This window comes from Ipomoea nil, unplaced genomic scaffold (assembly GCF_001879475.1).
Source record: "Ipomoea nil cultivar Tokyo-kokei standard unplaced genomic scaffold, Asagao_1.1 scaffold2761, whole genome shotgun sequence".
Classification (NCBI taxonomy): domain Eukaryota; kingdom Viridiplantae; phylum Streptophyta; class Magnoliopsida; order Solanales; family Convolvulaceae; genus Ipomoea; species Ipomoea nil.
The window spans coordinates 258,809-330,897 of record NW_017619189.1 but is presented as its reverse complement, the minus strand read 5'-3'; the positions used below and the strand labels follow the sequence as shown (position 1 = coordinate 330,897).

Genomic DNA, 72,089 nt, shown 5'->3' with positions numbered 1-72,089 from the left:
ACCTATTTTTAATATTATTCTGTATTTATGTAATACTAATTTTACATCTTACAATGCATTCGGTTTTCAAAAAATATTTATACTTCAATTATAATAAGACTTAAGAATTATTAATAATTTCTTAATATAAATACAATATTTCCAATTTTTAGTCCGTGCATTGCACGGGTGAAATACTAGTTAATTAAATAAAGACATATTTCTATAAGATTATTAGTAAAGCTCAAATTTAGATAACCTCTGTGCTGGCACAACAATCAAGGGAACATTTTTCTTAGTGACTATCCCAAATTTATCAGATAGGTCAAGATTTTCGCCTTTAGGAAGATGCCAGTCAAAGGAGTGCAACAGTGAACTCAAAATATAAATAAGCATTTTCTCCGCCAAGGGAATGCTGGCACAAATTCTCCTTCCAGATCCAAATGGCAAAAACCTATGATCATTGCCTGTATAATCTAAACCAGAAGTTTGGTTAAGGAACCTTTCAGGCCTAAACTCCAAAGGATTGTCCCAAAGTTGAGGGTCTCTATGTATTGCATACATATTCAGAAGGACTCTAGTGCCCTTAGGAATTGTGTATCCGCCAACTTGTGTAGTATGAGTTGGGCACCTAGGGACTAGAAGTGGTAATGCATGGTATAAACGGAATGTCTCCTTCACAACTGCATCCAAATAGCTGAGCTTTGGTAGATGGACCTCTTCAACAATATTGTTTATTCCTATAATCTCATCTCATTCCTTTTAGACCTTTTTCATTATCTCTGGATTATCAAGTAATGTTGTCATAACCCACTCCACCATTGTGGATGTGGTGTCCGTCCCCCTATCACAATATCCTATATAAAAATAGTAAACTATAAGTTGAAAAAAGAAGTAACAAAGTAATTAGCAGCTAGCATTGGCTCAAAAAAAAAAAAAAAGCAGCTAGCATTAATAATGACTTTTAATTATAAAGTAAAATGACTTTTAATTCTAGACTACGTAAAATGGTATTATATGAATTAAATTTTATATTACTTGAAGTAATTTGTTTGATTTACTTGTAGCACTTTTAGTAGATTCAAACATTGCAACCAATTGAAGCATAAACAATACTACATATACCAAAAAAATTGACTTAATATTCAATTTAGTCATCGATTATAGTGATTTTTCTCGATTTAGTCTTAAATGTCTTTTTGTGCTTAATTGGGTACTCGACTTCGATGATTTTACCTAATTGAGTTCCCAGTAACTATAACTTGATAATTTCCCCTCGATTAATGCACAATTTAGTTTTTGACTGTAGTTATTTTGCAGAAATTAGTCCTTGACTATAGTAGTTAATACCTAGTTTAGTCATCAACTATATATGGCGATTTTTCTCGATTTAGTACTTTATTCTAACAGCTGATGACTCAATTAGGTAAAATCATCAAAGTCAATGACTGATTAAGAAGAAAATGACGTTTATGACTAAATTGAGAAAAACCACTATAGTCGATAACTAAATTTGTATTAACTCAAAAAAATTTATATAAATTAAAATTTTGTATCATTTATATGAGTTTATTTGATTAATAAATTTTGACAATTCCTCATGTAGTGAATATGGAAGTTAAAGACACTATTTGATACAAAAGTTTGATGGTACAAACAATAATTCCCTTTTATAGATGATGTGTTTGTGACAATAAATTATTAGTGTGTCGAAAATGAATTTTTCAACTATTAGAAAGTCATTGGAAATGTCAAACATCTTGTGCTTAGATGACATGTAGTGACCTCTCTCATATGGGAGGTCACGAGATTGAGCCTCAGTGGAGGCGGAATAGATACTATAGTGTAATGGAGTTAGTAGAAAAGTGATTGGATATTGGGTCAAGTGAGATTGTCTCATGAATCCTATGCTCAAATGTTATACTAATCATGAATAAATTTTTTGTTCCTTATAATTGAAAATGTAATACTTTTTCATTTTTTAGTAAAAGTATTATATTTTCCATCAAAACTATTACATTTTCCATAATAAGTAATGTTGGCAAGTGATCCTTACTTATAAGAGAAAATATAATACTTTTGAGGATAAATGTAATACTTTTAAATCGAAATGTAAAAGTATTACATTTTCCCTTAAAAGTATTACATTTATCCTTATAAGTAACAAAAATTTTATTCCTAATTAGTATTACATTTGAGTATATATATGTATGACATTTGTGTATCAAAATCATTCATGTTTATCAAATATATACGTGAATTGGTGAAATTCTCTCTCCCTGGTATCTAGGGTTTTTCATCTCTCTCCCTGATTTCTAGGGTTTTCATTTTTTTCACCGCTTCCGGCAGCTTTTTTCACGTTTTTTCCCCGTTTTTGATCGTTTGCGTAAGGTGTGCTGCTTCGTTGTCACTCTCTGGTCTGTTTCCGGCTGTGAGTTATGGACGTTCAAGGCATAGCGCAGGGTTGTGCGGAGATCACGCTGGACGATGAGGAAACCGGCGTCCGGTTTGAAGAGGAGGCGGGTGCGGTGGAAGCCGAGGGTTTTGCGCAGCAGTATTGGCAGTTGGTAGGCCGCTTTCTGACCGATCGTAATGTTAAGTTTGATGTGATGAGGCAGGTTATGGCCTCAGTGTGGAGGCCATTGATGGGAATACAAGTAACCGAGGTGCAACCGAATCTATATCTCTTCACTTTTTATCATGATACGGACAGGGCTTATGTGTTGGAGAGAATGACCCTTGGGCGTTTGAGATGCCACTCTGGTATGTCAGTCTTTGCGTCTTGGCGAGCATCCCACTCAGGTAACATTGAACACGATAGATTATTGGATACAGATACACGACTTGCCAGTCGGATACCGAACAGATAAGGTTTTGGAGAAGGTGAGCGATTACTTATGGCTTTTTGTCCATTTGGATGAAAGGAATTTTGTAAGGCCGTGGACTAAATTTTACAGGGTCAAAGTCACGGTTGAAGTAACGGCACCGTTAAAAAGGCGTATGAAGATGATTTTGCGGGATAATACGTGGACATGGGTGAATTTTCGCTATGAACGTTTGCATATGTTCTGTAATTTTAGTGGAAAATTAGGCCATATGGATAAATTCTGTCTTGATGCATGATTACTGTAATTTGGGGCAAACAAATAATACCCGGAGTATTCGGGTTGTCGAACCACAGAGAGGTGGTGTACTAATCACTAGCTACTAGGTTACTCATATGAAACTAGTCCGAACAAAACTTGAAGGTTGATTGATTGCATAAAATAACAAGCAGAATAAAATAAGTAGCAAGGTTTTGTAGACAATAGAGCAAAATAGGATTCTTGGGATCACAATGTTTAATCACCTAGTGCCAATTAACGTTTGTAATATTTGGTTTGGAATTAAGATTTGTATGGGAATGCAAAGTGGAATCGAATTACTCCCGTAATCTCTATTCCTAGTGAATTTCCACTCCCATGGCTTAAACACCCAATAAGATCAAAGATCGGCATTCAATTATTCCTAATTACTACCATCTCTCGATGAGCAATAATCTAGAATAAACTTCTCCTAATACGTTCCCATTTCCCAAGGACCAACCATTAGGTGCAATCGTGTGTGCCCTAATTTATGCCCCAACTCCCATTGGTGACACAAACATGACTGTGAAGCTAGTAATTTAGGCCTTTAACTACCAACAACAACAGATTAAAACAAGATTGCAACACAAATCATAAAACCAAACATAAATATATTAAGAAATTAACGAACTAGGCACATAGGTTCATAAACAAATTCACCCAAAAATCCCTAAGGAATTTAGCCGAGCATGGCTAAATTATACATCGCAAATATGAATAAAGGATTACAAATCATCAGAAGAGTACAAGAATTAACCAAGCGATTCTCCCAAATCTCCCTGGCTTCCTCCTTGCTTCCAAAGACGACTTGAGCCTCTTGATTTCTCTCTTTCTTGTCTACAAAGAACTCTAAAAATCTCTCGGTCTCCTCTTAGGGTTGAGGAAGGGGGGATTTTATAGTGGGTACAAAGTTGAGATGAAATAGGAATCTTGTACAAAATTGGACTCAAATTATAATTCCTATATTTTAAATAAAGAATTGAAGTTGGAATTGGAATAAAGAATTGAGGTTGGAATTGGAATAAAGAATTGAGGTTAATTGGGATTTGGGATTGAAGTTGGAATTTAAGTTGAATTGCTACCAACGCCCTTTTGTCGTAATTAAGACTTCACGCCTCGCTCGACGCGTCGAGCTATGGCTCGACGCGTCGAGACCTGATGGTCTAGATTTCTGATGCTACTGGAAATTTTCGACGCGTCGAGTCCACTGGGCCCCGAACTCATCCAAAATTGCTCCAAACTCATCCTTGAACTCCCCTTGGTCATATCTTTGACCTAAAATGGTTCAAAAACACTAACAAACACCGTAAAATATTCAAAACAAGTGCGAACCATAATTAAATGATAATAGCAAGGAAAACATGTATTAAATAAGCAAAATTAAAGAGCTTAATTACTGTGATGATTCAAAATAACCATAAAAACAAGCATAGATGTGATAACATCACCCCCTCACACTTAAGCTTTTGCTTGTCCTCAAGCAAAACCAAGGAATAAAATCACAAGTCAAAACGTACAAATTACTCATGCTCTCTCTTGCACAACCTTTCAAACCACCAACCCACTTGCTACAAAACAACAAGCTTCAAGAATCAAATTAGTTTGGCACATAATAGACCCATTTCCAAGCCAAAAACCGAGCGCCAAGAATTTAAAGTGTGTGAGGATCAATTGTGTACAAGTACTCAGTTGAGATTATGCAAGACACGGCTCAAGAATGAGATCCCATAGGCTTGCCCTTCATACTCCCCTAGATCAAATCTAAGAATGCATGCTAAGATCAAATAGGACTTTATTAAGCTTGTAATGGGGCTACGGGTGGTGGCTAACAAAGAAGTGGTATGGAAAAATTAATCAAAAAGAGAGAATGTCACAATTTATCTAAACTTTTCAAAATTTGGAAGAGATGAGATAATCATAATTCCAAGGAGCAAATTTCTTTTAAGAACTTAGCATCTCTTTGGTAAAGTGGGGATCCAAACTCAAAAACTTTCAGTCTTTTTTTTTTTTTTTCTCATTCTTTTCTTTGTCTTTGGACTTCTTTTGGATATAGCAAGATAATTTTAATCCAAACTTTCATGACCTCCACACTTGAACATTTGTAACACTAGCTGCTTCTTTTTTTGTAGCACAACTCCATAAAAACTCTTCTTACAGAAAAGATGAAGATAAAAGTTTCATTCTCTCAAGGGTGGAAGGGAAATATTTGGCCAAGGGCTAAGGGTTATAATAATGGGGTAAATCAAAGAAAAACAATCACAAAGAGGGGATAAGTGCTTAGCACTTATTTGAACAAACAAAAGGCACAATGGGGATACGAAGGATAAAATATATATAGGAACAGGTTTAAAGGCTATGGCTAAACAAAAATGGCCTAAATCACTTCAAAACATGCAAAACTTAGACATCACTTAGGGAGTAATGAGGCAAGTTCTAGCAAAACACCCATGACCAGAATCTCACATAAGCCTTCACTAGCAATGCAAAACACAAGATCAAGAACTAATCCAATTATTAAGTGGTTAACAAAGCTATTGGCAAGGGAATAGATCAAATATGTGTTACACCTCAAATCATCCATCACAAATTGAGATGCAGCAAGCACCACTAAAACAAACCACAAACCAACAAGAGAGAGTAATTGTAACTGCATGCTAAGACAAGTAACTTATTCACCAAAAATAGCATATGAGTCATCCAAGCAAAAGCAAAAATTTTTAAAATTTTAGAAATATCCCCAGAAATATCCCCAAATTAATGATTCCTCCCCCCACACTTAAAACTTTGCATCGTCCCTGGTGCAAGAGAAAAGAGAAAAACTATAAAACAAAAATAATCACGAACTAGAAAGCAATAAAACTAAATAAAACGAATCTAGAAAGCAATAAAATTAGACTAGAAAGCAATAAATATGAAAGAAATAAAAGATAACATGGGGTGCCTCTCATGAAGCGCTAAGTTTAACGTCGTTAGCTCGACGTTACCTCTCTAGCCATCAAGTGATTGGAGAAGAAAAATCCCCTTCTTTCCATCAACTTTCTCTTCCAAGTATTTCTTCAAGTGGTGTCCATTTATAAACTCTCTTAAGCTCGAACCCTTCACGTCATCATGTAAGGAACCACATTTGCCCGAATCAAGAATTATGCCTCCATTCTCTTTTCCTTCTTTTTCAACACTCTTTTGTTCAACAAGTAATGAGAGTCTCGGATCATTCACATGAACCAGCAAGTATTGGGAATCATTGGATATATAGATAGGAAAATGTGTGCCATTATCCTTAAGAATTCCAATGCCTCCCAAATTCAAAATTTCTCTGAAGTTCTCTCCAAAGGAAGTGTTCTCCATTGGTGAGACATCCTCATTCAAATCATGTGCTCCATTAAAAACTTCCTCATCTAATGGGCAACTCTCTATATGTTCCTTGCCATCATTACCTTGCAACTCTACATTTTCCTCCCAGCTTGGTGTCTCCATCTCAATGCATTTATCAAATATTTCTTCATCTCCCTCTCTAAGATCCTCATCATCCTTTTTATTTCTCTCAACTTCATGACCTTCATTTGGCAAGAGCAACTCTTCTAGAACCTCTCCATTAAATGAATCTTGAAGTGGCTCTTGAATTGTCAAATCTTGCTGTCGAGCTATCATGTGATCGAGTCGAGCATTCATGCGATCAAGTTGAGCATTCATGTGATCTTGTAACTCCAGATATTTCGAGCACAATTGCATTACCTTGGTCTCTTTGGACTTCATCTCAATTATTTGGTCAAGTGATTGACAATCCTGTTGAAACTCTTGGTACGGCAACTCTTGAGCTCGCCCTTGATACTTGTAATTGGGATCCATGATAAAGCAATTTTCCGCCTCATGAGATCCACCACATATCATGCACCGTGAGGGTTGTGGAGTAGGTGGTGTGCATCTTTGATAAGTAGCTTGACTCATGTTGGCACAAAATCCTTGAGTAGATTGTTGAGGGATATGGTTGGTGGGGTTGAGCATGTAACAATTTTCCACAAAGTGATTCCCACCACAAAATGAGCACCATTGGGGTTGTGATGTTTGATATGAACTTTCTTGATAATATCCTTGACTAGAGTTGGCAAAATTTGAGAAAGGGAATTGTTGTTCCATTCCTCCATATTCTCGATTCATATTCCAACTCATCTCATAACCTTGAGAAGGAGGGTAAAACGGTGGCATGGTTCCTTGGAATGCATATCTATCCATAAACTTAATCACACTCAAAACAATGAACTTGTTATGGGTTAGCAAAATAAAATAAAATAAAATAAAAAAATAAAAAAAAAATAAAAATGAACTAGTCTCCTAGAATAAAGATTTCACTAATGTTAATACTAGAAGCACCACCTCCCCGGCAACGGTGCCAATTTGATTACTGTAATTTGGGGCAAACAAATAATACCCGGAGTATTCGGGTTGTCGAACCACAGAGAGGTGGTGTACTAATCACTAGCTACTAGGTTACTCATATGAAACTAGTTCGAACAAAACTTGAAGGTTGATTGATTGCATAAAATAACAAGCAGAATAAAATAAGTAGCAAGGTTTTGTAGACAATAGAGCAAAATAGGATTCTTGGGATCACAATGTTTAATCACCTAGTGCCAATTAACGTTTGTAATATTTGGTTTGGAATTAAGATTTGTATGGGAATGCAAAGTGGAATCGAATTACTCCCGTAATCTCTATTCCTAGTGAATTTCCACTCCCATGGCTTAAACACCCAATAAGATCAAAGATCGGCATTCAATTATTCCTAATTACTACCATCTCCCGATGAGCAATAATCTAGAATAAACTTCCCCTAATAAGTTCCCATTTCCCAAGGACCAACCATTAGGTGCAATCGTGTGTGCCCTAATTTATGCCCCAACTCCCATTGGTGACACAAACATGACTGTGAAGCTAGTAATTTAGGCCTTTAACTACCAACAACAACAGATTAAAACAAGATTGCAACACAAATCATAAAACCAAACATAAATATATTAAGAAATTAACGAACTAGGCACATAGGTTCATAAACAAATTCACCCAAAAATCCCTAAGGAATTTAGCCGAGCATGGCTAAATTATACATCGCAAATATGAATAAAGGATTACAAATCATCAGAAGAGTACAAGAATTAACCAAGCGATTCTCCCAAATCTCCCTGGCTTCCTCCTTGCTTCCAAAGACGACTTGAGCCTCTTGATTTCTCTCTTTCTTGTCTACAAAGAACTCTAAAAATCTCTCGGTCTCCTCTTAGGGTTGAGGAAGGGGGGATTTTATAGTGGGTACAAAGTTGAGATGAAATAGGAATCTTGTACAAAATTGGACTCAAATTATAATTCCTATATTTTAAATAAAGAATTGAAGTTGGAATTGGAATAAAGAATTGAGGTTGGAATTGGAATAAAGAATTGAGGTTAATTGGGATTTGGGATTGAAGTTGGAATTTAAGTTGAATTGCTACCAACGCCCTTTTGTCGTAATTAAGACTTCACGCCTCGCTCGACGCGTCGAGCTATGGCTCGACGCGTCGAGACCTGATGGTCTAGATTTCTGATGCTACTGGAAATTTTCGACGTGTCGAGTCCACTGGGCCCCGAACTCATCCAAAATTGCTCCAAACTCATCCTTGAACTCCCCTTGGTCATATCTTTGACCTAAAATGGTTCAAAAACACTAACAAACACCGTAAAATATTCAAAACAAGTGCGAACCATAATTAAATGATAATAGCAAGGAAAACATGTATTAAATAAGCAAAATTAAAGAGCTTAATTACTGTGATGATTCAAAATAACCATAAAAACAAGCACAGATGTGATAACATCAATGCACGTGTGTCCGGGCTGAAACCTGAACAATATCCGTTTAGTGCAAGTTTGAAGGCGGGTGGCAACTCACCGGCAAAGGCGGTTGGGGAAAATTGGATGCAAAAAGGGGAGCAAAGGCACCGAGAGTTAGGGCTTGGCGGTGGGGAAGGGGATACTGTTCGGGTTTCATGCATGCATGCAAACCGTATGGGGGGCGGGTCGGTTACGTTGGAGGAGGGTCGCCGTGGTGTGTCGGGGGTGGGGGGTGCTTCGGCCAGTTGGTGCAGGCTGGCCTTGGTGGCTTATAGGGGAAGCCTTCGGGGGTAGGGGGAAGAGGGAGTATGGGTGGATCCGAAAAGGAGAAGGGGTGAGGAGAGGGAGGTCACGGGAGGTGTGGTGGTGGAGGAGGGGGTGATGTTGGTTGATTCTGATTCTATTGTTTTGGCAGGACCTGTTGATCAGGCCCGCCCTTCCACGGACAGTTCGAGAGATTGTGGACCTGGTGTCCAAAAGGAAGCCGGGTTTTGTGTTCTTGATTGAGACGATGGTGGATAGGAGTCATGTAGAGAGGCTCCGTGTGAGGATTGGTTTTGAGGGTGGTTTTGGAGTGGATAGTCAGAGGCAGAAGGGTGGTATGGGTTTCTTATGGGCAAAAAATAATAGTGCTCGATTGCTCAAGTATTCACAAAATCATATTGATCTAGTGGTGTCTTTACCAAACCGTCACCATTGGAGGCTCACTTGTTATTATGGTCTTGCTCAAAGCACGAGGAGAAGGGAGTCGTGGGACTTTCTACGATCACTTAAGGATGTATCTGACCTTCCTTGGGTGGTTATAGGGGGCTTCAACGATCTTCTTTATCAATCCGAGAAGAGGGGTAAACGGCCACATCCAGCTGGTTGTTTGGAAGGTTTTGGGGAAGCTCTTGTTGATTGTGGTTTGATGACTATTCCCATGATCGGGTACCCTTTCACCTGGGAACGGGGTAAGGGGACACCGGATTGGGTAGAGGAGCGGTTGGATAGGGTGGTAGGGGATACAGCTTGGAGGGATATTCATGATAAAGCCAGGCTATATAATATTCAAACACTGATGTCGGATCATACGACCCTTTTTCTGGATATTTATGGCTCAGCTACAACACGGAGGCCGCGTAGTTTTCGCTTTGAAAATGCGTGGTTGGAGGATGAGGGGTGTAGGGGGGTGGTGGAGAATCAGTGGTCAAACACGCAGGGTATGGGGTTGCAGAAGAGGTTGTGGACGTGTGGCCAGGGTTTGAAGAAATGGGGAGGGGACCATTTTCATAAATTTGGTTCCAGGATTGATGCTATAAGGCGGGATATGAATATATTGAGAGGCCGTACGGACCCGGATTCTTTGGGGCGGTTTAGACAGTTGGATGGGCAATTGTGTTCTATTCTGTCGCAGGAGGAGACTTTCTGGAAACAAAGGGCCAAGCAGCACTGGCTACAGGTTGCTGATCGGAATACAAAGTTCTTCCACCAATATGCCACACACCGGAAGAGGAAGAATTATGTTTTGAAGCTCAAGGATGGGAATGGGGTATGGAAGGAGGGGGATGGCCTTGTTTCGCTGGTCATGGATTATTATTCACAGATCTTTCTGTCCAGTGGTGAGGCCGGAGTGTTTCACGTGGATACCCTCACACCACGTGTCACACGAGAGCAGAACGATGATCTTCTTCGTCCGTTTGAGCCTGAGGAGGTGAAGCACGCTTTGTTTTCCATGGGGAAGGATAAATCGCCAGGGCCTGATGGCATGAATCCGGGCTTCTACCAGGCTTTTTGGGATCTCGTTGGTAAGGATGTTACTGATTTTGTGCTTAATTGTTTATCTCAATCATCCTTCCCCCTAGAATTGAATGATGCGAATATTGTTTTAATACCTAAGAAGGCAGCCCCTGAGTTTGTTGCAGATCTCAGGCCTATTGCTTTGTGTAATGTGGGGTATAAAGTAATGGCCAAGATGATTGCTAATCGTATGAAACCGCTACTTGATAATATTATTTCTGAGTCATAGAGCGCTTTTCTGCCAGGCAGGCTTATCTCGGACAATATTCTAATTGCGTCTGAGGTTGGCCATTACCTACGAAGGAAACAGTTGGGGCAAGTAGGGTGGGCAGCACTCAAATTAGATATGGACAAAGCCTATGACCGGATGGAGTGGTCGTTTGTGGAGCGTATGTTGTTGGGGCTGGGGTTTGATGAGAAATGGGTCGGACTAATTATGCTCTGTATACGGACAGTCAGGTACAGGGTGTTGGTGAATGGGAAGCCGAGCGAGGAAATAATCCCGTCTAGGGGTTTAAGGCAGGGAGATCCACTCTCTCCGTATCTGTTTATTATATGTGCAGAAGGCTTGTCTCTGTTGTTGCAGGATGCTCAGGCTAAAGGACGAATACATGGCTGCAGGGTGGCTCGTGGGGCACCACCCATTTCGCATCTCTTCTTTTCGGATAACAGTTTGCTCTTCTTTAAGGCAAACATGCAGGAAACTCTGGAGGTGAAACATTGTTTAGAGATTTATGAACAGTTTTCAGGGCAATCTGTTAATTTTCATAAATCCAATATCTCTTTTAGCCGTAATACCAGCTTGGGGGACAGGAACGCCATTGCTATGGGGCTAGGAGTTGAGCAAGCTGATGATTTTGGGAAGTATCTGGGTCTCCCCTCGGTTATTGGTAGGAACAGGAAAGTTGTTTTTTCATATGTTGAGCAAATATTGAAGCAGAGGTTTGGTTCCTGGAATAAGAGGCTGCTTTCTATGGCAGGTAAAGAGGTACTACTGAAAAGTGTTGCACAGGCTATGCCCACTTACACTATGAGTATCTACCTGTTGCCTATGACATTATGTGCCTCGCTGGAGAGGTTGATGAACAGATACTGGTGGGGTAAAAGCAATGTAGTGGATGGTATTCACTGGATGGCCTGGGATAAGATGTGTGTACCGAAGAAGCATGGTGGCATGGGTTTTAAGAGGCTGCATGAGTTTAACTTGGCTCTACTAGGAAAGCAAGGGTAGAGAATGTTGACTAGCCTGGAGTCCTTAGTGGCCAGGATCTTTAAAGCAAGATATTTTCCTAATGCTACTTTTTATGAGGCCACTTTAAGTGGTAATCCAAGTTATGTTTGTAGAAGTATAATGGCCAGCCATGATCTTGTTCGTAGTGGTTGCAGGCGAAGAATTGGCAATGGAAGAATGACTAAAGTTTAGGACCACCCCTGGTTGCCTGACTCCCAGGATCCGTTTGTACTTTCAGATCAGACTGCGCAACATTCTGACCTGATGGTGGCAGATTTGATAAATTATGAGCACGGGAATTGGAATCAGGAATTAATATCACAAATATTTATTCCCAGGGATGTTAGTTTGATTTTATAGACTCCGGTGTGTGTATTTTAAAGATGATTGGTTCTGGATGGGTGATATAAGGAGAGTTTATACGGTTAAAAACGGTTATAGGCGGCTTGGGGAGATTTATGCCACATGTGATGCAGTATGGAATAACATTTGGAAATTACAGGTACCCCCAAATGGAGAATTTTTCTATGGAGAGCTATCACAAATGTTTTACCAACAATTACTAACCTGGTTAAAAGGAGAGTGGAGATCCCAAATGTTTGCCCTGCTTGTGGTGTGCTTGAAGAGGATGTTATGCACATTTTATGCAATTGTGTTTATGCTAGACGTGTGTGGAATATTTCACAACTCCAAATCCCTAACTTTGGTGATCATGATTTTATGCAGTGGGTGGAGCTTTGGTTGGGGAACTCAGCAACATCTGCTGGTTTTATAAAAGATCAGATTTGTGGAATACTTTACAAGATATGGAGGGCTCGAAACATGGCTGTTTGGGACCTTGCATTACCATCCCCGTTGCATCTTTGTGTCTCGTTTCATAACATCTGGGCTGCTTGGTCATCAACCACCGCCCACTCCCGTACTGCCGTGTCACCGCCGACTGCCACCTTGCCGCAACCTGTGACCGAACACCCGGCGATGCAGCTGCCCCAAGACACAGTTGTATGCAGTACACACGCTGGCTTCTATGGCTCACAGCACGCCCCGACCTTTAGCTTCTATATACGCAACTTGGACAACGTCTTTGTTGCAGCAGCTAATGGCCCCCTCTCTTGTCCGTATGACCCCCTCTTAGCCGAGGCTATGGCGATACGTGAGGCTCTATCGTGGCTGCAGGATCACAATTATCAAAACGTTCTTGTTTTATCGGACTGTGCAGTTCTCGTTGCTAGCTTTCGGGATGCCAGTTCCTATCGTTCGTATCTTGGCATTGTTTTAGATTCCTGTTTACGTTTAGTTAATTCTTTTTCTGCTTGCTCTATCAAGTTTGTACGCAGAGGCACCAACTTGGTCGCTCATGCATTAGCTAAGCATGTAGGTGCGGTTCAGACACGTTCTGTCTGGAGGGAGTCTCTACCTCTGTTTATCCCTTCTGATTTAAGTTAATATATGAAGTTTTTGGTTTTCAAAAAAAAAAATGTATGACATTTGTGTGTATAAGTATTACATTTTCATATTGACCCGACTCGTCGCACGGTGAGACGGTCTCACACAAGTTTTTGCCTTGGAAATTAGCGTTAATAGTCATAAATTAAAGGTATATTCAATCAAGATTTTTATATACTTTTAAACATTTTAACGACTTTAAAAGTTTGGTGGTATTCGATTTCGATTTTTAAAGACTCTTTAAAAGTCAATCGGTATTCAATTAAATCAAATACCACTCAATTTTTTAATTTTTTTTAAAAAGCTTGATTGAATACCACTTAACTTTTAAAAACTCCCTAAAAATTTGAATTGAATACCTTCAAACTTTTAAAGTTCATAAAAGTCTATGACAGTCCAGATTGAATACACCCCCTTAATTAAGATTTTTAAAAACTCAGTAAAAGTATACCGGTACTGGATTCGGACTTTTATAGAGTCTTTGAAAGTCTACTAGTATTCAAAAACTTATTAACATCCAAATTTTATGGTAAGTTGCATAACTTTTATATATATATATATATATATATATATATATATATATATATATATATATATATATACATATATATATATATATATATATATATATATATATATATACATATATATATATATATATATACATATATATATATATATATGTGTATATATATATATACATGTATATATATATATACATATATATATACATACATATATATATACATATATATATATATATATATGTATATATATATATATATATATATATATATATATATATATATATATATATATATATATATATATATATATATATATATATACACAAAAATGCGACCGCTTGTTTTCTTAATCTATTAGATCTGGACACGTGTCGCACGCGGATTCATTCGCATATTCCCTCCTGAGCACTTATTCGCACCTGAGTGCATCCCCCTATATATGTATGTATGTTTGTATGTATGTATGTATATATATTATATAATATCTATATACGTCAAGGAATGAGAGAGGAATACAAAAATGTATGAACAATTAATTATTGAGACACTCATTGATTGAATGAACTGTAATTGATAAACTACCATACAAATTGACATTGGCCCTGTTTGGTAAAATGACTGTTAGTTGATAGCTGTTAGTTGTTAGCTGATTGTGTTAATTAGAGGGTATAAATAGTTGATAACATTAGCTGATTGTAGAAAAGTGTTTGGTAAATTAGTTGTTAGCTGATAGCTGTTTGGTATAATTTTTTTCTCAAAAAGCTAATTGAAAAAGTTGCTTGGAGTATCATTTTGAGTTTTAGCCTTTTGGAGTTACAAAAAGCTAATTAACCAAACATTTATATTGATATTTTAACTAAATCAAACAATTAATGGTGGTCAAATAAGCCAAAATTGACCTATAGACCAAATTTTTTACCAAACAGGGCCATTATATTTATAGGAATATTTCTATTTAACTTTCTTAAAATAACTAACAATTAAACCCATGCATCATCGTACTAAAGTGACTAACCACTAATTGCGTTAATTAAAATAATAGTTAATTTCATTTTTGGTGCTAGATTTATTGGTGATAGTCTATTTTTACTTAATTTTTTATCAGAACATTAACCTTTTATCCTAGTATTATTGTGACATGACTATTTTTGGTCCTCCGTCAATAAAATCGTTAAAATGTCATTAAATAGAAACATATTTCGATAATTTTTATACAAATCGAGTTGACCATGCTATATTTTTATGTTTATTTAAAAAAAAAAAACTGTAATTGAAGACCAAAATGCTTTTGTATTTAAGGACGTTAAAACTATTTTGTTGATAGATGACCAAAAATGGTCATGCCACAATAATACTAGGACCAACTGTGAACGTTCTGATAAAAAAAAAAAAAAAAACTAAAAGTTGATTGTCGCCTATAAAGCTTAGACCAAAAATGAAATCAACTCTTAAAATAACTAATAATCACAAACTTTTTACTTGGTTTAATATATAACTAGTAATTCACCCGCGCGATGCACGGGAAAAAATTCTGTTATTATAAATATAAATAAAAAATAAAAAAAAACTAAAATATTTTAAATTGTTTAATATAATAATATTTTTGAGCTTCCATTGGTCTAGTATTTATTATTTTTATAGAATACAAAATTACAATTAAAATTAAAATTTTGTATGGTTAATATAATCTCTAATTATGTGCATATTCAAATAAACTTATAGAGAGAATTTACATAATTACATAGATTTATTCTTAATTGTATTTTATCTATATTATAATTTTCACAATATGAATAATAACTAAGATAATTACATTTGACCAGGACTATGTGGTCTAATGGTACCCGAGTTAGACTTTCATTTGGAAGGTTGTAAGTTTGAGCCTCAGTCGAGGCGTTATTAGCTCTTTGTGATACTACAATGTAATAGAGCTAGTAGCTAAATTTAAACTCTAAGTGAACACATGTTTTATATAATATATAGCTATTTTATTTTTCAAAAGTACATTTTTTTATATGATTATATAATATATAGCTATTTTATTTTTCAAATGTTGTGCCTTTTTTTTTTTTAATAATAAAGGATGTTGTGGCATTAATTGTAACATTAATTACTTCCCAAACCATATAGCTTTATTATAATAACTAGTATGTACCCGTGCGATGCACGGAAAATACATAGAAAACTCTAAGTTATATTAATATTGAATAATACTTTAAAAATCAAAATGAAACTTTTACATATAATTAAATATTGTTTTGAAATTTTCATTTCAAATGTGTAAGTAGTAAAATAAAATTTTATTTTAAATAATAAATTACCAAACAAACGGAATTTTGTACATTATTGAAAACTTCTTTATAAACAACATTAGTGGTGGTAGTACATGTCTCTTTTAATTCGTCACAAATCAAAATTTTTAGACCTCGTGGATTGCTAACTCTTGATATAGCAACATACAATTGACCATGAACAAACACTGATTTTTTAAGTAGCAATCCTACATGAGATAGTGTTTGTCCTTGACTTTTATTAATGGTCATTGCATAAGAAAGCGTCAAAGGGAATTGTCTTCTAATGAATTTGAATGGCAATCTTGGATCTGAAGGAGTCATATTCAACCTCGGTATTAACACTCTAGTGCCAGCATGTTTACCTGACATTATTTTTCCTTCCACAACATGTTCTGATAGTTTGGTCACCACTAACCTAGTACCATTGCATAAACCGAGTGAGTGATCTATATTTCTCAACAACATCACCGGTGATCCAATTTTTAACGTCAATGCGTGATTAGGAATACCAGATGCGCGCAGTCCATTCAAGAATTCCAGTGTGTGGACATCTGCAAGAATCCCATTGCTCGTTTCCGTACGGCAGACAGAATCGTAACTGAAGAATGTCTTGCTTTCTGCCGTATGCATGTCACTCATGTAGTCATTAATTGAATTAACAACATCAAGTGTAGGAGCCAAGATTGCCTGATTTTCAATAAAGCTGGTATCATGATCTCCCTCCTTAAACATTGGAAATGTGTTGTCTACAATTGTGGCAATCGGATCACCCGTTGATTGCAATAACAAATTTTGTGGAATATCAATTTCTGGACAATCTTCATTAGCACACCCAACAGTTCCATCGCCAATTGAAGCAATCCATCTAGCAAACTGCTCAACTTCTTGTTGTTCAATACCATGTTCCATATTACTCAATCTTAAATTTTTTGTCAACTTTAAAACTCTACAACTGTTCCAAAGGTATGAGGAATTTATAGATGCACCAACAATGTCCTGTCGTGTACCTTTTGGGACAACTGGTAAAATTTGCCTAAAATCTCCACCTAGAACAACTGTTTTACCACCAAACGTATTTGATGCACTGGTGTGGTTTGAAAACCGTAATAAGTCCCTCATTGTCCTATCCAATGCTTCAAAACAGTGTTTGTGCATCATGGGTGCTTCATCCCATATTATGAGTTTTGCCCTAACAATTAACTCCGCAAGGTCGCTACCTGGAGTTATGTTGCACGTGGAGTCCTCGTTAATATTTATTGGTATTGCAAACCTTGAGTGTGCAGTTCGTCCACCTGGAAGAAGCAGAGAAGCTATACCGCTTGATGCGACATTTAAAACTACATCACCATTTGACCGCAAAGTCGCAGATAAAGCTCTCCATAAAAAAGTCTTACCAGTTCCACCGTAACCATAGACAAAAAACAAACCACCAGCGTTTGAGGCAACATCACCAATTATTGTTTCATAAACAGACCTTTGTTCATCAGTAAATTTCATGGTCAAGTTATATGCCTCATTTGCAAGCTCTTCCCGATTATAAGATAATTCCTCAAACAACAAACGGTTAACAGATAACCGAGAATTATCTAAAGCTGGAATTGGCATTGGAGGAAATTCCTTTAAAGACTTATTGTGTATTTGCAACAACTTTTCAATCTCAAGAAGACCAAAATTTTTCTTCTCATCATCTGTCAGTATAAGATCTGTATTCCAAAAGATAATAAAAGGTTACGTTAATTAAAAGTATACCTTTTATTAGAAAAATTAATATAAACAACTATAACCTAAGGAATTGTTAATATGTTAACAGTACCTGGTTGAGAAAGTACCCTACGGAGAGTGATTTGTGCGTCCTCAGCTAGGTAAACCCACACCTCATTCCATACATTTTCTGGTCTATTCAATGAATTGAACATCAACAATGTCACAAAAAGTTTTCTCATGGGATGCGCGGATGACCACTGACTGGCCTCTTTTATGGCATCAATGTATTCTTTATCATCATCTAACAACCCCCGTGCATAACATGCATCTCTAAAAGTGACATACTCTACCCCATTAAATGAACGGATATCTTTAAAACTCATAGGTCCACGAACTATATTAAGAAGACACCTCAAATAATATAATTCGCCAGTTCCCGGCGGAACGTAAAAGATACGACTAATTGAAAAGCCTTTTTTTCTTGGATGCCATTGCCATATGTCCTTTTTCCAAACAAACTTACTGGGCATCTCAATGTTTGTTAACAACCTTGCTTCTGCATATTTTTTGTTTGCTTCAAACCATTCATTGAACATACTTTGACCAACAGTATGTCTACGGAGCACATCTTCAATCGCATCATCATCGGCAAAAACAACTGTTTCACAATCTGGAAGATGAAAGCTTAATCTCTCAACTGCAGGTGTTCTAAATTGCACATCAAAGCTAAAGAGACGCCATGTAGCCTCACATGAAGATACGTATCGACAATCATAGTACATATTTATCTCATCTATGACTTCATTACCACAATTGTCAATCGTACTTTTATAAAATTCGGCTGTTACACGGTCATTTCCTTTATTCACATACTTGAACAAATATTTGATAGATCTTGATTGATTACACCACTCAACATTTAGCTGTGCCCTGTATTTAAGAAGCAAGTACCTATTATGCGGTACCACATATCTATTATCCAAGTGAATTCCATTCTTGTTAATTGTCATGCCATCATCACGACGCCTATAAATTGGATAACCATCTTGATCGAAACTTGAAAATTCACTAAATTTTTTTGGAAAGTGCTTTGAACACTTCCCGTTCACCATGCACGGTGACTGCCTCCACCATGTCCACATTGATGCGGCCCAACATATGAAGATCCATTAAGAGTACTAATTGGGCCAATCACAAGGCCCAAGTCCAAACAATTAAGGCAACTCTTCATTTGTGATGTTCAAAGATGGTGGAAATCCAAGTCAAGCCCATTTGCAAAATATGAAGAAGAACTCAAGGCTTTTTTATAATTGTTTAAGTGCTAATTTTGGTGATTAAATTAGGCCCAAATCAGCCCTATTATTTTTGGTCATCATTAATTTAAATTGTTTGGAATTAAAGAGAAAACACTAGTTGTATTTAGAAAGGATTCCTTAAATCCTTTTCTAAATAAAATTCTATTTACTTGTTTTCTAGATTAGGTTTAGGACTCTTTTTTCCATTGTATTTAGAATTATAATGCTGCCCCTATACCTATAAATAGGGCACATCCATATCAGTTTCAGGGAGGCTTCAATTCAATAAAATTCTTAAGTTTTTCTTTACACTTGTGTAAGAAACCTTATGGCTAATTGTGGACTCAATTAGTGGCTAGTCGTGGACTCGACTAGCAAATTGATTCGTGGACTCGAATCAATCTTCCTTTCTTCAACCTTAGATTTATGTTCGTGGACTCGTTCTTGAATCGAAGGAAACTAGATCCGACTCTAGTTGATTGAAAATTGCATCATCGAGGTACTTGAAGCTACAACGGGATTCTTCCAAGTCTTTGAGGATTCGAGACAAGAGGTTTCTCGTGAGGTCTAAGGTATTTTGATCCATCTCTATCTTTAGTTTTGAGAGCATTCTTGGGACAATATTCCATCTTATTTGAACCTTGGACTAGGTTCATATCAATTTGGTATTCAGAGCCTAGGTTTATCTCATTATCATTAGAAATTTGGTTTCTTTGGTTCCCTAGGTTTATCTCGTTCTTATCTTACATACTACCTTTATTCGTGTCTTATTCATTAAAAACCCCCAAAAAAAATTTTCCTTTGCATTCTTGATTATGTTCTTGAATCTTGATACATGTTCTCCAGTTTCTTGAAAAACAATCTCGAAAGAGTTTTCCCTTTTTCCCGTCCAATATCAACGATACTTCACACCTCCTAAGCACCATATTACCCCAAATTCAGTAAAGAAAACAACTCCATCTCACCCTTACCTATATCCAAAGCGCATGTACGCGCAATCACGTTGCAATTACACCCTGTCCAGATTTCCGTGTTCTGTGACCAGTTTCAAAGAATTACCTATATCTCGAGATCCACTGGTTAGTTTTATTTGAAATTTTGATATGTTTTACATATCTTCTGGGGCGTTCTATTGATATATTATACACTTGCTAATTCCTTACGGTCATTGAGATATTGATCTTCGAAATAAGGGCAGCGTTTCTGTTTTTTTCTGGGTGATTCTTGAAATTCTTGGTTCTGTTTTGAAGGGGTTGTGTGGATCCTCTTGGTCCAAAATTTTTGTTGATATTTACAGTAGTTATTTGGAGGTTATTTATCAAAAAAATCAAAAAAAAAATCAAGAAAGTTGAAAAAAAAAAGAAGAAGAAGAATAAGGTTGGGGAAAGAATAAGGGTGGTAGGAGAATCTTGGAGGGAAAAGGAAAGGGAAAAGTATAAGGTTGGAAGGAGTTCTTGATAGATTCCTACTTTGTTGTGGTATACTTGAACCCCTCTTACATTTTATTTGTCTCTATCTGTTGATATTGGTCTTGCATATCTTTCTGCCATACTTCCTTCTTTGGTTTCCTTTTTCTTTCAAATCTTATTTAGTTTCTTTGCTCGTATTGTCCTTTTTTCTTTGCTTCTTGCTCTCAATTTTATTACCTACCTCACGATACATCCTTACTCTCAAAGGCTTGTGAAGTTTTCCAAGGTACGCTTTTCTTGAACTTTGAGGTTGAATCCATATCAACTTGAGTTCCGGACTAGAAACTTTCCTTTTTGGAAAAAGGCTTGTGAGAGTATTTGCCACCTGGAGTGATACACGAGTGGAGTGTGTGTTTGTAAGAGTGTGTAGTGAACCCCCAGAGCTATATGATCCATCTCTTACCCGTGAGCTGAGAATAGTGAGGGAGCAAGCCAACTTTGTGGTTTCACTAACATGAATACTCACATATCTTCTTGTTTTTAGATTTTGTTTCTTATCTACAGATGGCTGAAGAGGTTCCAAACACACGTAAGAGATTAGAACAAAAAATAGACAGGTTACTCAAATGAGTGACTAGTTTGGAGCAACACTCACAGCAAGTGCAACCACCACACAATGATGAGCGGCACCTGCCATCAGCAAGAAGAGTGGATCCTAGATGTCAAAGGATCCAGCAGCGTAATGCGGAGTTAGGAAACATTAAACTTGAAATTCCTAACGTCACTGGTGAGAAAGGACCTACCGAATACATAGAATGGGAGAATGCTGTTGAAACTCTTTTTTATTTAAAGCACTATTCTAATCTTACAAAAATTAGGCTAGTTGCTACATCCTTTAAGGGGTATGCATTGTCTTGGTGGCGAAAAAGAAATAGAGACAGAGTTGCTAATTTTATTCCTATGAATCTTGGGTTCAAGTGAGGGAAGATATGCGTCTAACCTTTCGTCCTAAATCATTTTTGTATGTTCTTGAAAGAAAATTGCAGAGAACGGTGCAAGGAACAAAGTCAGTTGATGAGTACCACCAAACTATAAATATTTTGCTTAAACAGAGAGACATACATGAAGAAGAGATAAAAACTGTTGCTCGTTTCGTACATGGATTGAACTTAGAAATTCGATGTGGAATGAGTTTTCAGAGATATGACACCCTTTATGATGCCTTGTATACTGCACGTGAATCTGAGGCAAAAATCAAAGAGATGAAAAGGTACAAGTCCAACAATGGTGCATCAGGATGGAACAACACTTGTTCCACCCCTCAAAGGCATGATGAACATCCTCCTCCAAGAGATGATTCACAAGACAAAGGTAAGGAAAAAGTAAGTGAGGCGTCAACATTATAAAGAATTGATTTGTTATAGATGTAATGGGGGAGGCCACATAGCTCGTGATTGCCCTATCAAGAGGGTAGTTAAGATAACAACACAATCTGAAAATTTTACTTCTTGTCTTGAATATAAATCTGAGGAAGAGGTTTGTGACCATTTTGAAACCCCCAATGAACATGTTGAGGGGGAACCATTTATACCTTTAAAATCTGATTCTAAGTATGCTGATAGTGAGTCTAGTCATACTGTTGTTGTTAAGGAGGTTTTGAATGTTCACCCTTTAAAAGAAGATGAGTCTCAAAGAGAAAATATATTTTTTGCTAAAGGTTCAATTAAAAGGAATGCTTGTACTGTGGTAATAGATTCTGGAAGTTGCACAAATGTGGCTAGTGCAGCTATGGTTAAATTTGTTCAGCTACCTTTGTTTGATCACCCAACTCCCTATCGTTTTCAATGGTTAACTCATGCAGGAGAAGCTAGAATAACCAATTAGGCTCTTATTCCTTTATCTATTAACAGTTACTCTGATAAAATCTTGTGTGATAATATTCGAATGCAGGCTGCTCATATCTTGTTAGGTAGACCATGGCAATTTGACAGAAAAATAAGTTCTTATGGAATGAGGAACACTTGTGTGTTTCACATGAATGGAGTTACATATGTCTTTCCTTGTTTGTATCCTGAACAAGTAGAAGAAATTCAATTGACATTGATGCAAGCTCTCAAACTAGCCTCAATGAAAGTAGAAATCAAAGAGAGAAAAGTGGAACCTCCATGTTTAGAATTGGAGTCACCACTCCAGTCCTCTAACTTAGATTGTAGCCAAACAAAGGAACCGCTATCAGTGGTACAGTGGAAAGAACCAGCCAGAGCTATCAAAGTGCAGCCTCGCTTGCTAACAAAAAAGGATAATAAGCAAGAGAAAAGAAGGGGAGTAACTATTTACTCACTTTTATTTCAAAAGCATGCATTAAAATTCTCTAGATTTGTTTGCCATGTTTCTATTAATGACCTACTTGCTAGATGTGTTAGAAATTTGTTTGCCTCCATACATCCAAGATTCCTTAATTTTGATTTTACTAAAACTTTATTTGATAGAGATAAGGAATCACTTGGAAGTTATAAGGCACTTTTGAAAACTTCTTATGGCAAATACTACTTGCACAAGGGGTTTTGGTTCAAAATCAATGGGATTGGCACTTTTTGCTTTGTTTTGGACAATGATTTAATTGTTGATTCACATAAGGGACATTTTGATTTTCCAAAGACTGATGATGTTTTGCATGGATATTTTCATTGGCCAAAGAAGAAAAAAGATGTAGAATCTTATGTTCAGAATTGTGCTACTTACCACCATAATACATCTAAATCATTAATTGATATTTCCATGAATTTTCTGTTTGATTTTACCTTAAGCTCTAGGAGGAAAGATTTTATGCTTGTTGACAATTCAAACAAGATGCATAAATTTAATGTCTCATTTTGTTGAATTATTACCATCCAGAATGTTTAAATTCCCTGATGTGTCATTAGACTTAATTGCCTTACTTGTTGATTGTAGGATGATGATTGGAGCGACTCGTGTCAAGCATCCCAAGAAAAAGTTCCATGAGCGTGATAAAACAGAAAGTGAGCTTGCTACTTTGTCTTTCACTGAAGATTTGGATTCGAGGACGAATCCTTTTCAAGAATGGGAGAATAATAGGAACCAGTACACATGGAATCCAGTAAGGGTAAATAGTGGGCTCATCACAAGGCCCATAACTACGACCTTAAAACATCATTGGTGGAAGAAACAACAAAGACCAATAATAAGTCCATTCGATAGAGGAAAATATTATAGTGGTCAATTTCAAGTGATATCATGGATCGAAGACAATGCTTACAAGATTCGAGGTCGAATCATTTTCAAGAAGGGGAGGATGATGCGGCCCAACATATGAAGATCCATTAAGAGTACTAATTGGGCCAATCACAAGGCCCAAGTCCAAACAATTAAGGCAACTCTTCATTGGTGATGTTCAAAGATGGTGGAAATCCAAGTCAAGCCCATTTGCAAAATATGAAGAAGAACTCAAGGCTTTCTTATAATTGTTTAAGTGCTGATTTTGGTGATTAAATTAGGCCCAAATCAGCCCTATTATTTTTGGTCATCATTAATTTAAATTGTTTGGAATTAAAGAGAAAACACTAGTTGTATTTAGAAAGGATTCCTTAAATCCTTTTCTAAATAAAATTCTATTTACTTGTTTTCTAGATTAGGTTTAGGACTCTTTTTTCCATTGTATTTAGAATTATAATGTTGCCCCTATACCTATAAATAGGGCACATCCATATCAGTTTCAGGGAGGCTTCAATTCAATAAAATTCTTAAGTTTTTCTTTACACTTGTGTAAGAAACCTTATGGCTAATTGTGGACTCAATTAGTGGCTAGTCGTGGACTCGACTAGCAAATTGATTCGTGGACTCGAATCAATCTTCCTTTCTTCAACCTTTGATTTAGGTTCGTGGACTCGTTCTTGAATCGAAGGAAACTAGATCCGACTCTAGTTGATTGAAGATTGCATCATCGAGGTACTTGAAGCTACAACGGGATTCTTCCAAGTCTTTGAGGATTCGAGACAAAGGGTTTCTCGTGAGGTTTAAGGTATTTTGATCCATCACTATTTTTGCATTGAGAGTAATCTTGGGACAATACTCCATCTTATTTGAATCTTGGATTAGATTCATATCACACATGGTCCATGCAAGATGAATTCTTCAACTGCATTAAAGTACTCCTGGTCAACCGTTCTGTCCGGGATCTCTGCTGAAATAACAGAGTCCATGAATTGGATGGAGTTACTTTGATTTGAGATTGCTAAAAAAAGCAAGATATGTGCATGCGGAAGTCCTCGCTTTTGAAATTCAATAGTGTATATAACTGCAATGAGCCATAATAATCAAATTGTTAACCAAAGAGTGCATAACACAAAAAAAAATCAAAAAGAAAAATTAAATAAAATGATAATAACACATATAGTATATATAATTGTACCAGCACGTTAGAACATGTTAGAACATTCAATCTGATTTGATTTGTTCTCAAAAAAAAATCTGATTTGATTTAGTTAGATTTAATGAGTACAAACATGTTTTTTAAAGAAGCAAAATTTCTATTAATTTTCTGGTAGTGAGCAGTTTTCATACAGTGAATGCATAGGTATTGTAACTTTTTCATGTTTAGGCAGATATAAGAACTACAAATGAAGATTATGCAGTTTACTAAGATAAGTATACATTTCCAGCAAATTAAATACTCACTACGAAAGTAGGTTGGACTAACCTTTATCACTTGAATTGATTTTCCTCTTCTTGCCAATGGTAGTGGAAGATGTTAATTTCTTCATGGCTACTAAGCTTCTTGCAGTCCAGAAACCGTTTAGATTTCACCCAGAAATTTCGATTTAAATGTGTTCTGAACATATCTTATATGAGAGGTTGCTTTGAGAATGGTTAATGAACCATAAATAATGTAGACTGAAGATGTATTCCTGGGAATACTAAAAGTTTTTTATTGAAGAATTGAAGAATGAGATTTGATTTCATTGGACGCTTGGGCGGCATCATTTAATGTAATCTAAATTATTAATCTGAAATCTGATTTCATTGGGCAGCTACATTTAAGCTAATGTAATTTATTATTATATTTATTATATATATCAAAACGTCATCACTTTGATTAGGCGGGAATTGGAGCCAATTTTTGTGGCCATTTGGATTTGGCTTTATTATATATAAGATAAGATAAGATAATAATAATAATAATAATAATAATAATAATATTATTATTATTATTATTATTATTATTATTATTATTATAACAAAATTGCTCACAAAGTTTTTGTTTTACTATTTGGTTAGGCGTGAAGCATAATTGAGTCGTGTATAACGATTTTGATGACCATAGAATTTATTTGGCGGAGCTTATGATAGAGTAATGGGTCAAGCAATTGACCCGAACCGCCAACAAATACATGACCCGGTTACAACTAAAAGAGCAACAGGCAGAAGTACAACGGGCAGGATTATTACTGCGGATCATTTACTGCGCCCATTGAAGAAGAGAAATAAAGGCTTAGGCTCCCCATTATTCTTCCAAAAGCTAAGGTTGAACCCCAACTCTAAGGACCCCCCCTACACTCCGACCTGACAGAGCATTTGGGAGGGTAAGCTCCCCATTATGATATAACTGTTAGGGGACTTAGTATAAGTAATAGCTCTCCTAGCTTAGCAAGACACGTTGAATTCTGTACTGAAAACTATAGCAATACACTTATCTTTACTAACACATAATAATAATAATATTATCCGGTAACATATTTACCGTCAGCTTATTTAGGAGCTTATAACTTATTTTAAGAAATTAATAAGTTATAAACTCTATTTGGTAATGTTCCCAAAATAAACTCGTAGCTTAAAATAACACCTTACTTTGGAACGCTACCTACGTTTCAAAATAAACTAGTAGCTTCCTAACTTCTTTTTTTTTTTCATCTTTGTCCTTATTATTTTAAAGAAATGACATTCTTTACCCTTCGTAATTAAAATCCTTTTCTGTTCTCCATTATCCGCAACTTTCAGTGCCATTATTATTATACAAATAATAGTAACTAATATTATATTCTTCATTTACTTAACATGTTAAATTATACGAATTACATGAATCTATTTATAAATTAATATGAATACAATAAATGTTTTCACATTTGGAGGGAAAAATTTTGGAAATTACATGAATCTATTTATACATTAATATGAATACAATTAATGTTTGAGGAAAAATTTTTGGGACAATTATTTTGCTTTAATATATATAGAGATAAAGATATATAGAGATACAGATAGAGATAGTATTATTATTATTATTATTATTATTATTATTATTATTATTATTATTATTATTAATATTAATATTATTATTATTATTATTATTATTATTATTATTATTATTATTAATAGTAATAGTAATTATTGTAATAATAATAGGATGGTTCCGTGTTTCTGTGTTGTTATTAAGGCTGATTTTACGTTTTGTATTAATGATTGATTTAATTTAAATAATTTAATTACAATTATTGAGTTTAATTTAGGATGATTTAATTTAGTTAAGAATAATTATTTATAATAATAAATATATAGGCTGATTTAAATTAAATAATTTAATTAGGGATGATCTAATTTAATTAAGATGATTTAATTTAATTAAGGATGATAATTTGTAATACTAATATATATATATATATATATATATATATATATATATATATATAAAGAGAGGGTGATTTAATTTAAATAATTTAATTTAATATAAATAAATACTATACTATAATAATAATAATAATAATAATAATAATAACAAACATTATATTCTTCTTTTGCTCAACATGTTAAATTACATTAATTTATTTACAAATTGGCTAATTTGTTATTATAGTACAGTATTATAGTATTATATTATTATTATTATTATCATTATTATTATTATAGTTAATAGTAATTATATCTTTATTATTATTATTGTAAATTACATGAATTACATGAATTTATTTATAAATTAATATGAATACAGTAAATGTTTTCACATTTGAAGGAAAAATTTTTGGAAAAATTATTTTATTTTAATATATATAGAGATAGAGATATTGTTGTGTTTTAAGTTATCACCTCTATAGTGACTATACTGGTTGGACTTAGAATTAGTTCCACAAAATTAAAAAAACCTAAGTATTTAAAAAAAAAAAAAAAAAACTTAATTATGCAGACAAACCATTTTGTCTCTGCAAAGATTACAAAGATATCTTTATCCATCCGTGCCATTGCCGTCTCCGAATCTACAAAGATATCTTTATCCATCCGCACCCACGTGTTGCTAACCCGTCCCCATCCTCAGCGGGGAATTGAAAATATTCCCCATCCCCATCCCCACGGGGAATTAGCCGGGGACGGGGATTCCCCATTCCCTGTCAACTCCTAGTCAAAATGTTAAATTTTTAATTTTTGTTAATAAAAAATTTAAAATCTAAGTCTTAGTTTCAAAACTAAAATACTAACTCTACAAATAAATAAATAAATAAAATACTAACAATATAGTATTTATATTTATATATGCAATGAAGTATATACAGTAGCAATACTGCAACTTATATAAACAGTAACAACATTAACTATATATATATATATTCATTACATATATAAATATATATAGTATTCTGTTAGTATTATATATATATATATATATATATATATATATATATATATATATATATATATATATATATATATATATATTATTCGGGGACCGGGCGGGGCGGGGAGGGGTATCCCTGTCCTTGTCCCTGTCCCCGTCCCCTACGGGGAATTACACATATTCCCCGTCCTCGTCCCCGATCTCCAAAAATTTTTCCCATCCCCATCGGGGACGGGGCACATTGCCATCCCTAATCTCTTTATGTGTATTTTGTTTTCAAGGCTTTTCATAAAAAATCTGGAAATGATAATTCAAAAGAAAAAGGAAAATGCTACATATACTCTCATTTCTTACTCCCAACTTTTATTCCCTCTCACAAATTGTTGATGTAGACATATTTCTTAGAACTTACATGATGAAAATAACCAATCTTTATTTGCCATGTCATGAAATATAAGTGATGGAGTAAAATTTAAAAGTACATGTAGTTGAACTCACGTAGAATTTTCAAAGAACAAGCATCTATATAAAGGATATAAACACTACACTCCAACACCTCACAAAAAGTTTAGTTTTCAACACTACTGAGATGGAAGCCTTATTAGCCCTTTTCACGTTCTCATCACTACTGCTTCTTTCAGCCTTGTGGTTTTATACAAAGTCGTCTATAAGCAAGAAAGCCCCGCCGCCGCCATTGCCACCGGGGCCGCGCGGCTTACCCGTGGTGGGATACTTGCCTTTTCTCCGCCCCAATTTACACCACCACTTCACAGACCTCGCCCAAAAGTACGGCCCCATCTTCAAGGTCCAACTTGGGAGGCGCCTTGTCGTGGTAGTCAACTCACCCTCCATTGCCAAAGAGGTGGTTCGCGACCACGACGCTATTTTCGCTAACCGCGACCGGCCCATAGCAGCGGTAGTCGGCACGTATGGCGGCCGCGATATCGCCTTCTCCCCAAACGGCACCTACTGGCGCGGCATCCGCAAGGTGTTTGTGCGGGAGATGCTGAGCAGCGACAACCTCCGAGCGTGCTACGGCCACCGGAGAGAAGAGGTTAGAAAGGCCGTTAGAAGTGTGAAATCGAGGATAGGTGAGCCCGTCAACATTAGGGTGTTGGCTTCTTCGACGGAAATGAATGTTGTAACGAGTATGATTATGGGAAGTACGTTGGGATCTGATGAAGAAAAGATTGATCAAATTGCAGGAGAGTTTAGGGAGATAATGGGGAAGCTTATTGCCTTGTTAGGTGAGCCTAATATCTCTGATTTGTTCCCCTGGCTTGCTAGATTGGATTTGCAGGGAGTACGAGCAAGGACGGAGGGTATCGTGAAGGTTGTGGACAATATTTTTGATCCCATCATTAAGGAAGGTGAAAGAATAGTTTCTGAGAAATCTGGTAGCACAACCAAGGATGACGAAAAAAAGGATTTTCTGCAGATCCTCTTAGAGCTGAAGAATGGTGATGACAACACTGGGATATCATTGGATTTCCAAGCAATCAAGGCCATGTTGCTGGTATATATGTTTTCCTCGTTTCATTATCGAACCAAATAAATCTTATCATCTTTACGTTTTGTCATTGCTATTTTTTTTTCTAGTTCTTCTCATCAAACGCTATTCCAATTTTAAAAGTCATTAGTTACTATTACATTTGCTTACTTTTAAACTCCTGTTTTTAAACTATATATATAGGATACTGTGATAGGCGGGACTGACACTACAGCAACAATGGTGGAATGGGTTATGACAGCATTACTTGATAATCCAAAAATAATGGAAAAGGTCCAAAAAGAATTAGAGGAAATTGTTGGAATGACAAGTATTGTTGAAGAGGTCCATCTACCAAAGCTCAAATATTTGGATGCTGTTGTAAAGGAGACATTTCGTTTATACCCAGCAGTGCCACTTCTAATCCCCAGGTGTTCAAGTCAAACTACACAAGTGGGTGGATACACAATCCCTAAGGATACAAAGGTCTTTGTAAACATGTATGCAATACAAAGAGACCCTAAACTCTGGGACAATCCTTCTCAGTTCAACCCTGAGAGGTTCCTTAACCAAACCTTTGGTTTAGACTATACTGGCAATGATTATAGGTTTTTGCCATTTGGATCGGGAAGGAGAATTTGTGCTGCAATTCCCTTGGCGGAGAAAATGCTAATTTATATTTTGGGTTCTCTATTGCACTCCTTTGACTGGCATCTTCCTGCAGGTGAAAAGATGGACTTATCCGATGGATTTGGGCTTGTCATGAAGAAAAATACTCCTCTGGTTGCTGTTCCAGCACCGAGGTTATCTAATTCCGAGCTTTATCAATAATTTCACAGAAATATGTCCTTTTGTAAATGACATATAGGTCTGCAAAAGTGTCATCATCATTATGTGTGTAACAAAAATAGCGTCGTCTATCTATACTTTGCCAGAATAAAAAATAAAAGATTTATAAGCAACAATTCATGTTGCTTATTGTACTTGTCATCCTTTATTTATAAGAGCATCCACATCAATTGGAGATAATGTGGGGAGAATGTAAGAGTGATTAGGAAAGAGAAAATGGGAGGGGAGAGAAAAAAAAGGAAAAAAAAAAAAGAAAAACTGAAATTTAAAATAAAAACAATAATATTTTAGTGGCTCTGACGCGCCTAGCGGGCGCGTGCAGTGCACGCGCCCGCTGGGCTGCTATTTTGGCCCTCACGCTGTGCGTGAGGGAGTGAAATTATTAAATGCATGGGACCCACTTTCTGCCATTCTCCCCACTCTTGCACGAGGGTCTCAACTTTCTCTTTCCTACCCTCCCTCACTTCCATGTCATCAAAGGTTGTACTATTCTCCCCACAATATGCATTGATGGTGATGCTCTAAGCTCGACTAGTTATCAAATCTTTACTATTTCAGATATCTTGTTGTCCTAAAGTTGTTAGTGTTTCAAATTAAACTTCTATTGTCTCAATACTCTTGTTGTTTAGTAACTGTTCATTGATTAAAGATTAATCCATATGCACTTGAGCATTTGCTGCGAGAAATTGTCCCTATTTTCCTTAGTCTTAGGTGATTAAACTCAAGCGGTATTAAACACCCCTAACTATCAAACAACATAAAACAAACGTTCATATTTAATTCGATAGTCGCATTAAAACAAAGAAAATTCAACAAAGCTAAATAACAATAACACAAGTGGTTATGTTTAATTTAGATTAATATTCTTCCTACGATTAAATTAACACTAAAGCCGTGATAAAACTAATCATAGTTGCTACTTAGAAATTAAAAGAAAATCAATTACAAGAATCACTTCCAAATCTATAGCTATAAATTAAATTGAATCAAATAATTAAACCAATAGGTCTCTAGCAATCAAATGAAACAATTAATCAAAACAAATAAAAGCACAGGAGAATATCAATTACTAAAATGAATATAAATTCAACATTAAGAATTAATTAAATCTCGCAGTACAAATGGATCCAAGGTTCATGTAATCTTGACCAAGTTAAAAGAATTAGCCTCACAGGGCCCCATGAACCAGAAAACTTATCACTCTGTAAAAATATAAAATAAAGAAGATAGTCTGATGCCTCCAACAAGAACAATTCACTACTATTTATACACTTCTAATCTCAACCAAAATCTCTTAAACTAAGGAGAACAATTAATCTGAAAAATTAATTTGCACCTCTCAAAATAGCCCCAAATAGCTGAAATTATCTCTACCATTCGATTTCCGGAATCCCTGCTGCAAAACCATGGGTCGTACAAAGTGAATTGGGAAGCCAGAAATTTGACACACCCGTACGTGCTGCGACCGTGTGGACATTCCAGTGTGTGACACATCTGTGACCCGGGTGTGTCACGGTACCTACGGTCGCTATGACCCGGGTGTGTCACCGCCATGTCATGATCGTGTCCCAATTCCAATAATGGACACAACTGCGACACACTCCCGACACACCCATGTTGCCGAACCCAGCCTCCCCTGGCCAATTCTGCTCTAGATTCAACTCCGATTGATCCTACCAAGCCTGGACGTCCTCAACGCACTCATCCAATGACCCTAAGGCACATGACTCGTGATTCCGCATATAACAAAGCTTTAATTGCCCTAAATGGAGGATCACAATGGATGAAGCATTTAATGCACTGTTGCACATGTAACAAAGCTTTAATTGCCCTAAAGCTTTGTACAACAGCACTTGGAAGCCGGTTCCACATAAACGAGATATGAATTTGATTGGATGCAAATGGGTCTACTGAATCAAAAGAAGAGCAGATGGTAGAATTGAACGATACAAAATCAAACTTATTGCACGCCATAATACTATAATAGTAGTTGCACTTTTTATATTTTGTATGTATAAAGAATGCAATGGCTTAATTGTTGGTCCTAGATAAATTGAAGTCTAGAAGAAGATTGAATATATTTTAGAATGCTTTAAAAAAAATAGAAGAAAGAAGAAGAAATGGGTTAGTTCTTCAATTAATGACCAATCAACGCACTACAATGGGAAAGAACATAATTACACACTAATGTAGTAATGCCATTTAGTATGCATACATAGATGATGGAAATTGGCACACCATTATGCTATATTTAATTACATAAAGACATATTTCTATAAGATTATTGGTAAAGCTCGAATTTAGATAACCTCTGTGCTGGCACAACAATCAAGGGAACATTTTTTTTAGTGACTATCCCAAATTTATCAGATAGGTCAAGATTTTCCCCTTTAGGAAGATGCCAGTCAAAGGAGTGCAACAGTGAACTCAAAATATAAATAAGCATTTTCTCCGCCAAGGGAATGCCGGCACAAATTCTCCTTCCAGATCCAAATGGCAAAAACCTATGATCATTGCCTGTATAATCTAAACCAGAAGTTTGGTTAAGGAACCTTTCAGGCCTAAACTCCAAAGGATTGTCCCAAAGTTGAGGGTCTCTATGTATTGCATACATATTCAGAAGGACTCTAGTGCCCTTAGTAATTGTGTATCCGCCAACTTGTGTAGTATGAGTTGGGCACTTGGGGACTAGAAGTGGTAATGCAGGGTATAAACGGAATGTCTCCTTCACAACTGCATCCAAATAGCTGAGCTTTGGTAGATGGACCTCTTCAACAATATTATTTATTCCTACAATCTCATCTAATTCCTTTTGGACCTTTTTCATTATCTCTGGATTATCAAGTAATGTTGTCATAACCCACTCCACCATTGTGGCTGTGGTGTCCGTCCCCCCTATCACAATATCCTATATAAAAATAGTAAACTATAAGTTGAAAAAAGAAGTAACAAAGTAATAAGCAGCTAGTATTAATAATGACTTTTAATTATAAAGTAAAATGACTTTTAATTCTAGACTACGTAAAATGGTATTATATGCATTAATTTTTATATTACTTGAAGTAATTTGTTTGATTTACTTGTAGCACTTTTAGTAGATTCAAACATTGCAACCAATTGAAGCATAAACAATACTACATATACCAAAAAAATTGACTTAATATTCAATTTAGTCCTCGATTATAGTGATTTTTCTCGATTTAGTTTTAAATGTCTTTTTGTGCTTAATTGAGTACTCGACTTCGATGGTTTTACCTAATTGAGTTCCCTGTAACTATAACTTGATAATTTCCCCTCGATTAATGCACAATTTAGTTTTCGACTGTAGTTATTTTGCAGAAATTAGTCCTTGACTATAGTAGTTAATACCTAATTTAGTCATCAACTATATATGGTAATTTTTCTCGATTTAGTATTTTATTCTAACAGCTGATGACTCAATTAGGTAAAATCATCAAAGTCAATGACCGAATTAAGCACAAAATGACATTTATGACTAAATTGAAAAAAATCACTATAGTCGATAACTAAATTTGTATTAACTCAAAAAAAGTTATATAAAATTTTGTTATCATTTATATGAGTTTATTTGATTAATAAATTTTAACAATTCCTCATGTAGCGAATATGGAAGTTAAAGACACTATTTGATACAAAAAGTTTGGTGGTGCAAACAATAATTCCGGCCCTTTTATAGATGATGTGTTTGTGACAATAAATTATTAGTTTGTCAAAAATGAATATTTTCAACTATTAGAAAGTCATTGGAAATGTCAAGCACCTTGTGCTCAGATGGCATGTAATGACCTCTTTCATATGAGAGGTTATGAGATTGAGCCTCAGTAGAGTCAAAAAAAAAAAAAAAAAAAAAAAAAAAAAAAAAAAAGAGGTCATCGGAAATTGGGTCTCAGTTATGTGAGATCGTTGGATTCGTTATACTCATCACGTAAAAGTATTACATTTTCCATAATAAGAAAAAAAAGAGGTCATCGGAAATTGGGTCTCAGTTATGTGAGATCGTTGGATTCGTTATACTCATCACGTAAAAGTATTATATTTTAAATATAATACTTTTGAGGATAAATGTAAAAGTATTACATTTTTCCTTAAAAGTATTACATTTACCCTTATAAGTAACAAAATTTTTATTCCTAATTAGTATTACATTTGAGTATATATATGTATGACATTTGTGTGTATAAGTATTACATTTTCATCTTGACCCGACCCGTCGCACGATGAGACGGTCTCACACAAGTTTTTGCCTTGGAAATTAGCGTTCATAGTCATAAATTAAGGGTACATTCAATCAAGATTTTTATAAACTTTTAAAGATTTTTAACGACTTTAAAAGTTTGGTGGTATTCGATTTTGATTTGTAAAGACTCTTTAAAAGTCAACCGGTATTCAATTAAATCGAATACCACTCGATTTTTAAAGATTTTTTAAAAAGCTTGATTGAATATCGCCTAACTTTTGAAGACTTCCTAAAAGTTTGAATTGAATACCTTCAAACTTTTAAAGTTCATAAAAGTCTTTAAAAGTGTATGAAAGTTCAGACTGAATACACCCCCTTCCAATTTTTAAAAACTCATTAAAAGTATATCGGTACTAGATTCAGACTTTTATAGAGCTTTAAAAGTCTATTATATATATATATATATATATATACTTTTTTATTTTTATCTTTTTATTTTTACACATATTTATATATAAAAAAAATTATATTTGACATTTGTGTTGCGAACATTAACAAAATTTTGCAATTATATTGTTGGTCGCAACAATTTTTATTTTGAAATACTCAAGATTATTTTTTCAAAATAGGGAAAATGGCATTTTTTCCCCCTGAGTTATATACCTATAGCATTTTTTCCCCCTAAATTATTGAAGTGGCTGTTTTTCCCCCTGAAATGTTAAATGGACATATTTACCCTTAAACTAAATATTTAATTTATTTTTTTTTCTCCAACAAATTATGACCATAATTTGGTTCAAACCAAACAAACACTATAGCAACCAAACCGAAATATTTCAATTACAATTTAGAATCGAAATCCGATATTTAGAGTTTATTAAAATCGTGAACCAGAACGGACGGTTCATGTTCCGAACTGAAAAAATAAAATACATATATTGTTGAATTTATACTATTTTAAAATAAAAATAAAATTTTAAAATAAAGACGGTTCAAAATCGCGAATCGGATCCAGAACCGCCGGTTCACGGTTCAAGATTCAATTTTTTTGATACATAATTTTAATAAATTGACATTTAAATATTGGATTCTAGATCTGAATTATAACCGAAAATAATTAATTCGATTGCTATAGTATCCGGTTCAATTCAAACCGAACCGTGGTCATCCCTACATATACGCAATAATTTGTTGGAGAAGTAAAATAAATAAAATATTTACTTTAAGGGTATAAATGTCAATTGAATATATCAAGGGGAAAAAAGCACCACTTTTAGAATAACTGAGGGGGCTAATGCGCTTACCTAAATAATTGAGGGGGAAAAAGTGCTATAAGCATATAACTCAGGGGTAAAAAGTGCCATTTTCCCTTCAAAATATATATTAAGCCTAGTTGACCTCTTAATCTCATAGTTAATAATATAAAGAAGAATACAACTTTTTCAAAAAAAAAAATAAAAAACAAAATTTTTAAAAAAATTAAAAATTTGTTTTCACGTAAGAAAAAATAGTAACTGAAAGTAAGCGAGTTTTCAACGGATGACATACCAGCAACAATGCCTTGATTGCTTGGAAATCCAATGATCTCCCAGCGTCATCACGTTCCTTCAGCTCTAAAAGGATCTGCAGAAAATCCTTCTTTTCGTCACCCTTAGCCACACTCCCAGATTTCTCAGAAACTATCCTTACACCTTCCTTAATAATGGGTTCCAAAATAGTGTCCACAGCATTTCTCATAACCTCCATCTTTGCCTTTATCCCCTGCAAATCAAATCTAGCAAGCCAGGGGAAGAAATCAGAGATATTAGGCTCGCCCAGCGTGTACACATACTTCCCCATTAACTCCCTAAACACTCCTCCAATCTCTTCATTCTTTGCTTCATCAGATCCCAACGTACTTCCCCAAATCATTCTCGTCACAACATTTAGTTCAGTCGAAGAAGCCAATTCCCCAATGTCGACAGGCTCACCTATCTTCGATTCCACACTTTTAATGGCCTTCCTAACCTCTTCTCTCCGGTGCTCGTAGCACGCCCGAAGGTTGGCGCTGCTGAGCATCTCCCGTACAAACACCTTGCGGATGTCGCGCCAGTAGGTGCCGCTGGGGGCGAAGGCGATATCGCGGCCGCCATATGTGCCGACTATCGCTGCTATGGGCGGGTCGCGGTTAGAGAAAACAGCGTCGTGATCGCGAACCACCTGTTTTGCAATGGAGGGTGAGTTGACTACCACAACAAGGCGCCTCCCAAGTTGGAGCTTGAAGATGGGGCCGTACTTTTGGGCGAGTTCTGTGAAGTGGTGGTGTAAATTGGGGCGGAGAAAAGGCAAGTATCCCACCACGGGTAAGCCGAGAGGCCCCGGTGGCAATGTCGGGGCTTTCGTGCTTATAGACTTTTTTGCATAAACCCACAGTACTGCTGAAAGGAGGAGCAGTACTGAGAACGTGAATAGAGCTAAGGTTTCCATCTATCTCTGTGCTCGAAATTAAAGTTTCTGTGTGGTGTTGGAACGTTTGTTTATCCTTGCAAGAGTCTTAAATAGATAGATGCTTTCTCTTTGGAAAGACTAAAGATGGGATACATAAAGAGACAGCAGATGGCCGATTGAGTGAATGGTTATCAGATGGGATAGAGATCTCTTTGTTCATACTCAAGATTTTTTTTTTTTTTTTTTTTTTTTTCTGCATTAAGCTTTCTTTCATTTCTTTGTATGGCCATAGATTTTTGGTTCATAGATTTTATTTTATTTTTTCAATTTTAGATAAATTAAATATAATATATCTGGTTTTCAATATATATATAAAAGAAAGCTCATACGTGGTCATGTAATTAGGTGTGGCTGTGTGGTCGTTTCTGGATCGTTGAATCAGGGTCATCTAACGGCAGTGGCTAATTACTGAGGTTTTGAGGTTTTAAGTGCGTTTTGGTAAGTAGGGGTTGTTATGGTAGTTACAATGACCATTAATAGCAACCGGGTTCCAGAAATACACCAATTGTGTTGATAACATGCACAAATAGTGTAATAAAACACATCACAATGAAACACACCAATGGTGTATTCCCGAACACTGTATGGTGTATTTATTCATATCACATGACGCGTTTTTTGTGATGCGCACATAATTTGTGTATGTTTTTTTGCTGTGCATTTCATAACATGGATGGTGTATATTTGTATAACAATTGCTGCGCCCGCACTGACCACGAGAAGGTGTTGCCGCACCTGAACTTGGCACCAATGGGAATCTACAAATACACCAGAGTAAGGCTAATAATGCACCAATTACACAAATAAAACACACAACAATGTGATTTTCTCTATTCCTGTGCCTTATGACGAGTTTACCCTTGCAGTTCGCGGGTACGAGAACGTGCGTGAAAATACTAGAAGAATCTTAATTAATGTGATTCATTGGATCTGTCTAATCTAATCGTTTGTTATTGACCATATGACCACACCTAACAACATGATTGCACTTGATCTCCCATATATATATATGTGTGTGTGTGTGTGTATATATATATATATATATATATATATATATATATATATATATATATATATATATATATATATATATATATATATATAGAAGAGCGCTCATATGCGGCGGGGTCTTACCGTGCGGCGGTGCGGTCAAATTTCAGAATACACCAACAGTGTCAACAATATGCACCAACAGTGTAATAAAAATACACCACAATGAAATGCAATAAAACATCACAAAATACACAACAGACTCAAAAAAATACACCATATAACTCACCACCCCCAATGGTGTATTTTCGAACAATGTATGGTGTTTTTACTTACACCTCATGGTGTGTGTTTGGTGATGCAGGACTCTGTTTACTCTGTTTTGTGTGGTGTATTTTCCTAACGTTGATGGTGCATATTTGTTGAACTATTGGTGTTGCCGCACCGTAAGAAATAGCCGCACCGTAAGACACTGCCGCACCTGGACCCGCCTATATATATTGGTATCAGAGCCTCCAGACTTAAGTTATTGGTCTGACGATCTCGCTACTCCGTGCCCCTTGATCTCAATCCTTCAGCGGTTAGTATTATTATTTCTGATTTTGTTAATCTGTTCGATCTCACGGGTTATTAAGTGTTACAGAATGGAGCACACTAAAGCTCTTCCCCAGCTAGTCGGTGACAACTATGCATATTGGAAGGTGCGCACACGCACTCATCTCAAAGCACAAGGTGAAGTAGTATGGTGTATAATTGTAACAGGCTGGGAACATCCAACCAAAGCCAGTAGCAGTGAGGATGAAGCTCGAGTGACGAAACCTGAAAATGAATGGACCCAAGCTGAGAAAACGAGTGCTGGACACAACGATAAGGCACTAGATATTATTTATGGGCTAATTCATGAAAGTCAATTTCCTATTGTTGCAGGCCATGATTCAGCTAAAGGTGCATGGGAAGCACTAGAGGCTACCTATGAAGGCACATCATCGGTAAAACAATCGAAATTGCAACTGGTACAGTCAGACTTCGAGGAGCTCCGGATGAACGAAGATGAAACCATCATGACCTTCCAAACTCGTGTGGAAGAGCTAGCAAATCGAGCTATGGTCCTCGGAGAACCGTTCTCTCAAGAAAAGTTGGTGAAAAAAATTCTACGATCACTGCCACCTCGGTTCCGGATGAAAGTTACAGCAATCCAGGAACATGACAACTGGGAGAAAAAGACTGTAACACAACTAATGGGGAATCTAAGAACTTATGAGATGGAAATCTTAACAGATCACACAAAAAAAACAAAAAACAGTAGCATTTACCGCTGAAGAAAATAATTGTGCACCTGACTTAGATGAAATAGGTGATGATCCAGTTGTATTTCTTACTAAACAGTTCTCTAAACTTTTGAAACTGGTGTCAAAAGGTTCACGAAACAAGAATATGCAAAAGGGGGGCGTCATCATCTAAAACGAGTTCTAAATCCGGTTCATCAACCTTCAAGTCTTCTGGTTCACGTCCAGGGCAATCCAAAGAGAAATCCACCAGTAAAGGGATCAGATGCTATGAATGTGAGGGCTTCGGACATGTACAAGCAGAGTGTCCCACCTATCTTCGACGCAAGAAATCAATGTCAACAGTTACTTGGAGTGATGATGACTCGGACGGTGAAACAAGAGGATCTGATTCAGACGAAATTTCTGGTAATTTTGTTGCCTTTACTGCACATATGGCTGCTGGACCATGTCATGAAGATGTTGCTGACTCAGAAGGAGGCGAGTATAATTCTGCAAAAGATTTAGAGTCAAGTGAATCATCTTTTGAAATTGAGTTTAATAAATTGTATCCCAAATGGGCAGCACTAAGGAAAGAAAATCGTAGATTAACTAGTGAAATAGGGATTGTAACAAATGCAAAGAAAGTGTATCAAACTCAAATAGCTGACAGGGATCTACTTCTCAAAGAGGCATTGGCCCGAGAAGAAAGACTGAAACAAGAGGTACAGACTCTGAAGCAGGAGCTGAACACCTACAAACGCCAAATCCAAATGATGGATACCACGTCTACTCTTGACGAGATCCTTGAGTCTGGAAGAAAGACATCTACAAAATTTGGTCTAGGATTCACAGGAAACAGCTCAAAGGATAAAACAGTGTTTGTCAAAGCGTCAGGTTCTGGGCGAGGAGATATTCCAGAATCTAGCACAACGACACATCGCGTTGGTACAGTAAGATCACTCAAGCCGTACTATAAATCCTATAACCCAGTATGTCACTATTGCAGGTTACGGGGTCACACCAGACCAGAATGCTACTACTTCTACAAGGATCAAAGAATCGAGAAGTTCAAACACAAGAACATTCAACCCTTTACAAGACAAATCTGGGTGAAAAAAGACAGATTATATCTCATTCGTATCTTTCCACTCTAAAAGTACAGGCCGAGAAGAAAAATGGTACTTCGATAGCGGGTGTTCACGTCACATGACGGGAAATGCTAAATTTCTGAGTAACGTTAACACAAGCAAAGCTGAAGTTACCTTTGGCGACGGTATAAAAGGACAAGTCACTGGTATAGGCACGCTAAACGTAGTTGGTCTGCCAAAACTAGAGAAAGTTCTACTAGTCAAAGGACTTCATGCAAATCTTATAAGTATAAGTCAACTATGTGACCAAAACTGGAACGTGAGCTTCAACAAAAATAGTTGCAGTGTCCTAGACAAAGCAAATCAATGTGTTATGGAAGGTACAAGGTCAACTGATAATTGCTATATTCTCACTATCAATGTTTTGTGTTGCAGGATTAATGTAGATGAAACTGAGCTTTGGCACCAAAAGCTAGGATACCTAAGTTACAGACTTCTAGACAAACTTGTGAAGATTGAAGGTGTTCGTGGATTACCCAAGCTGAAAGTCAAACCAACCATATGTGGTGCATGTCAAGCAGGAAAGCAAACCAAATCCTCTCATCCAGCGCAACACACCATAAACACAAGTCACTGCTTGGAACTGATCCACATGGATCTCATCGGTCCAGCTCAAACAGAAAGTGTTGGAGGTAAGAAATACATACTAGTTTGCGTAGATGATTATTCTCGTTTTTCTTGGGTTACCTTTCTCAGGGACAAATCTGAAACCCTCGAAGCCTTCAAAACTTTGGCATTAAAACTCCAAAAAGAAAGAAATGAGCCCATCATTCGAATCCGAAGTGATCACGGACGAGAATTCAACAACAATCTGTTCGATACCTTCTGCAACCAAACAGGAATCACACATGAATACTCAGCTCCGAAAACACCTCAACAAAACGGAGTTGTAGAACGGAAGAACCGCACAATTCAAGAAATGGGACGAGTTCTGCTCAATGCCAAAGGACTACCTCAAAAATTTTGGGCAGAAGCTGTGAACACTGCATGTCACATCATCAATCGGGTCTATCTACGCCCAGGCACGAATCAGACTCCGTATACATTATGGAAAGGTAAGAAACCAAACATTAAATATTTTCACGTTTTCGGATCATGTTGTTTTATCTTGAAGGATCGAAACCCTGTCGCAAAGTTTGAAACAAAAAGCGATGAAGGCATCTTCCTCGGCTATTCAACGAACAGCAGGGCATATCCTGTATACAACAAAGTTACCAAAACCATTATGGAGTCCACAAATGTTGTAATCGATGATCAACCGAGTGATATTATCACAACGTCTCAGCCTGGACCAGTGACAGAACCTGACACAAGTTGTCCTGAACCTAATCTAGAGTCTCCTATGCCATCTCCCATGTCAACTCAACCAGAGCAAGAAACTGAGTCTGAGTCTGAATCTGACACTGATCATGGTAACGTTGATATCCCTACTCGCATCCAGAAAGCTCATCCAATACAAAATGTAATTGGAGATCCCAGTTCCGGCGTAAAAACCAGAGGTAAACCGAAACGTGATTACCTTCAATTAGCGGGATATTCTTGTTATACTTCACAGATCGAACCGAAGAATGTCAAAGAAGCTCTAACAGACGAACACTGGATCAAGGCCATGCAAGAAGAACTGGGGCAGTTCGAACGAAATAAGGTATGGTCTCTAATTCCCAAACCTGACAATGTCAATGTTGTAGGTACCAAATGGATCTTTCGCAACAAAACCGATGCAGCTGGCAACATCGCTAGAAATAAAGCGCGACTTGTAGCCCAAGGCTACTCCCAAATTGAAGGAGTCGACTACGACGAAACTTTTGCCCCTGTTGCAAGGCTAGAATCAATACGACTACTCCTATCAATTGCCTGTACCCTAAAATTCAAGTTGTTTCAGATGGACGTTAAAACAGCCTTCTTAAATGGATATCTCTCAGAAGACATATACGTTGCTCAGCCAAAAGGGTTTGAAGATCCACATCATCCAGACTATGTCTACAAATTACAAAAAGCTCTCTATGGCTTAAAACAGGCCCCAAGAGCCTGGTATGAAAGACTTACTCAATATCTTCTTCAGAACAACTACAAAAGAGGAGGATCAGACAAAACGTTATTTATAAAACGATCAGGTAAACACATAACAATTGCTCAGGTGTATGTAGATGATATCGTTTTTGGATCCACACAACCAGGAGAGACAGACCAGCTAGTCAAGGTAATGCAACAAGAGTTTGAAATGAGCATGATAGGCGAACTAACCTATTTTCTTGGACTACAAGTAAGTCAAACTAAAGAAGGGATCTTTATTTCGCAAGAAAAATATGCGAAAAATCTTCTATCCAAATTTGGGCTTGAATCTGCAAAAGATGTCCGCACTCCTATCTCTACATCTTCAAAATTGTTCAAAGATGAAAAAGGAACATCTATAGACTCTACTATGTACAGAAGTATGATAGGCAGCCTACTATACTTAACAGCCAGTCGACTAGATATTATGGTAAGTGTTGGTATGTGTGCACGCTATCAAGCCGATCCAAAAGAGTCACACCTAAAGGCGGTAAAGCGTATTATAAAATACGTTAAAGGTACGATAAATTATGGTATTTGGTACTCGAACGATACTAATCTGAATCTTGCAGGATACAGTGATGCTGACTGGGCAGGAAATGCTGACGACAGAAAAAGTACATCAGGCGGATGTTTTTTTATCGGAAAAAATCTAGTCGCCTGGCTAAGTAAAAAGCAGAACTCGATTTCACTCAGCACAGCCGAAGCTGAGTATATAGCGGCGGGTAGTTGTTGTACACAATTACTCTGGATGCGTCAGATGTTAACTAACTATGGTATCGAACAACAAAGTATGACATTGTTCTGTGACAACACCAGCGCAATCAACATCTCAAAAAATCCAGTCCAACACTCCAGGACGAAACACATAGACATTCGACACCACTTTATTCGTGAACTAGTCGAAGAGAAAGAAATTATCTTGGAATATACTCCAACAGATAAAAATCTTGCAGATCTATTCACCAAGCCGTTAGACAAATCAAGATTTGAACTGCTTAGAGCAGCCCTTGGTGTTTGCAATCCTACAGCTTAATCATCAACAACGGTACAACAGATAATCTTTAATTATTTTTTTTAACGTAGTTGTTGTTTAATTTTTTGTTTGCAGGAAAATTCTAAAACTCTCCAACTTAGTTTTAATTCTTCTCGCCCATATACCTTATTTTCTTAACCGGCTCGGCTACCATATTTATCTATATATTAATTCCACCATTACATAATATATTGAAATATTAATTTCAAACAACTTCCACCACTCTCTCCTAGTATGACTCTACTACTACCCCTACAAACTAGTCACATCACTCTTCCCATCCCTGTGCCCACCTCACATGATTCTGTTCCCATTATCTCTGTGCCCGTGGGCAAATCTTCCCGAAAAGGGAAAGAAAAAATTACTATTTCAGGTACAACCGAGAAAAGAAAAATTGGAGCATTGGAGAATGTTGTCTACTTGTCTGATTCCAAGCAATCAAAAAGAGGGTCCACATTGCCACCCAGAATAACAAGGTCCAGATCAGTTTCAAGCCCAGTACCAAGTCCGGCCCCTGCACCAGTAGCTGCTACTGCCCGCTCTGGTTCAAAGATGAAACAACCTAAGAAGAAATATCATCCTATTTTACTGTCTCCTGATTTGATGTCTGACTGGAATGTTCATGCCACTAGGGATTTTATTCTGGAGAAATCAATCAATGTGGAGGAATTGACAAAAAATGCAACATTGTGCCTATTTTGCGAGATCAATTCCTGCTTGCCTCACTTGTTCATATTGGTCCATATTCCAGATGGCTCACTGCTGAGTTCTACACAAATTTAACATTGGATACGTTTTCGGAGGGGTCACCGTGATTTCAACAAGTTTTTATTCGGGATAAATGGTATCCCTTAAGTCCGGCAGCGATTAATTCCTATTTGGGTACTCCAAATCATCAAGCTGCTCCTGACCCGAGTCCAAATCTCCTAGCCGCTGCTCTAACTCACAACAAGTTCGTCACTTGGCCAAACACCGGACTTGAAAGTTTAAAACTCACCACGGTCTACTCTGTTCTGTTACGGCTAGCCTCAACAAATTGGATGCCGGCTGTTCGTCATCATCTTGTGTCTGACCAGCTTGCTGCCCTTCTCTACAAGATCAGGAACCGGCTCCCACTCAATCTTGGAGAAATCATCTTTGGCCATCTTGCTCAATTTGTGCGACATAGGGAACCTAAGGTACACTTTCTAGTCTCATTTTTGGACTTCTACAGGAACACGGGTTCAAGCCCTACACGGATGAGGAGGTGATTACTAATGCCTCAGTCTATAAATATGATGATCGGTTGACAAATAAGGATCACTATGATGATAGAGCTATGCTTTTGATCACTCCCGGCGCACCAACTGCCACGCCCTCTGTGTCTGCCCCTGCATCATCAGCTGACACTGCCTCTGCACCGAATCCCCGTCCTACGACAGCTATAAATATCAAGGAACCTCCGACGCTCATGGATCGCAGTCAAATTGTTCTCACTCTTCAAGCGTCAATTGCTCAAGTCCGCACCTCGGTTGCTTCTCAACAAATAACCATTGATGGCTTAGAACAGTTGTTGAGTGCTCAGTTGGAGGAAATAGCCAGAATGGAGGCTATCTATACTCGGATTCGATCTAACCCTGGCGCTGACACTGGTTCTATTTCTGAGAGTGATGAATCTGAGTCGGGCACCCCGTCTGCAAGTTAATCCAATCCACTAAAATGATGTTCACCGGTTTGTTTGTCATTTATTTGGAAAAAACAAAGGGGGAGTATTGGAGAAAGGGGGAGTATTTTGGAATGTTTTGGAATGTTTGGATATTTGGTAAGTTTTATGGTTTTTGGTATATTTTGGTATGGATGTTAATCCCTGGTTCGGATGGTATATTAATAATTTGGTACTATATATATTTTTGGTATGACTATGAATTAATTAAGTATGAAAGTATGAATGTATTGGTATATTTGGTATGTTGACTGCATGGTATGAATTGGTTTTATTTGGAATGCATATGAAGAAAGGAAAGCTCCAAGTTAGGGGGAGTAATTCAAATTTCAGTACGGAAAGCGTGACATATATGGTATGTTTGATACAACACTATTTCGTGCATGATTCATTTATTAATTGGATGAAGCATGTGAGTCAACATCAACCAAGGTCCAAAATAAAATTCCGCACACAAATAAGCCTTGGTCAGGTCCTAAAAGATTTAAAATTGCATATTTAATTTTCTTTATATGTTCAGTACGTATGCTATGGGATATTAATAAAATATTTGAAATATTTGTTTTTTTTCCCAAAGTATAATGATACTATTGTTTTACCAAATAAATTGCCAAAGGGGGAGATTGTAAGTGTACAAAATAGTACACATTAGATTGGCTAATTTATTAGTTTATTTTATTAATATGTAATGTTAATTAGCATGAATTGTAATTAGTATTTTGGACCAAGCTAAAATGTGTGGTGGAGATTTATTGTTAATGAATTGGACAAAGAAACAAGTCTGAAGATCTCAAATTAAAGAATGAATGGTTGAGAAGAATTCAAGCCACATATGAAGCTACAATCAAGGCTTGGTGGAATGAGAGTTACGCACAGTATATAAGGAAGGGAAACGAAAGAGGAAGCTGCCAATTATGAAATTCTGATCTCATCTCTAAGCTTCCTACATTACTGCTTTAATATTGATTATATTAATTGTGATTTAAACCTGTACTACAAATCAGTACCTGTGACAGCTGAAGTGCTACACAAAAGATGGTTATGGCATGCACGGTTCAGTCCTGAGTATGTGTTTTAGAAGAGTTGTAGTGGTAAAGGCTGTGAGCCGTGTAGTTACCTCTTGTAATACTCTGTGGTGAACATCTAGTGGATTGGGAAGACGTGGGTTGCCCCGCAGACGTAGGAGAAGGAGCTCCGAACTGCGTAACAATTCTACTGTGTCTTTACTTTATTTACGCTTTCAATTTCGTTATTTATACGTTGATTAAATTGGTTTAATTAAACAGCGAAATTGTCTCGCAACATAAAATCAAGTAGAATCCTTAGTGTTAAATTGATTTCAAGATACACGGGCTTTTTCATATATATATATATATATATATATATATATATATATATTGCACTCACATGCGAATGCTTCGCCCAGGCGCGAAATAGGAATTGATTCTTTCCGTCCACGTGTCCAGATCTAATGGATGAGAAACACTGATTTAAAAAAAAAAAAGTGCGGTGGCATTTTCGTAAATAATTGAACATCGAAATGCAATTAAAATGTATTACAAGTGCATGTAAAATGTATTATAGGTGCAAGTAAAAATTTACACTGAGCATCAATACTAAGTGCACCTATAGTTATAAGTAGTTGCACCTATAGTTCTAAGTAGTTGCACAAATAGTTATAAGTAGTTGCACCTAGGTGCATGAATGTTTGCGGGTGGTTTTCAGGGGTATTACTACCCTCTGAACTCAGATCAATGAATGTTAACAAGACAAAATTACATGCACTAATAGGTGAAAGTAGGTGCACCTATAGTTATAAGTAGTTGCACCTATAGTTATAAATAGTTGAACCTATAGTTATAACTTATAAGCAGTGCACCTAGGTGTATGAATGTTTGCGGGAAGTGAATGTTAACAAGGCAAAATTACATGCACTTATAGGTGAAAGTAGGTGCACTTGTAAGTGATTTTACTTGCACTTCGATGTTCAATTATTTACGAAAATGCCACCGCATTTTTTCTTAATCTATTAGATCTAGACATGTGTTGCGCGCGAATCCGTTTGCATATTCCCTCCTGAGCACTTATTCGCACCTGAGTGCATCCCTATATATATATATATATATATATATATATATATATATATATATATATATATATAGGGTCCGGATCCGGTGAGGACCTATGCTTAGGTGAGGACGTGAGGACTAATCCAGAGCATCCGCTGGACGTGATCTAAAGGCTATAATTAACAGCCCAACTAAATAACGCTACTAGTTATTTTAATAGAACATGGGCATTATTGTAAACTCACTACAATGCCAACCACATCCAAAATAACTGCCGCATCTAATTATACAAATTAGAAACCCCAGGCCGGCCAGATACACGAATCACCCACACGGCAAAGCACAAGAAACCATGAATCAGACTATCCAATTCCGGCGACGGGCAGGCATAGGGCGCACTATGGGAATTGGTATGTTTTCTTCCATGATTAAGGGTGATTCTAAAGAATACAGTATCGTAATCGTTAATTCACTTGTAAATGAAGCAGTATTCCCCCGAAGAAGGGGTTAGAATACAGTGAAACTATAGCGATATTATTATGCAACGCATCCAATCATAGATTGCATCAGGGAACACTGCTTACGGTGATCATGGCGGCTACTATTACAGAGGAATTCTAGCATGGCTGATATGCAACACAAGCATACATACAAAGCATCAGGGAATAATGCTTATGCGGTGGGTGATCATGCATCAGGGATTCAAACGAAATAAGGTTCATTATCCAAGGTATTGAGAGCCACGCGGCATGGACTTTGCAACGTAGATACTAATACGGTGCAACGCAAGAGTTCTAGGAATGCAACATACCAGTGGGAAATGAGCACCAAGACCTGAAAAATGGGGAACAAACCACAAAACATCACGAAAGGCGTTTCAACACCACCTTCTAACCAAAATACATCATCCCCCTGTGTTGTTCCAGTACCATTAAATGTGTACAACTCGAATCTGAACTTAATTGTGACTGCAGGTGAGGACGCACACAACGAGGAAGGTAGCCCGAGTACACAACCCACCCATGTTCAACAATTTATTGCACCAATGCGACACGAATTCATACACTTCAGCCTCAATGAACACACAAGAACACTGAAGCTAGAGGGATCAAAGCCAGAGCGTATTTGCCGCAAATGTAATCAGTTAGGATGGCATGAAAGTCGTAATTGCCCAAATGTAAAATGAGTACAAATCTATGTAATGGTGAAGACCACTTCGATTTATTCGTTTCATGAACATCGTAATGTTTTATTTTCCCAAATGGTTGTGTCATAGATGATTCTAAAACTAAAAGGTGATGCAAAACATTATTCACCTCCAGACACCAAAAGCACAATATAATAATTACCACCCACCACGTAACAAATGCACGCCCTAGGAATAATATTGGTAACCTTTTCCCAAAACAAGTTAAACACCTGAAATACCATGTTGTGCAACAAAGAAAAACATCAAGTGCTCTGAGAAATAAATTGCAGCCCAACATCGAGTGCATCTCAACGACCCAGATCAACCGTTAGATTAGGTCTAAAGGCTAGGATTACCCTACTAAAAAAAAGGCGAAATTCTACCATTAAATCACCATGGCAATTACTATAAAAACCGAAACAAGAGCACTGAATGGTTATCTCCAAGGAAGACACGGAAACTTCACATACATCGTCCATCGACTAAACAACGCAACTACCCCCTGACATCAATTCTGTGATCTTGCACCGTGTGAGTACTGCCATGGAGATGCAAACAGGTACGTATTATCCCGTATTTATGCGCGGTATAACTAAACACAATATCGTGAATTAAATTGCCTACCTGAGAAAATCAGACATCATGACGGAATACTGAACGCATGTTCAAACCAACCCAGATCGGTAATCAGAGACAGAAACTGTCTCTATAGTTTATGGCTAACTGTGCACCAGTAATCTGGGTCATAGGGAGAAGGGCAGCAGACCAAAAATTTAAACCCTAGTTGAAAACATACAACAACCCAGGGATCATCACGCTAGGGATTACGCACGATAAGTTGAAATTATTCAAGTAGACTACCCTAATATAGACGCTAATTCATGCAGGTGAGGCAGAAGGCAATGGGATCAGTGCCCCAGCATGCGAATCGGAGATTTACCCACAAACAACACAGTACTACACCCCGGAATGCGAGAGCACACTCAAGCCCTTTGAAGGGCAAACTTTTGCCACCGTAGCGGATGGAATTGATTTCTACAAGCAATATGCTGGCGTGGTGGGATTTGATGTAAGACAAACCACAATGAAGAGAAATAGAGAGGGTAAAATTAGACTAAAATATTTGGTATGCAACCGTGAAGGGTATAAGAATGATGACAACCCACCCACAGACCGACACGAGGAAGGAGACAACAACCCACCAACACAAAAGAAGCGCAGGCTAACAAATAGGGTAGGGTGCAAGGCAAGAATGGTGATGATAAGAAAATCGACAGGGAAAATTACAGTCTCCATCTTTGACGAGCAACATAACCATAGATTATGTTCAGAGATTTCAAAACAATTCCTAAAAGTCAACCGTAATCTAGACATAGGACACCAAATGTTCCTAGTTAACTGCATGAAGGCCAATATTGGACCCATAAAGTCGCATCGGCTGTGCAAAGAGATGGCTGGGAGCTTCGCAGACGTGGGAGCAACTAGTGTTGATTTTCACAATTTCATACGAGACTGGCAAGCACACATCAATGAACCTGATGCACAACTGCTAATAGACAAATTCATCAAGAAGAAACAGGCATGCCCAGGATTTTATTTTGATTACGATATTGACGAACAGCAACACCTAAACCGTGTATTCTGGGCAGACCCAACGGCACGACGGAGTTACACCTACTTTGGGGATGTAGTCTCATTCGACGCTACATACAGTACAAACGGGTGAGTGCATACATGTTACTAATAATGTCCAAATTTAATCCTCGTATCATGCATTACACAATACTCAGGTGTGCCCAAAGATGCAACACCGACACCTGACTAACATACATACATTTCTACACAGGTACAAATTAGTGTTCGTCCCATTCACAAGAGTAGATAACCACAAACGATGCATTACATTTGCAGCAGGGTTGCTAACAAAGGAAGATATACAATCATACGAGTGGCTGTTAGTAAATTCTAAAAAGGCAATGGGGAACGCACCAAACTACATCATAACAGACCAAGACCCAGCTATAAAGGCCGCAGTGGGGAACGTATTTCCAGCAACACGATACCATTTTTGCATGTGGCATATAATGACAAAAGTGGGAGAGAAGGTAGGGCCTGTATTGGCAAAGGATTTGGACTTCCGTAGCAAATTGAACACCATTGTTTGGAATGAAGGGATAAGCCCAAATGAATTTGAAGTGAAGTGGCAGGGACTGATGGAGGAGTATGGATTAGTGGAGTCAAAATGGTTCTGCCAAATGTTTGAGTTACGGTCGTTATGGATCCCAGCTTATTTTCAAGATCTCGTTATGAGTGGATTAGTGCGAACCACGTCCCGTTCGGAAGGAGAGAACAGTATGTTTGGAAGATTCTTCAGCCAACACTCAATTTTAGTAGAGTTCATAATGCATTACGAGAGTGCAATCGATGCACAACGACACGAAGAAGCTAAGTTAAACGCTGCATGCGAAGGACACTACTCCAAGTTCAAGGCGACTCTGCTGATAGAGTGCCATGCTGCTGCACAATACACTGTAACTATATTCCATGAGGTACAAACTGAGATTGAACAAAGCTGCTTCTCATGCAGTGTGGTGTCAATACAGAAAAATGGACAAACAAACCGCTACGAGATAAAAGGAGATGAGCCGACCATATACTATGTTTATCACGATCCGGAAACAGGTACTACCACATGTACATGTGGGATGTTCACCCGCATCGGGTTGCTGTGCCATCATATCTTTCTCATTTACAAAACCTGTGGAATAGAACGCATCCCACCGCAGTACATCAAGGCACGGTGGACAAGAAAAGCTTGCATTCGTCCAATATTACACATGGATGATATAACCGACGACCAAAATGCAACAAATGACAAAGCAAAAACACTCAGAACTCAATTGTGGTCAGAAATACACTCATGCATGGGCCTAGTCGGTATGGACGACGACCATATAGAGAAACTCACACAAATTCTCCGAGAGCACAAGCAAGCATTGATGTCAGAACGCGGACAAACCAAGCGAAGCAAGAGCAACAAAGAAGTCATAGAGGAACTATGCGGGGCAGTACCAGCAACAAACGTGACCATTCGGCCTCCTAAAGTGGCAAAAAACAAGGGCAGCGGGAAAAGGATAAAAGGCAAAAGGGAGATAGCAATCATAGAGACATCAAAGAGAGAACGTCGTTGCCATAAATGTGACCAATACGGACACCACGATAGCCGCAACTGCACAAATGTGTAAGGACAAAAAATGGTGCGAATAATTGCTTTTAGAATGGATAATTACATTAGTTAGATAATTAATTTGAAAACCACGCAATGGTTGCATTAGCAGTAGTTCGTATTTGCTTTTTCAATGCATGATTACATTTGTTTGCTAATTAATTTGGAAACCATGCAATGGTTGCATTACCAACAGTTCTTATTTTCTTTTGGAATAGATGATTACATTTGTTGGCTAAATAATTCGAAAACCATTTACATCTGTTTCATAATTAATGGGTTCGAGTAGCAGTAGTTCGGCCAATTCACAATACAACACCTTATCGTTAGTCACATTTAAAAAAAAAAAAGGAAAAAATGATTGCTTAAAATCAGATTTAAATGCTCCAACGTTAATCCCATAAAAAAGTATCAACCACCATAAAAAAACGCAAAACACTAAAATTGAGTGGAATAAAATAACCCAACTTAGTCAGTATTTAGGGGAGGAACCAGATGTTATACTTAGTTTGGGTTCTGCATTTGAGTAAATAGAACTAGAGGGGAGTTCTTAAATTAAATTAATTAGTAGACAAATGAACCAAGATACCAAGATAAGGGTGAATATGAATAAGTAGGAGCTGAATTAATTAATGTGCAAGCAGTTACCAAGATATGTACATTCAAAACCTAATTAATCCAATTAGTAATAGTACCAACTCTGGTCCTGCAAGAGCATACAAAAAAAAATGGTACTAATGCTACGTTAGCTCAAAAAATAAACGGCACTAGACCACCCAACAACCATGACCTACATACACTGCCATAGAACTACCTAAAATTCTACCCAAGTGCAAAAAATAAAACAAAAAACTAACCAATGAATGCAAACTAACTTGCATGAGTACATATCTTGCAATCATACGCCAACGCAGACTGAATAACAAAATGCTTGTGCGTGTTGATGTTGGACACCAAGATATCATGCATGAACCTTTTACGCAAATCAGTAAGCATGTCCCTGTCACCTTTTACTAAACCGCATGCCCAGTTCGAAACACCCTGCCCCAAATAAGATTCCATGTGGCGCATAGTATAAATGGCACTGTCCTCCAAGATGGTTGCATCCCTCCAAGACATGTGCATCCGCTTGGGTTTAAGGCGTCGCACGCAATCCGCCCGACGAGGAAGATTAAGACCCACAAAAAACGCAGCAAGGAACGCTTGCTGCAACACCCACAAAATATACTAAAGTTAGAAATATACCACAACTAAACAGACCACACACCACCCTAGCACAAATCCTAAACAACCCGTGCGCGCACAATACAGTAAACAGAGATGCACAACTATATCCCCATTCACGCATAACAAAACCAACCACGACGCACAACACCCCTCATGAAAGGTCAAAGCAAATAAGGAAGAAGCGCAAACACGCTTGAAAAATCAGAAACAAAATTACAGGAACACTAAACCCTTACCAAGTCAGCAGGAGCAGCCCCATATTTGGCCTTGTTACCGGTGTGGGCAGGACAATTGTCTATAATATCCATCTTCATATTCTTCAAGTCCACACTCATAACGTAATAGTGTCCACGATCACGCACCGGGAAAAAGAACTACACCACCAAATTACACTCAACAACGTGGCAAACACCCCATACCAATCAACATTAAAATGGAAACATAACCAAACAATACCATGTCAATCGTTTCCCAAGACGTGTGAGGAGCTATATCATAGTCTTCATGCAGGCGATCACCAAACCAACCACATCTTTCATCCTTGCTACCAGATATCTCAACCACTGTCCCAACCTATGTAAAAAACGAACAAATAAACATGCGCACTGAATAGCACCAACAACCATGGAAACTAAGCAGAGAAAAATGACTACCGTGGTCCACGTGGATGAGAAAAAAACGTATAGGCTCCTCTGGTTTCCTTCCTTTGACTTGTTCATTCAAAACACAAGACCAAGCATCAACAATAGCATCCCGAACCCCACACCCCGCCTGCAGCGAAGCAACATCTTGCCACGAAGCACTACGCTCCTTGTATGACCACAAAATCAAACTTATTGCATGCCATAATACTATAATAGTGCTGCACTTTTTATTGCATGCCATAATACTATAATAGTAGCTGCACTTTTTATATTTTGTATGTATGAAGAATGCAATGGCTTAATTGTTGGTCCTAGATAAATTGAAGTCTAGAAGAAGATTGAATATGTTTTAGAATGCTTTTAAAAAGAAATAGAAGAAAGAAGAAGAAATGGGTTAGTTCTTCAATTAATGACCAATCAACGCACTACAATGTGAAAGAACACAATTACACACTAATTAATGTAGTAATGCCATTTAGTATGCATACATAGATGATGGAAATTGGCACCCCATTATGCTATATTCTTTCTATATATTAAAGCCATATAGCCATGGCCAATCAAATGACTGCATTTTCCGGCCCATGTAAAATTACTACGTAATTTCAATTATTAGGTGATTTTTCTTTTGTCTTTTTTTTTTTTTTTTTTGGTTTAGATCATTTAATTGATCTTTTGGGATTTGTATTGCTTTATAGGACTTTTCGTATTCCAATGTATTGATGGTGAATTGAATTGCTGATACTGCCGCTTTGCACTACCAACTAATAAATTAATTAATAAAATGATATATAAATGCACTTGGTCTCTTCAGTTTTCAAGAGGCATGCGTACTAAATCGTCATGATTGTATTTTTTTTAAGGGTGAAATCCTCCATATTGCAGCCTATATAATGACCACTCGGATGAGAACATTTGCATGCATAACAGCCTTGCAGAGCAGAAACCTTTCCAAAATGCATTCTTGATACATACTTGCAAGCCAAACTCGCATCTACGCAATAGAAAACCTATAAGAATTAGTTTAGTGAGAAAATGTGAAATACAGAAATTTCAAAGATGAACATCTAGCAAAAACGGAGGACATCTAACTAGAGCAATGAGTGCCTATTCATGATGAGGTAAACATACCTTATTTATGATCTTTTTAATTGTAAGCTGTATTATTTGTGAAAAGTTTCTATAAAATGTTTTTATTTTATTTTATTCTATTAGGGTACATACATTTTACGAAGATAGATACAGTGAATGGAATGGAGTGATTTTGGAATTGAACTCAAGTAGGATCAAAATAGTTTGAAGTAATTCTTTTAATGTAAAGGAAACAGGTAATTCAATAGGTTGGAAAGAAATGCATTTACATGAAAATTTATATATTAAACAAACATTTTATTTTATAAATCAGTTTATTGTTTACTGAAATAAAAAAAAAATTAGGTTATTGGTTTAAAAAAATGAGATTAATCTACTTTTTATACTTACAATTTTATTGAAAAGGAAAAAACTTAAATATTTATGATTTATTACAATTTGATTGTTCATTCTAATACACAGTTTTGAGAGAAATAGTTATTAGATCACTTACTGAATTTTTGTTTTTAAAAATTTAAATCAGTTGTTAAATTAAAAGACGGTGCATGCCCAATACTTGCGCAGAGATGAACAAATTTAAACAAATAATCATGAAACTGATATAAAGTAATTAGAAAAATGATATATATATATATATATATATATATATATATATATATATATATATATATATATATATACACGCACAAAATATTGATTTTACTCATTTAAAAAATAGATTTTGATACAAAATATGTTATATTTAAAGTTTAATCTGTTGAATATATTATATTTAACTGCATTAGAAAGATAATAGTGGTACTGGGTATTAATTGTATAGTATTAGCATGTATTTAGTTTTATGTTTTTTTTTTTTTTGTTTGTTTAAGTATTCTTCGTGTTTGTTATAACAATTGGGTTAATGATTTCTTTACTTTTTATACTCTAAACAAATTAAATCATTTATGATCTACATTAATTTATTTAATTTCAAGTCATTTTTGAGAATTTAAAAATAATAAACAAAATCGTAACATATATTTTATTTTGTATTTTTGTATTTAATCTTTTTTAATTAATACTATACTATTACAGTATTACTTTAACCAACCATTTGATTGATTTCTGCATTATTTGTATGAAAAGTTATATTGCATACGTTATATTATTTTTGAACTTCATATCCATAATTATGTATAGTTTTAGAACTGGTCCCAATATTTTACTTCTTACACATTATGCATTTTTGGGCTCAAAAAATGAAAATATCCAAGGAAAGTCAATTTATTTGCATGAGCATATGGATATCGGTAATCACATCAATTCTCAAAATGATGACATACCAATTCAAGGTGTACAATTCAACACTCCGACAAGCAATGAATTTCCAAATGGTCTCAACATTGTTAACATGTGGGGACTCTACTGTTTGTTTGAACACTACACAAAATGTAGTTTACAAATAAATTTTCAATAATTTGTAATACTTTTGAATTTTCAATGTCATAACCTATTTTTAATATTATTCTGTATTTATGTAATACTAATTTTACATCTTACAATGCATTCGGTTTTCAAAAAATATTTATACTTCAATTATAATAAGAGTTAAGAATTATTAATAAATTCTTAATATAAATACAATATTTCTAATTTTTAGTCCGTCCATTGCACGGGTGAAATACTAGTTAATTAAATAAAGACATATTTCTATAATAGCCCGTTTGGTTCACAGAATCAATTTGGAGGGAATAAGAATGTTATTCCATAGGGAATAGAATAGAAATTTTATTTTGTTGTTTGGTTCGATGAAGGAATAAACTTTGGGAATTGTATTCAAACGTTTGGTTGGTTAAGGAATAGAAATAAAATATATGTTTAAAAGACATAAGTGCCCTTTGTACAAAATGTATATTATTATTATTATTATTATTATTATTATTACTATTATTACTATTATTACTCATTGCCGAATCAGATCATTAGTATCTAGTATCACCACTAGCATACACAAAATCATTTCATATTCATCCCTCAAAACATCATCATAAAATCATAATTTCAATCACCATTAAACCAATTAAACCTTACCAAAGAAAGTTATTTTTAACGATCCAATGAAAGTTATAATTGATAGCAAGGAATCTTCTGATCCATTGTAGTCTTCGATCAGAATCAAAACTGAGAAAAAAAAAACTACTTTATTAGGATGATCAGTGAGTTTAAACGAAACAAGGTCCATTTCATCATGAATCAAACCATCAACCTCTTTTAATGCACGTCAAGCTTCTGAAACACATATATTCAAATACATATTAGAATAAACAATATAAAGCAACAATACACCCCCTAGTTTTCATCAAGTTAAACAACCTACATGCATCATCTACTCTCTTGGCCTGACACAATCCCAAAAGAATAACAGTATATATGATTTTATTTGACAATATCCCTCTCTCACTCATTTCATCAAACAGCTTAAGTGAATCCAATAAATAATTACCATTACTAATTCTGCAGGCTTAACACAACCTCATTAGCACAGTTTAATTTGCAATCTAAACACAAAATCTATTCGTTCAGTGCAGTAGCTATGATTCGGTGATATAATATCTCCTTAAGCAGATATCATTAACAATCTACTAAGCAAACTTTAATTAAGTTATGAAAAGCATTGAACCAGAAATTGGTACTGCCCACGTGGAAATCAAAGCTGCCGAAGTTCTGATCGTCGAAATCCACCGCCGAACCGGAATTGGTCCGGAGTAATTAATTCATTATACACAAATAATTAATTAATTTATAAAAAAGGTTTTAGAACAATACCTTGATATAGCTTGATGAAGAATTTCAATTTGATGATTAAAAATTTCAATTTGATGCAGTGGTGGAAGTGATGCCTTGATAGAGTGACGAGAGAAGATGAGTGACGCAGAAGATGTGATGAACAGAGTGACGAGAGAAGGTGGGATGAAAGTCGACGAGAGAAGATGCTATGAGCAGGAGAAAGATTATCGTAATAAAAAAAAGGTAAAAATGAAAAAAAAAAAAAAACATATTCTTGAGTGTTCAGTAATAACTAATACCGGGGGGCCCCAAGTAATAACTATTTCCCCTAGAGAAGGAATAGGACATTCCCAGGAACATTGTTCCTGGAAATACAAATGGTTACCAAACAGCGGAATAGGCCTATTACTGGGAATGCTATGCCATTCCAGGCCCCTATTCCGCGAACCAAACACGCCATAAGATTATTGGTAAAGCTCAAATTTAGATAACCTCTGTGCTGGCACAACAATCAAGGGAACATTATATTTTTCTTAGTGACTATCCCAAATTTATCAGATAGGTCAAGATTTTCACCTTTAGGAAGATGCCAGTCAAAGGAGTGCAACAGTGAACTCAAAATATAAATAAGCATTTTCTCCGCCAAGGGAATGCCGGCACAAATTCTCCTTCCAGATCCAAATGGCAAAAACCTATGATCATTACCTGTATAATCTAAACCAGAAGTTTGGTGAAGGAACCTTTCAGGCCTAAACTCCAAAGGATTGTCCCAAAGTTGAGGGTCTCTATGTATTGCATACATATTCAGAAGGACTCTAGTGCCCTTAGGAATTGTGTATCCGCCAACTTGTGTAGTATGAGTTGGGCACCTAGGGACTAGAAGTGGTAATGCAGGGTATAAACGGAATGTCTCCTTCACAACTGCATCCGAATAGCTGAGCTTTGGTAGATGGACCTCTTCAACAATATTGTTTATTCCTACAATCTCATCTAATTCCTTTTGGACCTTTTTCATTATCTCTGGATTATCAAGTAATGTTGTCATAACCCACTCCACCATTGTGGATGTGGTGTCCGTCCCCCTATCACAATATCCTATATAAAAATAGTAAACTATAAGTTGAAAAAAAAAAGTAACAAAGTAATTAGCAGCTAGCATTGGTTCAAAAAAAAAAAAAAAACAGCTAGCATTAATAATGACTTTTAATTATAAAGTAAAATGACTTTTAATTCTAGACTACGTAAAATGGTATTATATGAATTAAATTTTATATTACTTGAAGTAATTTGTTTGATTTACTTGTAGCACTTTTAGTAGATTCAAACATTGCAACCAATTGAAGCATAAACAATACTACATATACCAAAAAAATTGACTTAATATTCAATTTAGTCACTGATTATAGTGATTTTTCTCGATTTAGTCTTAAATGTCTTTTTGTGCTTAATTGAGTACTCGACTTCGATGATTTTACCTAATTGAGTTCCCAGTAACTATAACTTGAAAATTTCTCCTCGATTAATGCACAATTTAATTTTTGACTGTAGTTATTTTGCAGAAATTAGTCCTTGACTATAGTAGTTAATACCTAGTTTAGTCATCAACTATATATGGTAATTTTTCTCGATTTAGTACTTTATTCTAACAGCTGATGACTCAATTAGGTAAAATCATCAAAGTCAATGACTGATTAAGCAGAAAATGACGTTTATGACTAAATTGAGAAAAACCACTATAGTCGATAACTAAATTTGTATTAACTCAAAAAAATTTATATAAATTAAAATTTTGTATCATTTATATGAGTTTATTTGATTAATAAATTTTGACAATTCCTCATGTAGTGAATATGGAAGTTAAAGACACTATTTGATACAAAAGTTTGATGGTGCAAACAATAATTCCCTTTTATAGATGATGTGTTTGTGACAATAAATTATTAGTGTGTCGAAAATGAATATTTTCAACTATTAGAAAGTCATTGGAAATGTCAAGCATCTTGTGCTTAGATGACATGTAGTGACCTTTCTCATATGGGAGGTCACGAGATTGAGCCTCAGTGGAGGCGGAATAGATACTATAGTGTAATGGAGTTAGTAGAAAAGTGATTGGATATTGGGTCAAGTGAGATTGTCTCATGAATCCTATGCTCAAATGTTATACTAATCATGAATGAATTTTTTGTTCCTTATAATTGAAAATGTAATACTTTTTCATTTTTTAGTAAAAGTATTATATTTTCCATCAAAACTATTACATTTTCCATAATAAGTAATGTTGGCAAGTGCTCCTTACTTATAAGAGAAAATATAATACTTTTGAGGATAAATGTAATACTTTTAAATCGAAATGTAAAAGTATTACATTTTTCCTTAAAAGTATTACATTTATCCTTATAAGTAACAAAAATTTTATTCCTAATTAGTATTACATTTGAGTATATATATGTATGACATTTGTGTATCACAATCATTCATGTTTATCAAATATATACGTGAATTGGTGAAATTCTCTCTCCCTGGTATCTAGGGTTTTTCATCTCTCTCCCTGGTTTCAAGGGTTTTCATTTTTTTCACCGCTTCCGGCAGCTTTTTTCACGTTTTTTCCCCGTTTTTGATCGTTTGCGTAAGGTGTGCTGCTTCGTTGTCGCTCTCTGGTCTGTTTACGGCTGTGAGTTATGGACGTTCAAGGCATAGCGCAGGGTTGTGTGGAGATCACGCTGGACGATGAGGAAACCGGCGTCCGGTTTGAAGAGGAGGCGGGTGCGGTGGAAGCCGAGGGTTTTGAGCAGCAGTATTGGCAGTTGGTAGGCCGTTTTCTGACCGATCGTAATGTTAAGTTTGATGTGATGAGGCAGGTTATGGCCTCCGTGTGGAGGCCATTGATGGGAATACAAGTAACCGAGGTGCAACCGAATCTATATCTCTTCACTTTTTATCATGATACGGACAGGGCTTATGTGTTGGAGAGAATGGCCCTTGGGCATTTGAGAATGCCACTCTGGTATGTCAGTCTTTGCGTCTTGGCGAGCATCCCACTCAGGTAACATTGAACACGATAGATTATTGGATACAGGTACACGACTTGCCAGTCGGATACTGAACAGATAAGGTTTTGGAGAAAGTGGGCGATTCCTTATGGCTTTTTGTCCGTTTGGATGAAAGGAATTTTGTAAGGCCGTGGACTAAATTTTACAGGGTCAAAGTCACGGTTGAAGTAACGGCACCGTTAAAAAGGCGTATGAAGATGATTTTGCGGGATAATACGTGGACATGGGTGAATTTTCGCTATGAACGTTTGCATATGTTCTGTTATTTTAGTGGAAAATTAGGGCATACGGATAAATTCTGTCTTGATGCACGTGTGTCCGGGCTGAAACCTGAACAATATCCATTTAGTGCAAGTTTGAAGGCGGGTGGCAACTCACCGGCAAAGGTGGTTGGGGAAAATTGGTTGCAAAAAGGGGAGCAAAGGCACCGAGAGTTAGGGCTTGGCGGTGGGGAAGGGGATACTGTTCGGGTTTCATGCACGCATGCAAACCGTACGGGGGGCGGGTCGGTTACACTGGAGGAGGGTCGCCATGGTGTGTCGGGGGTGGGGGGTGCTTCGGCCAGTTGGTGCAGGCCGGCCTCGGTGGCTTATAGGGGAAGCCTTCGGGGGGAGGGGGAAGAGGGAGTATGGGTGGATCCGAAAAGGAGAAGGGGTGAGGAGAGGGAGGTCACGGGAGGTGTGGTGGTGGAGGAGGGGGTGATGTTGGTTGATTCTGATTCTACTGTTTTGGCGGGACCTGTTGATCAGGCCCGCCCTTCCCAATGAGTATTCTAAGTTGGAACGGCCGTGGCTTGGGCAATCCACGGACAGTTCGAGAGATTGTGGACCTGGTGTCCAAAAGGAAGCCGGATTTTGTGTTTTTGATGGAGACGATGGTGGATAGGAGTCATGTGGAGAGGCTCGGTGTGAGGATTGGTTTTGAGAGTGGTTTTGGAGTGGATAGTCAGAGGTAGAAGGGTGGTATGGGTTTCTTATGTGCAAAAAATAATAGTGCTCCATTGCTCAAGTATTCACAAAATCATATTGATCTAGTGGTGTCTTTACCAAACCGTCACCATTGGAGGCTCACTTGTTATTATGGTTTTGCTCAAAGCACGAGGAGAAGGGAGTCGTGGGACTTTCTACGATCACTTAAGGATGTATCTGACCATCCTTGGGTGGTTATAGGGGGCTTCAACGATCTTCTTTATCAATCCGAGAAGAGGGGTGGACTGCCACATCCAGCTGGTTGTTTGGAAGGTTTTGGGGAAGTTCTTGTTGATTGTGGTTTGATGACTATTCCCATGATCGGGTACCTTTTCACCTGGGAACGGGGTAAGGGGACACTGGATTGGGTAGAGGAGCGGTTGGATAGGGTGGTAGGGGATATAGCTTGGAGGGATATTCATGATAAAGCCAGGCTATATAATATTCAGACACTGATGTCGGATCATACGGCCCTTTTTTTGGATATTTATGGCTCAGCTACAACACGGAGGCCGTGTAGTTTTCGCTTTGAAAATGTGTGGTTGGAGGATGAGGGGTGTAGGGGGGTGGTGGAGAATCAGTGGTCAAACACGCAGGGTATGGGGTTGCAGAAGAGGTTGTGGACGTGTGGCCAGGGTTTGAAGAAATGAGGAGGGGACCATTTTCATAAATTTGGTTCCAGGATTGATGCTATAAGGCGGGATATGAATGTATTGAGAGGCCGTATGGACCCGGATTCTTTGGGGCGGTTTAGACAGTTGGATGGGCAATTGTGTTCTATTCTGTCGCAGGAGGAGACTTTCTGGAAACAAAGGGCCAAGCAGCACTGGCTACAGGGTGCTGATCGGAATACAAAGTTCTTCCACCAATATGCCACACACCGGAAGAGGAAGAATTATGTTTTGAAGCTCAAGGATGGGAATGGGGTATGGAAGGAGGGGATCGCCTTGTTTCGCTGGTCATGGATTATTATTCACAGATCTTTCAGTCCAGTGGTGAGGCCGGAGTGTTTCACGTGGATACCCTCACATCACATGTCACACGAGAGCAGAACGATGATCTTCTTCGTCCGTTTGAGCCTGAGGAGGTGAAGCACACTTTGTTTTCCATGGGGAAGGATAAATCGCCAGGGCCTGATGGCATGAATCCGGGCTTCTACCAGGCTTTTTGGGATCTCGTTGGTAAGGATGTTACTGATTTTGTGCTTAATTGTTTATTTCAATCATCCTTCCCCCTAGAATTGAATGATGCGAATATTGTTTTAATACCTAAGAAGGCAGCCCCTGAGTTTGTTGTGGATCTCAGGCCTATTGCTTTGTGTAATGTGGGGTATAAAGTAATGGCCAAGATGATTGCTAATAGTATGAAACCGCTACTTGATAATATAATTTCCGAGTCACAGAGCGCTTTTCTGCCAGGCAGGCTTATCTCGGACAATATTCTAATTGCGTCTGAGGTTGGCCACTACCTACGAAGGAAACAGTTGGGGCAAGTAAGGTGGGCAGCACTCAAATTAGATATGGACAAAGCCTATGACCGGATGGAGTGGTCGTTTGTGGAGCGTATGTTGTTGGGGCTGGGGTTTGATGAGAAATGGATCGGACTAATTATGCTCTGTATACGGACAGTCAGGTACAGGGTGTTGGTGAATGGGAAGCCGAGCGAGGAAATAATCCCGTCTAGGGGTTTAAGGCAGGGAGATCCACTCTCTCCGTATCTGTTTATTATATGTGCAGAAGGCTTGTCTCTGTTGTTGCAGGATGCTGAGGCTAAAGGACGAATACATGGCTGCAGGGTGGCTCGTGGGGCACCACCCATTTCGCACCTCTTCTTTGCGGATGACAGTTTGCTCTTCTTTAAGGCAAACATGCAGGAAACTCTGGAGGTGAAACATTGTTTAGAGATTTATGAACAGTTTTCAGGGCAATCTGTTAATTTTCATAAATCCAATATCTCTTTTAGCCGTAATACCAGCTTGGGGGACAGGAACGCCATTGCTATGGGGCTAGGAGTTGAGCAAGCTGATGATTTTGGGAAGTATCTGGTCTCCCCTCGGTTATTGGTAGGAACAGGAAAGTTGTTTTTTCATATGTTGAGCAAATATTGAAGCAGAGGTTTGGTTCCTGGAATAAGAGGTTGCTTTCTATGGCAGGTAAAGAGGTACTACTGAAAAGTGTTGCACAGGCTATGCCCACCTACACTATGAGTATCTACCTGTTGCCTATGACATTATGTGCTTCGCTGGAGAGGTTGATGAACAGATACTGGTGGGGTAAAAGCAATGTAGTGGATGGTATTCACTGGATGGCCTGGGATAAGATGTGTGTACCGAAGAAGCATGGTGGCATGGGTTTTAAGAGGCTGCATGAGTTTAACTTGGCTCTACTAGGAAAGCAAGGGTGAAGAATGTTGACTAGCCTGGAGTCCTTAGTGGCCAGGATCTTTAAAGCAGGACATTTTCCTAATGCTACTTTTTATGAGGCCACTTTAGGTGGTAATCCAAGTTATGTTTGGAGAAGTATAATGGCCAGCCAGGATCTTGTTCGTAGTGGTTGCAGGCGAAGAATTGGCAATGGAAGAATGACTAAAGTTTGGGACCACCCCTGGTTGCCTGACTCCCAGGATCCGTTTGTACTTTCATATCAGACTGCGCAACATTCTGACCTGATGGTGGCAGATTTCATAAATTATGAGCACGGGAATTGGAATCAGGAATTAATATCACAAATATTTATTCCCAGGGATGTTAGTTTGATTTTACAGACCCCGGTGTGTGTGGATTTTAAAGATGATTGGTTCTGGATGGGTGATTTAAGGGGAGTTTATACGGTTAAAAACGATTATAGGCGGCTTGGGGAGATTTATGCCCCATGTGATGCAGTATGGAATAACATTTGGAAATTACAGGTACCCCCCAAATGGAGAATTTTTCTATGGAGAGCTATCACAAATGTTTTACCAACAATTACTAACCTGGTTAAAAGTAGAGTGGAGATCCCAAATGTTTGCCCTGCTTGTGGTGTGCTTGAAGATGATGTTATGCACATTTTATGCAATTGTGTTTATGCTAGACGTGTGTGGAATATTTCACAACTCCAAATCCCTAACTTTGGTGATCATGATTTTATGCAGTGGGTGGAGCTTTGGTTGGGGAACTCAGTGATGAGCATATTTTATACCTTAATTTAAATAAGTTTTATAGGTTAATTTTACTATTTATATTTTATCAATTTAGTTTATTTTGTTATATTAGGATTAGGTAACTTAGTTAGTTAGATTTAAGTATAATTAAACTTATATTAGTTATTATGTAAATAAGTTGAGTGGGTCCCATTAGGTGATTAATTGAAGTTAAGTCAGAATTGTTCTCTATCATGCGTATGTTTAATTTGTTTTCATTTTACAGGTTTACGTACGCAGCAGATCGCGGAGATTCGGAGAAGGCGCAACGCAAAGCTTCGAACAACGACTTTGTGCGATTCGTTCGCGGAAGATTTCTGGAGGAAATTAAATAAAGCTTTTTGAAGATGAATTTGAAGAGAAAGATGCGGTAAGAGCAGTACTTTTAGGGAAGATTGTTGATTTGGAACCCTATAAAAGGAGAGCTATTCTGATGTATTTTGGCAGATTGTTCCTTTCATATTCTTATATTTTAGAATAGTTTTCTCTATGTCTAGCTAGATTTTCTTAATCTGATTCAAGGATTTGAAGTTTGAGTTGTGAATTTAGGGAGGTTCTATTTCAATTAATTTGTTGGATTCATGTACTTCCTATGCTTTTAGAGTTAATTTTACAGGAAGATTAATAATGAATTAAATTGACAACTTACTTTGTTATTGTTTTCCTATTGCTATCTTATGAGTTTATGATCCGTAATTGTCGTAAACGATTAGACCGAGTAGCTTGTATTAATTATATTGCTGTGATTAGTACACAAAGGACAAGAAGACTAAGTTGCAGGTTGTAGCTATCTCAATCTATGATTTAGGCTTAGTTATTTTCCATTAAAGTGTAATGATGTTATTGGGTGAATATGGAACGCTATCGTCCCCAGTTCATTCAATAATAGTAGTTGGTTCGAATGCTTGGTTTGGATCAGTTAATTCAGGGAGATCAAAGGCTAGTTATGGCTATCCTAATTAGTCTTTGGCTAAGTACTTGAATCTAACTTTAATTTTTAAGAGCCGATGATCTGAGTCACATCTTTAAAATTCATTTCCCCTTGAATCAGAATTCAACATCTCTGAACTCGTTATTAATTATTGTTTATTTTATTTATTCTTGTCAAATCCTCCAATTTTCCCTACTTTGAGTCATTTTATTTTAATTAAAGAAACGAAATTCATTAGTTCTCTTGGGATTTGACCTGGTCTTGCCACTACTACAAATTAGTGGAGTGAGCCAGTATTAAATTTGTAGGGCTTCGACAACCCTGCCACTCAGCAACATCTGCTGGTTTTATAAAAGATCGGATTTGTGGAATACTTTACGAGATATGGAGGGCTCGAAACATGGCTGTTTGGGACCTTGCATTACCATCCCCGTTGCATCTTTGTGTCTCGTTTCATCACATCTGGGCTGTCTGGTCATCAACCACCGCCCACTCCCATACTACCGTGTCACCGCCGACTGCCACCTTGCCACAACCTGTGACCGAACACCCGGCGATGCAGCTGCCCCAAGACACAGTTGTATGCAGTACAGACGCTGGCTTCTATGGCTCACAGCACGCCCCGACCTTTAGCTTCTATATACGCAACTTGGACGACGTCTTTGTTGCAGCAGCTAATGGCCCCCTCTCTTGTCCGTATGACCCCCTCTTAGCCGAGGCTATGGCGATACGTGAGGCTCTATCGTGGCTGCAGGATCACAATTATCAAAACGTTCTTGTTTTATCGGACTGTGCAGTTCTCGTTGCTAGCTTTCGGGATGCTAGTTCCTATCGTTCGTATCTTGGCATTATTTTAGATTCCTGTTTACGTTTAGTTAATTCTTTTTCTGCTTGGTCTATCAAGTTTGTACGCAGAGGCACCAACTTGGTCGCTCATGCATTAGCTAAGCATGTAGGTGCGGTTCAGACACGTTCTGTCTGGAGGGAGTCTCTACCTCTGTTTATCCCTTCTGATTTAAGTTAATATATGAAGTTTTTGGTTTTCAAAAAAAAAAATGTATGACATTTGTGTGTATAAGTATTACATTTTCATATTGACCCGACTCGTCGCACAGTGAGACGGTCTCACACAAGTTTTTGCCTTGGAAATTAGCGTTAATAGTCATAAATTAAAGGTATATTCAATCAAGATTTTTATATACTTTTAAACATTTTTAACTACTTTAAAAGTTTGGTGGTATTCGATTTCGATTTTTAAAGACTCTTTACAAGTCAACCGGTATTCAATTAAATCAAATACCACTCAATTTTTTAATTTTTTTTTTTTTAAAAGCTTGATTGAATACCACTTAACTTTTAAAGACTCCCTAAACATTTGAATTGAATACCTTCAAACTTTTAAAGTTCATAAAAGTCTTTAAAAGTCTATGACAGTCCAGATTGAATACACCCCCTTAATTAAGATTTTTAAAAACTCATTAAAAGTATACCGGTACTGGATTCGGACTTTTATAGAGTCTTTGAAAGTCTACTAGTATTCAAAAACTTATTAACATCCAAATTTTATGGTAAGTTGCATAACTTATATATATATATATATATATATATATATATATATATATATATATATATATATATATATATATATATATATATATATATATATATACACACACACAAAAATGCGACCGCATGTTTTCTTAATCTATTAGATCTGGATACGTGTCGCACGCGGATTCATTCGCATATTCCCACCTGAGCACTTATTCGCACCTGAGTGCATCCCCCCTCTGATCTCTTTCTCTCTCTCTCTCTCTCTCTATATATATATATATATATATATATATATATATATATATATATATATATATATATATATATATATATATGTATGTATGTATGTTTGTATGTTTGTATGTATGTATGTATATATATTATATCTAAAAACATAATAAGTGTCAATACAAGTTATGTCCTTGATTTTTGTCCCTTTTTTATATGCTAATAAATGTATACATTGTGCTTTAATTGTTGTACATTCATTTGCATTGGACAAAATCACCCTTACACCGTTATAACACCGTTAGTTTTTAATATATCTACCAATCTTACCATACACCTACATCTATCATATCTTTTTCCTACTTTTAATTATCATTTTATTAAAATTATCATATAACAATTAATTTAATTATACATTATATTTTAATTAAATATTTATATGAATGTTAAATTATATATGTGTACCATATATATATATATATATATATATATATATATATATATATATATATATATATATATATATATGTATGTATGTATGTATGTATGTATGTATGTATGTATGTATGTATGTATGTATATTATTTGTGTATCCATACCAATATATCATTTATTTGAGTGTTAACTTAGTATTATTTGTAAATTATTATTATATAAAAGTATATTTTTTTTTTTTTTGTTTTGATCACTATATTATTCAAATATATGATAATTCAAAAGCATCATCAATTTAAGAAATTGCAAAACATAATTTTAACTAATTTTTTAAATTTTGTTACTTACAAATATTTTAATATTGGACATAAGTTTTCGCGCACCGCGCGTACAAAATGCTAGTAATATCTATATACGTCAAGGAATGAGAGAGGAATACAAAAATGTATGAACAATTAATTATTGAGACACTTATTGATTGAATGAACTGTAATTGATAAACTACCATACAAATTGACAATTGGCCCTGTTTGGTAAAATGACTGTTAGTTGATAGCGGTAAGTTGTTAGCTGATTGTGTTAATTAGAGTGTATAAATAGTTGATAACATTAGCTGATTGTAGAAAAGTGTTTGGTAAATTAGCTGTTAAAGCTAATTGAAAAAGTTGCTTGGAGTATCATTTTGAGTTTTAGCCTTTTGGAGTTACAAAAAGCTAATTAATCAAACATTTATATTGATATTTTAACTAAATCAAACAATTAATGGTGGTCAAATAAGCCAAAATTGACCTATAGACCAATTTTTTTACCAAACAGGGCCATTATATTTTTAAGAATATTTCTATTTAACTTTCTTAAAATAACTAACAATTAAACCCATGCATCATCGTACTAAAGTGACTAACCACTAATTGCGTTAATTAAAATAATAGTTAATTTCATTTTTGGTGCTAGATTTATTGGTGATAGTCTATTTTTACTTAATTTTTTATCAGAACATTAACCTTTTATCCTAGTATTATTGTGACATGACTATTTTTTGTCGTCCGTCAATAAAATCGTTAAAATGTCATTAAATAGAAAGATATTTCGATTATTTTTATACAAAGTGAGTTGACCATGCTATATTTTTATGTTTATTTAAAAAAAAATCTGTAATTGAAGACCAAAATGCCTTTGTATTTAAGGACGTTAAAACTATTTTGTTGATAGATGACCAAAAATGGTCATGCCACAATAATACTAGGACCAACTGTGAACGTTCTGATTAAAAAAAAAAAAAAAAAAAAAACTAAAAGTTGATTGTCGCCTATAAAGCTTAGACCAAAAATGAAATTAACTCTTAAAATAACTAATAATCACAAACTTTTTACTTGGTTTAATATATAACTAGTAATTCACCCGCGCGATGCACGGGAAAAAATTCTGTTATTATAAATATAAATAAAAAATAAAAAAAAACTAAAATATTTTAAATTGTTTAATATAATAATATTTTTGAGCTTCCATTGGTCTAGTATTTATTATTTTTATAGAATACAAAATTACAATTAAAATTAAAATTTTGTATGGTTAATATAATATCTAATTATGTGAATATTCAAATAAACTTATGGAGAGAATTTACATAATTACATAGATTTATTCTTAATTGTATTTTATCTATATTATAATTTTCACAATATGAATAATAACTAAGATAATTACGTTTGACCAGGACTATGTGGTCTAATGATACCCGGGTTAGACTTTCATTTGAAAGGTTGTAAGTTCGAGCCTCAGTGGAGGGGTTATTAGCTCTTTGTGGTACTACAATAAGATAATTACATTTGGAAAAGCAAATTTCAAATTTTGTATGAGTAAATTTAAACTCTAATTGAACACATTTTTTATATGATTATATAATATATAGCTATTTTATTTTTCAAAAGTACATTTTTTTATATGATTATATAATATATAGCTATTTTATTTTTCAAATGTTGTGCTTCTTTTTTTTTTTTTTTAATAATAAAGTATGTTGTGGCATTAATTGTAACATTAATTACTTCCCAAACCATATAGCTTTATAATAATAATAATAATAATAATAATAATAATAATAATAATAATAATAATAATATTATTATTATTATTATTATTATTATTATTATTATTATTATTATTATTATTATTATTATTATTATTATTATTATTATTATAACAAAATTGCTCACAAAGTTTTTGTTTTACTATTTGGTTAGGCGTGAAGCATAATTGAGTCGTGTATAACGATTTTGATGACCATAGAATTTATTTGGGAGAGCTTATGGTAGAGTAATGGGTCAAGCAATTGACCCGAACCGCCAACAAATACATGACCCGGTTACAACTAAAAGAGCAACGGGCAGAAGTGCAACGGGCAGGATTATTACTGCGGATCATTTACTGCGCCCATTGAAGAAGAGAAATAAAGGCTTAGACTCCCCATTATTCTTCCAAAAGCTAAGGTTGAACCCCAACTCTAAGGGCCCCCACTACACTCCGACCCGAAAGAGCATTTGGGAGGGTAGTTTCCCCATTATGATATAACTGTTAGGGGACTTAGTATAAGTAATAGCTCTCCTAGCTTAGCAAGACACGCTGAATTCTGTACTAAAAACTATAGCAATACACTTATCTTTACTAACACATAATAATAATAATATTATCCGGTAACATATTTACCGTAAGCTTATTTAGGAGCTTATAACTTATTTTAAGATATTAATAAGTTATAAACTCTGTTTGGTAATGTTCCCAAAATAAACTCGTAGCTTAAAATAACACCTTACTTTGGAACGCTACATACGTTTCAAAATAAACTAGAAGCTTCCTAACTTCTTTTTTTCATCTTTGTCCTTATTATTTTAAAGAAATGGCATTCTTTACACTTCGTAATTAAAATCCTTTTCTGTTCTCCATTATCCGCAACTTTCAGTGCCATTGTTATTATACAAATAATAGTAACTAATATTATATTCTTCATTTACTTAACATGTTAAATTATACGAATTACATGAATCTATTTATAAATTAATATGAATACAATAAATGTTTTCACATTTGGAGGGAAAAATTTTGGAAATTACATGAATCTATTTATAAATTAATATGAATACAATTAATGTTTTCACATTTGGAGGGAAAATTTTTGGGACAATTATTTTGCTTTAATATATATAGAGATAGAGATACAGATAGAGATAGTATTATTATTATTATTATTATTATTATTATTATTATTATTATTATTATTATTATTATTATAAATAGTAATAGTAATTATTGTAATAATAATAGGATGGTTCCGTGTTTGTGTGTTATTATTAAGGCTGATTTTACGTTTTGTATTAATGATTGATTTAATTTAAATAATTTAATTACAATTATTGAGTTTAATTTAGGATGATTTAATTTAGTTAAGAATAATTATTTGTAATAATAAATATATAGGCTGATTTAAATTAAATAATTTAATTAGGGTTGATCTAATTTAATTAAGATGATTTAATTATATATATATATATATATATATATATATATATATATATATATATATATATATATATATATATATATATATATATATATATATATATATATAGAGAGAGAGAGAGAGAGAGAGGGGGGGGGGGTGATTTATTTTAAAAATTTAATTTAATTTAAATACTATACTATAATAATAATAATAATAATAATAATAATAATAATAATAATAATAATAATAATAATAATAATAATAATAATAACAATAATAGTAATAATAATAATAATAATAATAATAATAATAACAAACATTATATTCTTCTTTTACTCAACATGTTAAATTACATTAATTTATTTATAAATTGGCTAATTTGTTATTATAGTATAGTATTATAGTATTATATTATTATTATTATTATTATTATTATTATTATTATTATTATTATTATAAATAGTAATTATATCTTTATTATTAGTATAGTAAATTACATGAATTACATGAATCTATTTATAAATTAATATGAATACAGTAAAT

The 72,089-nt window shown here is 36.0% G+C and overlaps 3 protein-coding genes and 1 long non-coding RNA gene across 4 annotated transcripts; 2 read left to right on the top strand and 2 right to left on the bottom strand.

Annotated features, from left to right (window-relative positions):
- Positions 1-16,520: 16,520 nt before the first annotated feature.
- On the bottom strand, positions 16,521-19,086 carry LOC109157010. The gene is made up of 4 exons (XM_019304896.1): positions 18,468-19,086; positions 18,054-18,338; positions 16,656-17,943; positions 16,521-16,548 (listed from the first exon to the last, which is right to left on the bottom strand). The coding sequence occupies exons 1-4, from the start codon at positions 19,084-19,086 to the stop codon at positions 16,521-16,523; spliced, it is 2,220 nt and encodes a 739-aa protein (XP_019160441.1).
- Positions 19,087-28,858: 9,772 nt separating this feature from the next.
- Positions 28,859-30,622, top strand: LOC109157009 (cytochrome P450 76C4-like). The gene is made up of 2 exons (XM_019304895.1): positions 28,859-29,785; positions 29,963-30,622. Exons 1-2 carry the CDS (start codon positions 28,859-28,861, stop codon positions 30,587-30,589), a joined length of 1,554 nt encoding a protein of 517 aa, XP_019160440.1. The 3' UTR covers positions 30,590-30,622.
- Positions 30,623-32,716: 2,094 nt separating this feature from the next.
- On the bottom strand, positions 32,717-37,404 carry LOC109157114 (angelicin synthase-like). Its single transcript, XM_019304998.1, has 2 exons — positions 36,354-37,404; positions 32,717-33,515 (listed from the first exon to the last, which is right to left on the bottom strand). Exons 1-2 carry the CDS (start codon positions 37,269-37,271, stop codon positions 32,889-32,891), a joined length of 1,545 nt encoding a protein of 514 aa, XP_019160543.1. The 5' UTR covers positions 37,272-37,404; the 3' UTR covers positions 32,717-32,888.
- Positions 33,772-59,680, top strand: LOC109157118. Its single transcript, XR_002050178.1, has 3 exons — positions 33,772-33,931; positions 46,111-46,117; positions 59,617-59,680. It is a non-coding gene; the product is annotated as an uncharacterized LOC109157118 (long non-coding RNA).
- The last annotated feature ends 12,409 nt before the right edge of the window (positions 59,681-72,089 follow it).

Excerpts from the sequence above, each read along its gene's own strand:
- LOC109157114 (XM_019304998.1), bottom strand. The coding sequence starts at position 37,271 with ATGGAAACCTTAGCTCTATTCACGTTCTCAGTACTGCTCCTCCTTTCA. Across the intron at positions 33,516-36,353 it reads CAATCAAGGCATTGTTGCTG|GATATTGTGATAGGGGGGAC; the intron begins GTATGTCATCCG and ends ATTTTTATATAG.
- LOC109157009 (XM_019304895.1), top strand. The coding sequence starts at position 28,859 with ATGGAAGCCTTATTAGCCCTTTTCACGTTCTCATCACTACTGCTTCTT. Across the intron at positions 29,786-29,962 it reads CAATCAAGGCCATGTTGCTG|GATACTGTGATAGGCGGGAC; the intron begins GTATATATGTTT and ends CTATATATATAG.
- LOC109157010 (XM_019304896.1), bottom strand. The coding sequence starts at position 19,086 with ATGTGGACATGGTGGAGGCAGTCACCGTGCATGGTGAACGGGAAGTGT. Across the intron at positions 17,944-18,053 it reads TAGGGTACTTTCTCAACCAG|ATCTTATACTGACAGATGAT; the intron begins GTACTGTTAACA and ends TTTGGAATACAG. Across the intron at positions 16,549-16,655 it reads GGTTTATGCAATGGTACTAG|ATCCAAGATTGCCATTCAAA; the intron begins GTTAGTGGTGAC and ends TGACTCCTTCAG.